Source organism: Pongo pygmaeus, chromosome 12 (genome assembly GCF_028885625.2).
Source record: "Pongo pygmaeus isolate AG05252 chromosome 12, NHGRI_mPonPyg2-v2.0_pri, whole genome shotgun sequence".
Classification (NCBI taxonomy): Eukaryota; Metazoa; Chordata; class Mammalia; order Primates; family Hominidae; genus Pongo; species Pongo pygmaeus.
This window is the reverse complement of record NC_072385.2, coordinates 95,997,733-96,069,821: the sequence shown is the minus strand read 5'-3', so window position 1 is coordinate 96,069,821 and position 72,089 is coordinate 95,997,733. Positions and strand designations below refer to the sequence as shown.

General features: G+C 42.0%; 2 long non-coding RNA genes and 1 pseudogene across 2 annotated transcripts; 1 reads left to right on the top strand and 2 right to left on the bottom strand.

Moving 5' to 3' along the window:
• Window positions 1-35,231: 35,231 nt before the first annotated feature.
• On the bottom strand, window positions 35,232-57,713 carry LOC134737808 (uncharacterized). Its single transcript, XR_010123123.1, has 3 exons — window positions 57,078-57,713; window positions 37,543-37,755; window positions 35,232-36,948 (listed from the first exon to the last, which is right to left on the bottom strand). It is a non-coding gene; the product is annotated as an uncharacterized LOC134737808 (long non-coding RNA).
• On the top strand, window positions 55,169-56,217 carry LOC129030237 (serine-threonine kinase receptor-associated protein-like; annotated as a pseudogene).
• Window positions 57,714-61,498: 3,785 nt separating the features above from the next.
• On the bottom strand, window positions 61,499-67,864 carry LOC129030236 (uncharacterized). Its single transcript, XR_008500593.2, has 3 exons — window positions 67,396-67,864; window positions 67,078-67,183; window positions 61,499-66,020 (listed from the first exon to the last, which is right to left on the bottom strand). It is a non-coding gene; the product is annotated as an uncharacterized LOC129030236 (long non-coding RNA).
• Between the last annotated feature and the right edge of the window lie 4,225 nt (window positions 67,865-72,089).

The following is a 72,089-nucleotide window of genomic DNA, read 5'->3' as shown; positions in this document are numbered from 1 at the left end:
CTCAATGCATGCTTTGGTTTTTCATTAAAACTCCGGTCAGGAGTCCCTTCTCAGCTGGTCAGCTCACCAGGTGTTCTACTTGGATCCTCTGCCCTTCCTATGCTGTTTGCACATGGTCTTGACAAGTTTTTCTTCACAACTGACCTTCGAGGAAGATCCTGTGACTGCCTAGGTCACGGGGCTGGGATTTGACCCAGCTGGATGCAGAGACCCTCCAAGCACTTCCCTACACTGCTGTGTTCTCAGATCACTGCTTTCTTAGCCCTGATGAAGGAACCTTTAGAAGGCCTGCTTAGTGGCTCTGAGCTCTCTACAGGAGAAAAGACCATTTCTGAGATAACCAGTATCTGACTGAAGTAGCAGTCGTTCTTAACAAGAGCTCCTTGAACTTGTCTTCAAAGTAAGCCAATAAGCAGACACAGCTGTTGGTGAGAACAGGTATAATGCATAATTGTCTCAGTTCTGAAGAAAATAGGTGGTTTACACCACTAGCTTAGAAATGAGTGGACTGGGTTGTATTTGAACGTTGAAATTACAAAGTCAAGAGACTGTATCCTGTACCATAAAAGGGTGATACATTTTTATTGAGGATAGTTATCAAATCTTTACTGAGTACCATCTAAATGTTGTAAAGTCTGTACTGGGTACCATGGATACAGTAGTGAATAAGACAGACAAAATCCCTGTCCTTGTGAAGCTACAACCTACTAGAAGAGCTAGACTAAAAATAAATGCATAATATTATATTTGATAGTAGTAATTACTATTCTCCAGAAAAATAAAATGTGGTGAGGAGATAGAGATTGAGTGTGTGTCAGGGGTAGGTATCATGGTGACTGTTTTTATAGGAAATGGAAGTATCGCTGGGGAGATGATTTTAAAGGTAAGAAGGAGCTGGCAATGCAGAGATCTGGGGGAAAATATTCTGGATTGCAGGCGTAGTAAGAGGAAATCTCCTGAGCGGAAAGGAACTGGGTGTGTTCATTAAATAGCAAGAAGTCATTCTATATGTTAAGTTCCCTTAAGAAAGTAGTGTAATTTCTCTGACTCTCATTTTCCTTACCTACATAAAACTCAGACGTCAACTGTGGTCTCTTCCGCTCTCAAATTAGAGGAAATATTGCACTAATGCATCTCCCCAACCATCACCCTCACTACAATCCTGTAGCCAATAAAAGTCTGGCTGGGTGAGGTGACTCGTGCCTGTAACCCCAGCACTTTGAGAGGCCCAAGGGGGCAGATCACTTGAAGTCAGGGGTTTGAGACCAGCCTGGTGAATGTGGTGAAGCCCTGTTTCTACTAAAAATACAAAAATTAGCTGGGTGTGGTGGTGTGCACCTGTAATCCCAGCTGCTCGGGAGGCTGAGGCGGGACAATTGTTTGAACCCGGGAGGCAGGTGAAGGTTGCAGTGAGCTGAGATCGCACCACTGCACTCTAGCCTGGTGACAGGGTGAGACTCCGTCTCAAAAAAAAAAAAAAAAAAAAAAAAAAAGTCCAAAACCCCTGCCTCTCAAAGATTTCCCAGTTCCCGATCCCATATATAGAGTTTTGTCTCTTGAGGCTTTGACTGCAATGGGAAACACAGACCCTTTTATAAGAACCACAGAAACCCCCTCCTAGGACTTGTGTGCATAGCAGATGAGCTGAAGATTTGGGGCTGAAGAGAGACCTGAGGGGAAAACAGCCAACCTGTACAGGAGGTACACGGCTGACAGCTCCCATACAGCAGTGCTAGGAATTCTATGACTCTTTCTCAGGGCTAACCTCTAACTTTCTGGCTCCCTCTCCTCTTCTTTTATTTCTCTCACCTTTTCCTTCCGATAACAAAACAACAATTTTTTCTCTTTTGTCCTGCCCCCATCTCTTTTGACATCACAAAATCTCAACCACCCCCAAAATATCTTTCAAAGTATTTTCTTGAACAAATATAGTGGCAGCCCTCAACATAATTCTGGAGCCAGTTTTAGTGAAAAGGTATTTTTCACATCTTTGCATTTAAATTGCAGGCAATTATATTGGCTTTTTTGGGTTATTGGAAGGATGACACAACTCCGTACTGGGCACCATGGATATAGTAGTGAATAAGATGGACAAAATCCCTGTCCTTGTGAAGCTACATCCTACTAGAAGAGCTAAACTAAAAATAAATGCATAATATTATATTTGGTAGTAGTAAATACTATTCTCCAGAAAAATAAAACATGGTAAGGAGATAGAGACAGGAGATGGACAAGCTTTAGTGGCATTACTGGCATACAGTAAATATTTGATTAACAGAGGCGAGGATAAGTGTGGTGACTGTGGTGGTGGTGGTTCTTATCAACCCACTACTTGTTTGAGGCCAGACAATTTTGGAGCTTAACTTAGAGAGGCTAAAGAGACAAAGAACTAAGAAAGTTCTTGCCACAAAGAGGGAAACAAAATATTGCGGGTACACTGAAAGGCAAAACGAAACAAAACAAACACAAAATTCTAGAGACTGGAGGTAGGTCAAAGAAAACAGAGAAGAAAAGTGATAGATGTAAAGCTATGAAACAAAAATTTAAATAAGCTTTATAAGAATTCAGACCTAATTCTGAAACCTGGTGGGTAAATGGCACTTACGATCTCTCCTACATTGTGGAATACAAATTTGCAGAATGCAGTTGAAAGAGCACAAAATGACTTCTGGTTAAGGATCATGGTGTATAGGCATTAATTCTTACCCTCCCCTTCTTCAAAAATCTCAAAAAGTACTAAAAACAGAAAAATATTTTACTTGCCAATGAAATAAGGATATGACTGCAATCTTAAACCACAAACTATGTAGCAAACCCGCCAAATGCTGTGAAATCTGGATCAAAATGAGGAAGAACACTAAAAACTAACAACACATCCTCAGACCTTGGGCAAGAGGGACATTTCCCCAAAAGAAAGTGAGATTACCCTGAAATGCCATCCAGTGATTCTTCAAGGGAGGTAAGATCCAGGGGCACCGGGGCCATGGCAGAAGAGGACTCTTCCTTTAGACTCAACTTGATACCATAGAACATGGCAGGCAGAAAAGCAGAGGAACCAGAGTGGTACCCGATTTTTATCCAGTATTCATCCTCCTTGCTGTGGGAATGACCAAGGCAGAGAAAGTGGAGGAAAATTTCATTTTCCAAATTACCAACCTTTCCAATGACAAAAATTGAGGTGTGACATACAGTTCCAGAATAAGGAAAAGAATAGATTTGGTGAGAGGCTATAGGAGGCAATATACTGTGTTCAAGTTTACTAACATCCCTCACTACTCCCCTTCCTCCACGGACGATTTTTCAGCAAGTATACAAGATGAATGACAATCTGAAAGAAGCATCCCACAGACATGCTTTGAAATGAGAGAGAAAATAAAGAAGAAAGGAATGTAGGACAAAGATAAAAAGAAATCATCTAAGAAAACAAAGAGTTTGGGTAGAGTTCTCTATAATCTCAAAGAAATTATAGGAGGTAAGTGTAAATAAAAAATATTACAGAAAAAAAAAGCTATACTACAGCCAGGTGCAGTGACTCATGCCTGTAATCCCAGCACTTTGGGAGGCCAAGGCAGGTGGATCACAAGGTCTGGATTTCGAGACCATCCTGACCAACATGGTGAAATGCCATCTCTACTAAAAATACAAAAAATGAGCCGGGCGTGTTGGCATGTGCCTGTAGTCCCAGCTACTTCGAGAGGCTGAGGCAGGTGAATTGCTTGAACCCAGGAGGCAGAGGTTACAGTGAGCCCAGATTGTGCCACTGCACTCCAGCCTGGCGACAGAGCAAGACTCCGTCAAAAAAAAAAAAAGCCATACTACAAGCAACCAAAATCGGAATAAACCTAACTTAAAACAGACAGTACTGTTAGTAATTCATTCATTCATTCATTCATTTGACTAATTAGTGAATACCCCCTCCATGCCTGGAGTGCTTCTAGATGCTGGGAACTTGGCAGTGTCTAAGACAACATCTCTGCCTTCATGGAGCTTACAACCTAGGGTGGACGGGGGATAGTAAAAAGTAAAGAATAAATTTTGATAGTGCTATTAAAAAAAGTAAAACAGAACAACATAATAGAGTATGAAAGGTATTGGGTGACCATGAAAGTCTCTCTCACTGCAGGATATTTTATCTGAAACCTGTATAACAACATGAATGATTCAGGCCTGCAAATATCTGGAGAGACATTCTATGTACATATTATCATAAAAAAAGATTATAAGGAAAAAGACATGAATGATAGGTAAGGAATATTCAACAAATATATAATTGGTGTTTGCAAGGAAGAAATGAATAAAAGAAACAGAAAATATGTTCCAAAAATAGGAAAAACAATCCCAGAACAAATGCTTAAATCTGCAGATTGAGAGAATAATGCTCTAATGAAAATTTATTTGAGTGATCAATACCAGTACATAAAAATCATATGGATAACCAGCCCTGAATCTAGGCTGGTCTCATGGCTTGCTCTGATCCATAGCATGTGGTGAAAATTATTTCATGGCAGCCCTGAGCTTACAGCCCGAAGAGGCCTTGCATGCTTTCACTCCCTTTCTCACAGCCGTGCTACCATTATGTGAACAAGCCTGGGCCATCCTGCTGGAGTATGAGAGATGGCAGGGCTAAGTCACCCCCACTGTCCCTGCCAAGAGATAATCAACTACCACATGAGTGAGGTGATTCTAGGCCAGCCAGGCTCCAGTTGACCCATGTCCTAACTCATTCACCTAAGATCAGCCAAGCCACATCAGCAGGACCACCCCTACAGACCTGCAGGTCTGCAGCAATGATTAATGGTGTTTGTTTTCAGCCACAGTGTTTTGGGGGTGATTTATAAGTCAACACAAGCTAAGTATGATGAATGCCTAAATGTTTTTCATAATCTTTTTCTTGGCTTTAAAGAGTTGTTAGAAAATAATGTCTTTTGTGAAGAAATGTTTACCTGAAATCCAGCGTATCCAATTATATTTTAGTTTCTTTTTCTTCTGTTAAAGGAAACTTACATTTAATACCTTTTATTTAAAATCACGTTTCATATGTCTAATTGCTGCTTTTATTATAAAAATGGATTCTATTTCATCAAAATTCTACCTTTTTATTTTTTAAACTGTGTGGATGTATAAAGAGATGTGCAGGACAATTTTTATCCAATGTTAATAGCTGCTCTTTCATTGGCAGCAAGAGTTTGTATAATTTTTCTGTTGCTCTTTGTAGTTTTCTGTATGGCTTGAATTTATTGTAATGGGTATCAACTTTGTAAAAACAGTTGAGTCATTCTTTTAAAAGAGCTCGACAGACAGAAAGGAAGTGCTCAGAAAAGGCTGGGAGCATGTTGAAAGGATGTAAGAGCAACATGGGATCCTGGATTGGCTCCTGTGTCAGAAAATGGACATTAGTGGAAAAACTTGCAAAATTTGAATAAGATCTTTATTAGTATTAGGTTAATGTTAAAGCAAATTTGATCATTGTACTGTGGTGGGTCATGAAAGATGCTCATAATAGAAGTTGAGTGAAGAGTGAAAGGGAACTCTATACTATTTTGGCAACTGAGTCTAAAATTATTTCAAAATATAGTTGAAAAGGGATAAGACTGTACTTAATTGTATGAATAAAAAGTCCCAGTTTGATCTATCTTACTTTTGAAATGGAAAACCTATCATTCTTTGTTAAAGAAAAGGGGAACAGTTAAAAGATAGCCAGTAACTAACGCACATAGTAAATAAAAATTGCTATTAAGTATAAGCTGACTTTGATTCATAGTTTTAGAGTTCCAGGATATTCTGGGAAAGAAATTTGCTGATGTAAATGTATAATGTCAGCAATATACTGTCACTGCTGTTATTAATATTTTGATAACGTTTGGTCTGTCAAGGACCAAAGCAATTCTATATTCTATACAAGCAGTTTGTATACATTTTACACTTCTAAAGTAATTATTAATATATTTTCAGTTTAAAGATTGTTGTTTACTTTGACCAGAGGAATAATTAAGGAATCAGAACAGTAGTTTACATCTCCAAGTTAGCAAAATGTGACAGATACATAATCTGTACTGGAAGTGATTTAAGCCTGGTATTTGTGATGCATCAAAGGAAAGCCCATTTGGTCTAGGTTGAAATAGTTTCCTTAGATGAGGAGTACTCTACTTTTTATCAGTTATATTATTCTTCACATCCATTTTGGTTCCAGGACTAAATGACATCCATGCCACACCATGTATCAAAACACTCTATAATACATTTTTAAAAACCTCTAATACATTCTGATTGCTTCATAAAGGAGCTATCTTTTAAAAGAGCAGACCAGGTTCATGGCAGAGAAGTTTTCTGGTGCATTCTGAAGCAAATAGAAAGAAAACAACAAAAATCTTAGAAACTTGTAACTGACAAAAATCAACTGCATTTGTTTTAGTTTGGAAACAGCACCAGTTCCTTTCTTCTAAAAGAGCAAGAATTCACAGCAAGAATATTATTTTTGTTTACAAGAGTTGTGTCTGAACCCTCTAAAATACGACTGTCAAGTCAAATGTCAAGAATGTTAATTAGTGAAAGGAAGGGGAGGAGTTGACGGGAGGCAGGCCGTCAGCACCAGCTCACTCTGTAAACAGAGCTCTGTCTTGAATTCCACAGCAATGGCATGGAGGCATTCTTTGAAAAGAGGAGATAATAGATGATGAAGTATCTAGCAAAAAAGATATGAAAAGCTGCTGTCCAAACACTGTTTATCAAACAAATATACTCTGATTGTAACCTGCCTAAAACTGAGCTTCAGTTTGTTTAGCTCACCAACGTGTGAGTGTGTGTATTCACTATTTGAGTTTTATTTCAGTTCTTCTCATTGAGGTCATTCCTTGTTTGAATTAGTTCATGCCCTCTGTTCAGAGGATCTCTCCAAAGTAGATTACAAGATTCAGAGATATTTTTTAAGTCCGTTGATAAATTCTCCAATTCTAAATATTCTGTTTAACCATCGGCCCATTAGCCCAGGCATAAAACAGGGAAGAAAGATACACCCGCATTAAAAACCAACAGGTTTTTTATTTCCTCAATGCTCCTGTGTCTTACCCTATTTAGAAATCATATGGTATATGCAAATAGATGTGGATAGGTTTGACAATTAAGTTATTATTTTATTTTTCTTTTAGACCTAGAGTTTAACCAAAACCATCACTTCCATGCAACATCACCCCAAATTCAACAGAGTGGGACTTGGCAGACAAGTTTTAATTATAGACCTTGCATCTATCTTGTGTCCATCAATATCATGGTTAACTTGGAAGTTAAAGAGGCATTTTGCAACATCACAGGTCACTTCTCAACTCATTTAAAATTAATCCAAGTTAAAATTAAAAACACAAATCAGGGCATTTTTCATATTAATTTTGTAGGTGCACTGTCAGAATTATAAACCAGCTTTGCCTAAGGAGTAAAATGAAACACACCCAAATGTAGTATTTTTAGGAAAAAATGTCTGGAAATGAGTGCATATATTACTATGAATTTTTGTTAAATATAAGCAAAACTCTCTAATACGCTAAAATTTATTGACTGGACAAAAATCTCCTCCTCAGATGCAATTATTCACGTACTCATTAGTCAAATATTTAGTGCATGCCTTGAGGATACACCACAAATCAACCCCTTCTCTGCTCCTCTTCCCCCGTCTCCAAAATCTACCTCCTACCTCCAACCCCAGACTCACAAGGAATTGCAAATAGCTTGATTGGATAAGCATGAACATCAGAGAAAACTCTCTGATACATTTTTGACACTTGCTGATAAAAGAATGTTGGGTGTTGTTTTTCTTTCTACCTAAGGATGTTCCACCCATCATGGAGGGAAAATGGGGCTAAGAGAAGGCTGCCTCAGCTGGTGGGGTCATATCCACTCACAGATGTTAAGAAGTCTCCATGACAATGAGGAGTTGAGGTGGGGAAGAAGAGACCCAGATGTCTGCTTTGCCTTCTATTCAAAAGCCAAGTGTCTGATTTTTCAAGTCTAGGGCTTTAAAACAAAAATCTCATTTGCAACATGCAGTCAGCAGTGGGATACAAAGCTCAGGACCTACCCCAAAGGGTTGGCAGCACTGTAGCCTCTGAGACCACCGTGCCACCTGGCTGTGTGTTCAGATGTCATTCCTCCCCTCAGCAGGGCCAGGCTGACCACCAGACCGGCTGCAGAACCAGTTATTTGTACACCATGTTTGAAATGGACATCAGAAATGGTACATTTGGTGAAAGTCAGGATGTTCATAGAATTTATTATCCAAACTGGACATTTTTGAAATTAATAATCATGCCAGGTCAACAGGCATGAGTGGAGCATGCCCCAGAAAGACTTGGACACATGGCCATACCTGTATTTTTCTGTTTAGCAATTTGCAATTACTGCACATTTGAAGCATGTGTAGCTTCCCTGAGGCTCCGCCTCCAGGGTTATACTGCCTGGAAATGTATTTTGGGGCAAAACAAACTTGTTGAAGAAAATGTCCTCACAAATGTGTAGCAATAACTCTAGGGGAAGTCACATTCCCACTTGTCTTGCCCATTGTGGTTAGAGGAGATTCTAGAATTAGAAAAGAAACCAAAAAATGAAAGACCTGCTCTAAGGGCTTAATTTTGCCCTTCAGGAAACAAACATACAGAGTGGCCCGTGGGTTCTCTAAAAATGTTCCCCATCAATCTTCCACCTCCTGTTCCTTCAACTGCCTCTATCTTATTTCACTTTTTGAAAAAAGTTGTTTTATCTCTGGCCTAGAAACTTTGGTACAGTTTGTCAATATCAGGAAGTCCATTAAGTGAGATTGCATATTATCCTTGCCAGAGCACGGCTGGCTGTCCAGCAGACATCATTTTATGTTTTTGTCTTTCTTTATTTGAAATACCTTTGATGTATCATCTCAGACAAAAAATGTAGTCGTTCAGCAGCTCAGGGAAGAAGGCCTGAGCTTGCCACAGGAGGAGACAGGGCTAGGGCTGGGGAGTTGGGGGGAGTGTAAATAAAGTAGAGGACTGGGCAGAGCTACAAGAAATATTTAGCATTCCTGGCTTCCCACAAAGGGTAGGTCAAGGAGAGGGAATGAGCAGTTGGGATGGAGCGTACACCACAACTATTCTTTTTCGGGCCTAATCCAGTCCACTGTGACACATAAACGTCCCCAGTGGGCAGACCCCGAGTTTATTGTGTTGTGTGGCAAATGCTGAGTAATTACACACGATGCCTGTCTATATGCAGGACGGGGTCAAACCCTGTGGCAAAGACACAGCTGCTGGTTTCGTGGCTGTGTGACAAATCCACTTTTGCTAACAATCGTCAAAGCCATATTCATAACACTATGTGTTTAAGGGATTGAGCACTAAAAGTCCACTTCCACAGGCCCCCGTCAAAACAAAGTCCACTTCTTTACAGTGTGCCCACAGGCGGTCTGTGTCAAAAACCTGGTGTCAGCTTTTTGTAGTGGGATCTTGGAAAAGGAGCCATGCTCACTGTTGTTTGCCTGGATAGTGAATTGAAGATGGGGCTCTCTTTTCTTGAAACTCTTGGCAGTGGGGGGAAAGAAACACACCTTAGCATCCAAAATAAAGACAACCACACATACACCAAAACAGAAACAGCCATTTTGTTTCAAAAAGATCTGGTCATTGACAGGCTTTCTTTCTGCCCTGCCACTATGGTCTTCTCAGGTTAATTCATCTCCTGCTGCTGCAGGATCTATAAAATACTATATTGAGACGACTTCACTAGGTTTCCAGCAGTGGGATTTTCCAGCTACTGGAAATACCCAAGGCCAGTGTAAACTCATTCGTTTTTCTTAATTTGAGCCTTAATTGCAGAGCCTACTTATTGCTGGATGCTAATCCCTTCAAGCACTTCTGAGGCAAACACCCTAGGAGAGGATGTGGACAGAAGTACCCATGGAAAATGGGACACCATGACAAAGGGGTCAGCAGGTGAACAAACGTCACATATACCTCCTCTGCGTCATGTGGATGAGCAGGTTCCAGGTGATGAAAGTGAGAAGGTGCCTCCCATTGCAGGGCCCTAGCAACATAATGCTGTTCAGAATGCTCTTAATACAGAAGTGCCTATATTAGTCAGTGTTCTCCAGAGAAAAGGAACTACTGGGAGAGAGAGAGATTATAAGAAATTGGCTCACACAATTATGGAGGGTGGCAAAGCCCAAGATTTGTAGGGTGAGTTGACAAGCTGGAGACCCAGGAGAGCCAATGGTGTAGTTACAGTATGAAGGCTGGCAGGCTTGAGGTACAGGTACACTTCAAGTCCAAAGGCAGCAAACAACTAATTTTTCCTTCTAGTTCAAAGGTCATCAGGCAGAATAGTTTCTACCTTGTTTAGAGGAGGGTCAGCCTTTTTGCTCTAGTTGGACCTTCATCTGATTGGATGGGGTCCACCTACATATGGTGGGAATCTGCTTTCCTCAGTCTACTGATTCAAATGTTAAGTATCATCCAAAAATATCCTCACATAAACATCCAGTATAATGTTTGAAAAAATATTTGGGCACCATGTGACCCAGGCAAGTGGACACATAAAAAATAATCATGGCAGCACCTGGCCGTGAAATGATAAAACCGAGCTTCAAATCTAGCTCTGTCTGACTCCAAAACCCGTATTCTTTCTACCACTGTAGTGATCGATTTTGTTCTCAGGAAACTTAATTGTTCTTAAGGAGGTAAGATTTATAAACATTAAAAACTCTACATAAGAAAGGTATGTGAGGCTGGGTGCGGTGGCTCACATCTGTAATCCCAGCACTTTGGGAGGCCGAGATGGGCGGATCACCTGAGGTCAGGATTTTGAAACCCTCCTGGCCAACATGGAGAAACCCCATCTCTACTAAAAATACAAAAACAAGCCGGGCATGATGGCAGAGGCCTGTAATCCCAGCTACTCGGGAGGCTAAGGCAGGAGAATCACTTGAACCCGGGAGGTGGAGGTTGCAGTGAGCCAAGATCGTGCCATTGCACTCCAGCCTGGGTGACAAGAGCAAGACTTCATCTCAAAAAAAAAAAAAAAAAAGGTATGTGACATAATGTGTTACATTATGATAAATGATCAATCATATTAATCAGATAATTGACCCATCTGCTGTAAAGTGTGAACCATATGTACACCCACGTTTTATTCCCAGTGGTGTAAACGTCCTTTTTTCACTATTTCTTGAGTAGGATACCAAGTGTAACACACACTGGAGTGTCTTTCAACTCCACAGGGAAGCTGGAACTCAGAGGGGCCTGGACCTTCCAGGCAAGTCCCTGGCTCTGCTCAGGAAGTCTAGCCATCTGCTGATGCCATGTGATATGGTTTGGCTGTGTCCCCACCCAAATCTCATCTTGAATTGACCTGGTAGCAAGTAATTGAATCATGGGGGTGGGCTTTTCCCATGCTATTCTCGTGAAAGTGAATAAGTCTCATGAGATCTGATGGTTTTATAAAGGGCAGTTCCCTCCACACACTCTCTTGCCTGCTGCCTTGTAAGATGTGCCTTTGCTCCTCCTTCACTTTCCACCATGATTGTGAGGCCTCCCCAGCCATGTGGAACTGTAAGTCTGTTAAACCTCTTTCCTTTATAAATTACCTAGTCTCAGGTATGTCTTTATTAGCTGCATGAGAATGGACTCATACATCATGCTACATACTTGGTGACAGCAGTGATGGAGACAGTGCCCAGGATTGCCTCCCCATGACAGCTAGCAAGGGCTGTGATGCTTTACAATTACTGTCAGCCCAGAATTAACTTCCATTCCATAGACATGCATGGGTGCCTGCTATAATACATAAAAAGCACAATATTGAAACAGGCTGGGGCCAAAGGGAGACAAAGACCCAGTCTCTGCCTTCCGAGTGCTTGCAATAGAAGGGGATAAGAAACACGGCTGTGTAAGAGAGATGCCAGATGATAGATACATGCAATATACTCTGGCAGTTCCCAAGGGGAGTGATATCACTGCACCCTATGGGGAGCTGAGCAGAGGAGACATTTGACGTAGGCCTGGGAGTATGTGTAGGAGTCCAGCAGACAGGGTAGGGAGGGAAAAACAGGAGCAAATGCACAAAAGAGGAGAAGCAGAGGATTTGTCTAAGCAGGAATGACTCATGCAGTTTGTCTGAATTGTAGAATATATGAGAGGGAGTAGCAGGAATGAGACCTATTTTCTGGGCTTGCACTTCACCCTAAACTCCAGTCATCTGTAAGATTCATCTCTTTTGGCTTATCCTCCTGAGCAGGAGCAGACAACCCCAGGCAACAGGCAGCACTTGCCCAGCAGTCAGGCTGCTGAACTGCTCTCCAGTGTGTGTGCATGTGAGGACCCATGAAGCAGGGGCCACAGTGTCCTCCTCACCCAGGAACTCAGCCTGGTTTATGAAAACAAACCTCGTTGGCCTGGGCAGCTGGTCTGATCCACTTCCTGAACTCCTGCTGTCTCTGTCCTACCCCGCCACCCAGGCCAGCCTCTCTGTCCTGAAGCTGAGACCTTCTGAACAGAAGGCTGGGTCAGCTCTGCTTGCAGCCAGAGGACACTGAGAAGGCCACCACTTACAGGGGCCCTTGTCCTCTCAGGTCCCCAGTGCTCCTAGGGTGGGCAGCCAGCACTGCTTTCCATCTGATTCCAAGCAATGGCTAAGGCTGGTGGCTACCTATCCATTAAGCTGTAAGATGTTTGCCCTTGGGATGTGGTTTGAGTGTCAGTCTGAGGTTTAAAATAAAACAAAACAAATTCTGTTTCACTGCATCTTTAATTGTTGACTTCTGGGGAAGTATCTTCTAAAGATGTGCTAGGCACAGTCACCCGTGGGCCAACTCCATGAAGTCAGAAGTGGGCATGTTAGAATCCTGCGTCAGCTCTTCCCTCATCTCACTGCCTGGGAAAGTGTCTGGTTTTACCCCCGGCCCCAACTTCTCAGCTCCGATGCCTGCTGTTCATCAAAACTGACTGGAATGTTGCTAGAAATGCAGAGGCTGGGGTCCACCCCAGACTTGATGAATCCTAATCCTCAGGCTGAGAACATAGGCCTGTGGGCTTTTATTTTTTATATATCTCCCCAGGTGATTATTATACACAGCCAGGGTAGAAAACCCCTGCCTTAGGCAAATGCCTTATAAATTTTTTTTTGCATTCACATTCTCTATTCATTGCTTCCTAGAATTTCAAGCGTTAGGAAAGATCTTGGAGATCAACTAGTCTAGCACTTTCTAAACTCATGGTAGTGAGAACCAGCGTAGGAGCTGGGGATATAGTGGGCAGTCCTTCCCAGGCTTATATGACTCGGAACCATCTGCACTTAGAGTAGACATTAGCATCTCACTGCTGGAGGGACACAGGTGGGAAGTGCTGGCCTAGCTCACCCCTGTATGATGATACAGACGCTGGACCTCCTGCTTCATTCCCTTCTGCCTGTGCTGCTTCTGCCTGACCCTACACCCCCGGCTTGGGGTAGAGATGACACCTGCAAACACATGAGACACTGGTGGGAAAACCATGTTCTAGAAGTGTGTGAAATTATGCATGCAGTGGCCCAGGTGACTTGGCCTTTTTCTCAGTATTGCTTTGAGACCTTGCGATCATAAAGTATCTTAGAATCACTTAAGAAAGGAGGCCTTTTTTTCAAGGATTTTTTTAAGAAATAAGAAATTCTAGATCTTGGGACTTGGAAATCAAGAATCCTCAACTTCCACCCCAGCTTGAACACAGGTTCTTTGTTGCATTCTGAGGGAGCTTAGAACAGGAATCAACCTCCAACCCCAGGGGCTGTCTAGGCTGAGTTCCTGGCAACGCTTAGCCAGGGGTAGATGATGGTAGCAGGAGGGAGGATGGGCAGCCGGCACATGGGAGACAAGAGTGGGGAGCAAGAGGAGGCTGGGAGGGGTGTGGACAGAATGAGACTGCCTTGGCCCCTCCCTGCCCAGAGTTCAGGCTGCACGTGGCCCACCTGGCATCTGACACTCCATATGGCATCAATTAAATGGACTCTTCAGCTAACGATCTAAGGACTATACAGTTATCTGCTTTACACTCTCAGGAAATCTAGCCTGGTGCCTTGTTCAGACAGATTGTTCATTATTGTATGAATAATGATGGACTAAAAATGACACAGCAGGGAACTTTATCTTCAGAGGAAAACTGCTCTTGCCCACTTTCCTAAGGAAATCTGCCTCTGTTCTAGGAGGAAGAGCTCTCTGGCGAGTTGGGGTTGACCCCCATTTCTCATCAGCTCATCAGAGATACAGAGCTGGTCCAGGAGTCCTCCCCCAGCCTCCCCACCACACACACACTTAATCCATTTATCTTCAGATCCTTGCCCAGAAATCTCCAGGAACCCTGACCAGGCCTTGCATCCCCAAGTCCAAAAATTTTGCAGCAAAAAATGCCATTCTAACTTGAAGCTTTTAATAGCAAATAAATAAAGTGATCCAGGCTCCAAATGGTCCAGGCAAGGCCACCCCACACAGGACTGTGAATATCACAATAGGTGATTGTTTTAAAGTGTTTTAATGAGTCTCAAAACATCCTACATAATATCAGCCTCCACTTCGGTCTTCTTGACAGGCTCCAGTAAATAACATGAGTTGACAGGAATAAAACAGCTTGCTCAGGAGTAATTGAGTGGAATTAGAATGAACAGACAAGAAAGAAAAATTGGCGCTTGGGTCACAAGGAACTTTTTGTTAGAAACGCTCTGGGGGATTTGGTGGGATGTGGTCCCGCTGACTAATCACCAGTATAGAAAGTTTACAATCTCTCCACCATGCCAACATCTTTAATAACTTGAAAAGCACAAGAGGTGGCTGTTAATTTCAAAGACAGTTATATGAAGCTTTTATTGAGTGTGGCGCAGAGTATATAGTTAGCAGCCTGCAAGATAATGAACCCTTTAAATAAGGCTTTCAAAAAACAGTTTTATTTTTGCTTCAGCCAAAAGAACAGCGATTTTCTTCTTGTTATTTTAAGGCAGAAAAATGTATGTGAAGTACAATCTCTCCATTGCACACACAACCAGCCACTTTTGTCATCAAGGGCGTCTGTCCTTGGTGCCACAGAACCGTGACTATTCAGGTAGAATAAGGGTTGATATTGTCATGACACTTCTTTCTCAGGGAAAGAGCAGATGGGCAAGGAAGGAGTTAAATGTGGTGGCACCACCCTCATTTTCTTGTGGACACTGGGGCTTCTCTCTTCACCCCTGGCTGATGATGCTGTGAAGAGGTAGAGCCCCCTCGTGCATGTAATGTCATGATGTGGCGAAACCAGAGATGAAACGAGTGGGTTCCTGAGATACAGAGAAAGAGAAACAACCAGGACAAGGGCAGGACTTCACATGATTCTGCAGGGGGTATTCTGTGGGCCAGAGACCATGTGTGAGGAGCAAAGTGGGTACAGATGGGCTTTCTGCTCTGGAGCCTTCTGATCATGGCCTGTTCCTACCTCTTCATGCGGCATTCCAGGGACAGATGAAATGGGCTGTTGATGGGCCTGGAACCTCTGAGCTATGGTGACAGGGTTGGGTCCTCCCTCTTGCCCCCAGGCAGTCACCTATGATTCTGACCTGTGAAATACCTTATGCATCTATCATTCTCCCTATCCTCCTCCACCTCCTTCCTTCTCCCCTAGTCTGTATATATGTATATGTGTATGGAGAGATTAAGATAGAGAGATTTGTCTTGCCCACCTTCAAAGCCATCAATCGTTTACTCATTCCGTCATTGTTCTGTTGGGTGTTGGTTAAGCGCTGTGCTGAGAGCTGAGGATGCATATGTAAGAAAGTCAGACATGACCCCCTTCGATCCCCAAGCATGTAGGCCAGCCCCACCTGGGCCCTGCCAGCAGCAGGCAGGTGCCACCCCAGCGGGGAAGCTGCCTTCACCCCTCATCCCTGTGAATCACAATAGTGACTTCAGCTGTGGCACTCCCCCACCCACACATCCGCCGCCAGGCTGAGGCTCAATGGGACCTAATCCTACTGGCCAAGGAGTCAAAACAAAATAACAACAACAAAAACAAAAACAGGTATTTTCTGAGCCAGTCCTGTGAGGAAAGAGAACAATGTAAACAGAGAGATTCGTTAAAGAAAAATGATTTATTTCCTGCCTCAGTCCTGGCAACAAACATTGTCTTTCTCATTACCTAATTCAGTCTTGTTGGCAACATGTGTTCTGGCTTCACTCTGATTTTTTTTTTTTTTAAGACACATCTCTGCCCTTCATATAATATGGGGAGTTTAGCGGTTTCTGGGGATCGGCCCTGCAAGATACATCAAGTTTTACCTCTTTCTAGGTGTCAGTGCTTGATATCCCAGGAAAATCCCTTATAGAAGTTTTCAGGATATGGTAAGCCCTGGGCAGAAACTCACAGCCTCACTTGTCTCTGGCAGTCAGAAACGTGCTGGGAGCTGCATCGTCTGTGGGAGTCTGGAATGCCTAGGAAGGCGAGTTGCAGCCTACACTGAGTTGGAGACAATCTCAGATTCTTGCTGGCCTCAGATATACAGAGATCCCAGAGGGTCTCCCTGTTTTAAAGAAAGAGAGAGCTACTTCTGCAGTTATCAGGAAGCAAAATTATCTCTGAGTCAAATTCCCCTTCCAAAGGTCTTAGCCAAAAAAAAGGAAATTTTTAATGCACTTTTGAAGTTGTTATACTCTTTAATGTTTAGTAATTCCCGGTCCTGGCAGGGTCTTGAAAGCTCCTGGAGGATGTATTTGAATGCAAATTGCTGCTTCCTACTTCTGACCCTCCACCCCAGAGAATGTCTTGAGTGGGGCCCAGGAATCTAAATGTTTGACAACTTCTCAGTGATTCTTCTGTTTTCATCCAGTGCCACTCGAAAGGAATAATGGTGATGCTGTCCCTCTGGGGCTACCTATGGGGCAGGAACATCAAAGAAGCCCAAGACTGGATGGAATGCCCTTCTTATCTTTCTAAGAAATGGTGATCTGGGGGCCTTGGTACAGCAGGGGAGCAGGAATGCTGGGTCTGGGAAGCTCTCAAGCCAGGGCCAAACACCCCTTTCTTAAGCATGCCAGCCTGCTGACTCACATCCTCAGGAGCTTGGTCAATGGGCTCCCAGCAGTCCCTGGAGATGTGGTCAGTAGAAGGAGTGTAGGAAATGCCAGTGTGTGACAAATACCATCGCCGGAGAATGACTGGTAAGCTTTTTGGGAGGTGCCCTGGGGGCCAGGCTGAGCAGCTGGCAGGGGCAGGAGGTGAGTGTCTCTGAAGTCAGCCTGAGGTTCCATAAAGCCACATCCTTTTGCTCTCACTTCAGACCCATCTCACCTGTCACCATGGCCCTTGCCAGATATGCAGGTGCTTGCTGCCCAAGTCTCCTTTAGCTACCCCATGCTCACACGAGCCTGTATAGAGACATCCTTTTGGGTTGGAATGAATCTCTCCCTCAGAGAGGCTGGGGGCATTTCTGACTATTTCAGAGCTTCTAGAATATAATCTCCCCTGCAAGCATTTGACTATGGATCCTCTGGGCAGAAGAGACTTGCTTCTCCATGCAGGACCTACTTGTCTACAAGGAAAGAAATAGCTCCTGATCTAGTGCCCTGAGTTTGTTATTTTTAACAGCAAAAATATAGAGAAGTTACTATTCAGAGCTTCTCTTCTGGCCAACACAGGCTATGGATGAGTGGAATGGAAAGGCTGCCACATGTACGTCACCACCTGCGTGGATTCAAGTAATGGTTCAGATCTGCCTCGGCCTCCGGGAAAATGGCTCTACACAGCCAATACACGGGCAGCTAGGAACATGCTGGGTCAGTCTATCAACAACTATTTACTGAGCTCCTGTCATTACCAGGCACACTTTTGGACTTTTTGTTTTGTGAATTAACCTTTAAAAAAGCCAGAGACATATGGGCTGTATTGCAGCCCTATGACTGACTGTGACCACATCCAAACCCCCCCTCACCTCTGGCATTTATCAGACTCTGTACAGTAAATCTAGCCATAGCATTTTCTGCAGAATTCAGAAGATGTCTGTTTTGATACAACTCCTCTCCACCCCTTCGTTTCCATGAAGTTCCATCTTTAAGGTGGACTGACCAGGATGATCTGTCAGGAGGTTGCGACATCACTAGCCTTATCTTTTTATGTTGTTAATTCTAGCAGATGAGGTATGGGTATGTGGAAGCCACTTTTCTTCTGAACCTAAGCAGCAGCTGTAGGAACCGTTTAGCCAGGAGGATCATCAGACCACAGATGACCCCTCTGGGATCCCTGAGAGTCAGGGGAGCACTCATCACTTCATTCTTTATGTCCTCAACTCATCCTAGGCTGAGCAAAGGTTCTGAATGAAAAAATGCTGAGGTTGCTTGGATTTAGCCCTGGCTGTGGAGAAGACACTTCTTCCTTTCTCTTCCTCACAAGGGATCCTTACTCTGACCCTACAGCAGCAGCACTAGAGGATCTGTCCAGAGCAAGGGCCTACTCTTTCTCCCTTGCTCCTGGTCTCTTCCCACAGAGCCTCCAGGCTGGAGTGGTGATGGGTGGTTCAAACTGCTCCTGTTACTGTCTCTGTCTGAGTCAGGGCTGCAGACCCTCCCTGGGGAAGCATGGCTGGAATTTTATACTTTCTTCAATCTTCATTCATTCATTCATTCATTCATTCATTCATGGAGTATGGATTGAGCTGCTACTGGGTACCAGCCAATCTCACTGGGCCCGCCTGGTGGTCTGCCAGTCCAGATACTGAATACTTACTATGGTGAAGGTGCTATCAAGGTGAGGCCAGGCAGGCCTGGTCAAGACTTGGGACATGAAATGGCAGGGCAAAGGTGAGGGAAGACAGCCCTCGGTGCAAGAAGTGATATCCAGCAAACCCCCAGGGCAGCAGTGGGGTCTAGGGAGAAACTTAACACTGAAGAGGTCCCTAGGATCTGTGGTCATTGCAACTAGGAAAGCTGGTTTGCAACCCCTCTTCTACATGCTCAACACCACCTTAGGGCCCAGCTCTTCTGCATTTGAAGGGCTGGTACCAAACTCAGAACAGACAATTTTCCTGGCAGGGGCCACATAGAGATCCATATGCTTAGAATGTTGTAGTTTATTCTTTGAGGTTAGTGGAGTGATCATAGCAACCATAACATTTGGGCCTTGCCCTCGAGGTTTTTCTGTCTGTGGAAGTACTGTGGGTATTCTTCCCAAAAATACAATGGTGAGTTCAGGGTCAAGAGGAGCCAGGAATCTCTGAGAAATGGAGACAAATGATCCCAGTTCTTCCTTCCTGCACAGTGAGGAACTGTGCCCTCACCCTGCACCATTTCATCCCGGCTCAGGGATAGAACGTCCTCATCACAACATGCCGGTCTATCTCTGGGTTAAAGGAAGGAGAGATTAAATGAGGCCTACTGGACTTCCTAAATATTGCCTCCTCCCATTTCTTAGAGTCCCATAGATAAGGCTTTTCTCATAGAAGAGGCTTTCTTTTTCTTTTAAATCACAGGGTTGTTTATAAGACAGATTAAGCATAAACTCAAATGCTAAATCATCTGATACTCAACAGTCTGATACCAAATATCTGAAGTAAAAAGCCTGTGACCCGATGATGGCATTCAAGTGATAAATCACTCTGATCAGAAAAGGATGCAAGAAAAGCAGCTGAAAGTCTGTCTCCCCAGCCACGTGGCTTTGATCTCTGGGAAAGTAGATATTAGTGCAGACAGCAGTTCATAGGTCTTGATTAGTCCATTCAAACCAGTGACTACGATTTCTCTGTAGATACAAGCACAAAAAAAGTCAATAAACGTTAGACTGAACTTTAAACAACTGTCTTTTCAGAGAAAACCCAGTTGCATGCAAGGAAGATTACTACACTAGCCTGAAGACAAATGTCTACAAATATTGTACGCTCAAGTGCAGGGAGGAGTTTTGTTCAAGGCAGCACAGAAAACAAATTACTCTGGTCTTAAATAAGATCCTTTGAATGGGCAGCAGCAAATCAGTACAAATTAGGACAAATGCATTCTTGACTGAGAGAATTTCCTTATTCTGCCTGAAAAATGCCACCAATCAGACTATAGACAGCTATCTCCCAAAAATTGGGGCCTCCGGTTACATGGTGGTTGAGTCGATTTGGTGGAAGTTCAAACCCCTTAACCAGCTCCTTCATTCAAATTCCTGGGTACTGGTCTTATCATATCTAGGCAGGCAATTGAAATTTGACTGTGGTTTTATTTTGCATCTTCTGGCCAGCAAATGTAAATGCAGCACCCATAAAGCATTGAGTCCCCAGAGCCTGTGGCAGGGCCAGCACAGACTGGATGTAATTGGGAACAAGAATGGCTGCAGATCTCAGTTTTCCTGGGACGGTCCTGGCTTAGGACTATGGTTCTAGAGTCCCTTCCGGCTTGCATTTGCCACTCTGTACAGTTTCTCAGTTTGGAATGATGAATTACATTCACTCTAAGAGAGATCATTACCCTAGCCCCAGGCATTGTTTCAAAGAATGAATGTACATGGGGGCTTTTGTTTTAGATCAAGGAAGAGTCTGTGCTTAGGCAGGTGGGGTTGAGTCTAGAGAGAGAGGAAAGGCACCCACCCAGCCTTGGGTCTTTTCTTCCCACAGGCACCTCAGACTGAGCCCTGGAATGGGTGAGTCAGAGGCTGAAGGGGCCCCACTGATGAGGGATCTTGTGAGATCTGGTGGAGAGGGGCAGGCTTCCCATTTCTGTGCTGAACAGAGAGGCAGCATCTGCTAGAGACCAGGGAGGTGCAGGGCCCCAGTGGCGGGGAAGCAGATTCTGTCACAGGACTCCAGTTCCCTCCCTCTCAGGGCTTAGCCAGAGAAGGCACACTGAGCTTACCAGTAATACAAGTATTTTGGTAAAACCTGACTCAAATACTGTCATCATCTTCCAGTCCAGACTCCACTCCACTCCTGGAAAGCAGCTAGTACTTTGTGTCTGGCCCTGCTTTTCTAGAACCTTCCTTTGGGGTACTTCTGTCTCCTACCAGACTGCAAGCTCCCCCAGGGCAGGGAATTCATCTTTGCCTTACTCACAGAACCTGGCCATACTCATTAAGTTCATTAGAGGGTGCCCAAGCAATATTGGTTGAATTAATGAATGAAACATAATGAAATACAATGCATCTAATTCTCCAGCTTGGCAGCAGCTGGCAAAACTTAAAAGCTGAAGTTATCAAGGAATGGGCTAACTCATAAAACACTTCAGCCCTCTTTGCCCCTTTTTGGTCCAGGAAACACTGGTGATCACAGTAGCTCTTTGTGTGCACTGTTAATGACTAGAGTCTAAACATGCAAGTCTCTTTTTATCCATGATTTTTTTTTTTCCTGAGATAGAATCACTTTATCATGCAATGAAGCTATATGAAGGTAAGATGCCTGAGAGAGTGTTTAACTTGCTGGAAAATATTTAGACATGTGTTGAATGACTGATTTCAAGGTCCAACTCTGCATCCTTCTTCAAGAGACCTCTTGGGTGAGAGAGCAATGAATAGTGGCCCTTGGCTACCGTGTTGGGTCTGCACGGCTTTCAGGGGAGGTGGCCACTCTTGATTGACATGCCTTTCCCTTATTTAACCACATGTTCCATGCACAGATGGTATTTATCTTCAGGAGATGACTCACATCCTTGTCAACATACCTTTCTATATTAAATATCCCTATCACGTACAAACTGGACCTCAGAGTGGGCTGGGTGGTATTAGAACAATCTCTTCCCCCTTTTTAGAAGCTGTGCAGATGTTTGAATTGACTCACAAGATCCACTTCCCAATGAACTAAGACTTTGTAGGATTTTCCTATTTAAGATCTGGGTTTCAACTCAGCTCTTCCGTTTAACTGGCTATGTGGTCTTAAGATGACTGTCTCTGTGCCTCTATTTCATTACTTATAAAGTGATAGCAATTTTCTTGATCTTGTAGAGTCACTGAGAAGATTAAATGAAGTAGTGGCACTGAGAAAGTTTGAAGCAAATATTTTCTGAATAAATAGATGACTAAAACAATGATATGAATGTTAAAAATCATCAACCAATTTAGTGTGTATAATGAGGCTTATTATTTACTGAGTGATCCCTATGCATAAAGAATAGTTCTAAGTTCTTAAACCCATACTACCTTATAGTTAAGGAATTAGAATGTAAGCCTACATCTTGTGGGTGGGCACCCAAGGCTACACTCTTAACTTCTACCTGCACTGCCCCTTCTTATTTGTAATAAATATAATAAACTCCTTTTGGCACTAAATACTGCCCTGGAAAAAATGGTCAGCTTCTTAAACTGAGGCTGCCTTTACTCTAATGTAACTGAGGTTCTTAGAGTTTTATAACTTACTGAGTGAAATAAAAAAAAAAAAATACCCTTATGACACCTTGGTTTCTGCACTAAGTAATTAATGATAAATTTGGGGATCAGGTATCTAGCTTCTGTTACCTGATATTCTGAGCTGAGAATGCATCAGACTCAGGCCTCAGAAATAAGTTCATTGAGAGTAGAAATGGGAACAAGTTCTAGTTAATGAAAACTGGAGCATACGATGACTTAACTCTACACATTGGGCAAAAAGCAGTCCTCTCTCTCCCATTTGTGGAAAGAGTTTCATTTCTCTTGGGCACAGTATTTTCCTGGGTTCTGATAGCCTCTGCTGACTTTGAACTCATCCTCTGTCATTGTAAAAAAGTATACAAGAATTTGCTCAGAACTGTGCTAGACTCTGTGTGATTGCTTCAAGACAGCTCTATCAAAATAAGAGCTATCACTTATTATGAGACTGTGATGCTCTAGGGACTATGCTAAGTGCTTCATGTATTTTTATAGTCAGGGTAGGCTAGTTTATGCTGTGGCAACAAACAACTCCCAAATCTTAGTAGCTAATGATGAGCTTACTTCTCAATCTCATTAAATGTTCAGTGCCGGTTGGCTGGGGGCTCCACTCCACCTTGCCTCACACAGTGACCTGGAATAACAGAGCTTCCACCATCAAATGTGTTACCGGTCACCCGGAGTCCCACCTCTAGAATTCTTGCATACAATATCAAGAAGTCTCCCTGATCTTTCGTAACTTTGCCATCTTGGGCTCTTAAAGAAAACACTAATTGTATGTTTTGAAATCCAGAAAAGGAAAGGAGTGAGGGATGTTAAGATCAGTCACTCCAGCCCTGGCTTAAGCCTCCCCTGGCACAGGCCCCAGGGGTGAGCTTGCTTCTGTGGATTTCCAGCCGGGAAGCACCACCCCGGTTTATTTTCAGAGGTGGAAACTCAAGCAACAATTATCTCCCATCACAGCAAATTAAAAGCCCAGGCTCACCCATCCCAGGAGCGGGGCGAACACAGGACCATAATGACAGGCCAAGGTTAGTGCATTTCCTTTAAAGGCATGAGCCACTCATGAAACACAAAATAAACAGAGACATAAAAGTCCATGGAAAAGGCCCACAAGTGAGAGCAAGCATTCGTGCCAAGATCAGAGAGTGTATTTTGATTTTTCAGGAGATTGAGGATTGTAGCAGCAAAAACTGCTCAGTGGATAAGTTGTGGTCTGTGTTTAGGATAATTTGGAAGCTATTGTGTACAACACTGCAGAGGGTGGGGGACGAGTGGCCCTATCTGTCACACACACATATTTCTATGGCATTAGAGCCTGGTCTACTTCCACCCACTCTTACCAGAATCTCCATTCCTGCCTGGACACCTGCTCGATGGAGCAGTGTGGCCCTGCTGGCCAGAGCTTCTGCTTGGAATGCCTCTCCTCTCTTATTTTTATTTTTTATTATTATTATTTTTTTGAGACGGAGTCTCATCACTCTGTTGCCCAGGCTGGAGTGCAGTGGTGTGATCTTGACTCAACTGCAACCTCCACCTCCCGGGCTCAAGCGATTCTCCTACCTCAGCCTCCCGAGTAGCTGGGATTATAAGCATCCACTACCAAGCTCGGCTAATTTTTTATTTTTATTAGAGATAGGGTTTCCCCATGTTGGCCAGGCTGGTCTCAAACTCCTGACCTCAGGTGATCCACCTGCCTTGGCCTCTCAAAGTGCTGGGATTACAGGCGTGAGCCACTGTGCCCAGCCTCCTCTCTTATATTCTATGCCAGCATCATTGCCAGGAACTTAGCCAAAACTCACCTCTTTCAGGAAGTCCTCCAGGACTGATGCTTCTGGGCTCTAGGACCCTCCTGTTGCAGGTTGTTTATATATACCTGTCTCTGCTACTTAATGTCAGTGAAGATTTGTGGTTGTGTCAGTTTTTTGGGGGAGTTCTTTTGAGCTTTGTTATCATATGAGATCTTCAGGAGTATAGATTTTTATTTTTCTTTATATTTATGCTACACATGTTTAACTTCCAAAAAACATTTTCTCATGCACCACCTAATTTTCTCTTCAGTATCACCTAGTGAGGTGGGTAGGGATTCCATATGACAGTTAGGAACTTATATAGCAAGATGGCTAGGAGTATGGGCTTTGGCTTGGGCAGGTTTCTAATCTCTCTAAGCCCCAATTCTCTCATCTATAAAACAGGGATAAAAATAGTTTCTGCCCATAGGTTATTTTAAGGATTAAATGAGATAACACAGGTAACATGCTTACCTCACACAATAAAATTGTTGTTGTTTTAATGATGATGGAACTCAGGCTCAGAGAAGTAAATATACAAGAGGTGGCTCAGTGTGGTATGAAAAGCACCTGGGCTTTGCATCCAGCGTGCTCAGGAAATGATTGAATAAAATAACTGGTTGCTTTAGGGGAAAAAAAAAAAAAGAAAGAAAAGGGCTTGGAGGCAACAGATTCTGATGGTATCTGACATGTGGTGACTTTGGAAAACCACTTTGCCTCTCTGGACCTCAGTTTCTTCATCTTTAAAATATGAAAAAAATACATCATGTGTCACATATGTGTCGGGGGGTTTGAGAGGATTCATTCAAAAGTACTTTTGAAAGCATAATGTAAACTGTGGCATGCCTCAGAAATGTTAATTTAATTAACCTGCTTAAATTCATGCTACAGGTCCGTGCTGGAGCCAGATTTCCTTATCCCTGGTGTCCTTTCTAGCAGGCTGAGTCCCCTCGGAGCCTCCATAAATGTTGCTGGCTGGCTGACGGGGCACATACGTGGGCTGCATACCACACCCCAAGCACTTAGCATTGAGCAGTGGTGGCTCCAGCTGGCAGCCTCACCCTCTCTCCTCCCCACACTCATGGACATTGAAGTTGTGTAGAGAAAGCAGAGCTCAGAAACCAGAGCCATTTCTGCTTTCCCTGACTCCTTCACCTCATCTCTGCTGTTGACAAAGAGAACAAGAGGGGCAGTGAGAGAGATTTAACTATGATGTTGGTGCAGAAGTAATCGCGGGTTACATTAAAAGTCATGGCAAAACCCGCGATTACTTTTGCACCAACCTAATAAAATGGATCCGAGTGCATTAGGGATGGTGGCACTGGGACTGAACCTAAGAAGGAAGGGAGGACTCTTAGAATCCACACAGCAACCTGCATCCCAAAGCATGTGGATTTTACTAGTGTTTTCCCATTGGCCCATGGACTAACTTCTCAGAAACCAGCTTCTTTTTTTGATTTTCAGGGAGAATATGGTTTGTTTTCACTGCATGAAGTCACTTCAGCCTTCTTCCCTGTCTGTGGGCAAGTTCAGGGTAGAAACTACCAGGTACTCTGAGAACTACGCCATGGACTTCCCTGCTCAGAAAAGAACAATCTGCTTCTGATGTTTCACTTTGGTTGTAAAGGACTTCAGGGATTATCTCAGCCTCTTCAGACCAAAATTCCTCTGAAATGCTTAAATTGGCCCAGATAGGGTCAGGTCTGGAATAATCAGTTCAGCTTATGCTGAAATAGCTTACTTCCATCCTGCCTGCTTCCATATCCACTTTTCTGAGCATTATTTCCTCCAGAACAATTTAGAGATCTCTGAGGAGCTGATTAGATGACAATGAGGTGAGCATGCTCCCTCACATGGCCACAAGGATTGATAGAGATCAAGGACTGAGAGGTTTGGCCCCAAGCTTGACTGAGGATGATGTCGGGGATATTCCCAAGACCCTCTATCAGACACAGATGGTCTGACCCTTTATTGGTCATAAGGATGAAGTGGAAGTCAATGAGACTCTCAGCTTGGAACTCCCTGGATGTAAGATTATAGCATATCTGTTTATCCAAAGAATTACATGTGTCAGAGCAGTAGGTCTTCACAAATTCATTAGGTTCATAACAATCAACCATAGTTACAGGAGAAAGATGCTGTGAGCTCCCTTCATATCCCTGTTCAGTATCTGCACAATCTTACCCTCTAAACATATTCCTTCTGTCTCACCTTAATCATGTATTGCTTATCTATTTTCTCACAACAGTCTACCTCAAAATTTAGTGGCCTACAATAGCAACCAGGTAAACCATGTATTTGGTTATGCTTCTGTAATTTGGACCAGGTTCAGCTGGGCAGTTCCTCTGCTAGTCTCACCTGAGGTCATGTACACCGCAGTCAGTTGGCAGGTGAAGGTGTGGGGAGTTGGAGAAAGACTCACTGGTCCCAGCCAGCCTCAATCACATGTCTTGGGCCTCAGTGGAGATGACTGGAACTACTGGGATGAGTAGGACACTCTCCCCATGTGATCACTTATCCTCAAGGAGACTAGTCTGGGTTTTCTTAAGCCTGGGAGTCACAGGGCATCAAGAAGGTGAAAGCAGACACTCAGGGCTCAATATCACTTCTGCCGCATTCCATTGACCAAAGCACATCATAGTGCCAGCCCAATTCAAGGGGCAGAGGAAATAGACTCTTCCTTTTATTGGATGACAAATTAACATTGCAAAGAAGCATGTATCTAGGAATGGAAGAAATTTCTGGGGCCATCCTCATAATATATCACAGTCACTAAAGCTGCATATTTATAAATTATTCCTTTCACCCTTTAGAAATGGCTTGTTCCTTATTGGCAAGGGCAGATGGAGACTTCCACTGGGATGACTCATTTAAGTGGGGCTATAGAATGAACATTTATGGAATGTCAACTGTGTGTAAGCATTGTACACATATAATCCTATTTAATTCTCACAACAACTTCATGATAGGTCTCATCTCCATTTTATTACTAAGAAAGCTGATGTTCAGGGTGATTTAATGAATTACTGAATGTCACTCAGTTGTAATGGAGGGAGTTGAGGATTTCTTCACCTGTAAAATGGGAATCATAATACTTACCACCAGCATAGTTGGGAGGATGAAATTAAGTGCTTTGTGTGGAAGTGGCTGGTAAACCCCAAAGCACTGTACAAATGTTAATTTTCATTTTCATTGAGACAAGCAGACATTTTGAGGGGAGGAGGGTTGCCTAGGAAGGCGCCAGAGTCATCTGAGCCAGACACCAACTGTTGTGTGTCTCTCAGCTGCTATTTACTTTGGCTTCAGACCAAATCCTTCACGCAATGCCTTTGGTGGTCACAGACAAGAAAGAGCCCTGTGGGCCAGGCTGGCAAGCCAGGACATGCTACAGGTGAAGACAGACACGCTTCCATTGGAAAAAGGAAGAGACTGAAACAAAGCTCTAACTGCCTTGCTGCTATCCTCAACTACCCTGGTTGCAAGGATTTTTATTATTTCACTCAAGGTCGCATACACAACCTTGAATTGCTCTGAACCTACTTTCTCCCAACTCTTCTTTTCACTAAATCTCATCAATTGGGATGAGATTGGCTTTCCAAACCTCATTCTTTCGTCATTATCCCATCTACATCTTCAATCTATATAACTAATGTTTCCTCCCCCTTCTTATCTTATTTGGATTCTGTAAGACCTAATTCTGTGACAGACCTCATTCTTACAGGGACCAGGAGGGAGGGTCAGCCTTTTGCAAAGTCAGCCTTCACCAGTCTTCTCTTTGCACATACACCATCTACCTAAACTAAGATCTCTTCCTCCTTTGAGGTTTAGGCTGCTCAGATACACCATGTTCTTTTTGCCTGCGTTGTTGCTGTCATCTGTTGACCTCCCATCAGTCACTACCATCCTTCTTTGGGAGTTCTGGCATCTCACTCATAGCCTACCTGCCATCACCAAAGACAACTTCAACACTCATCAAACATCCTGGACTCAGAATTCCTCAACTTTTACAACCCCGTTATGCTTCATCCATGACAGCTGAATACCATCCATCCACTGGTGAAAAAGGCTGCCTTGCAGATTGACTAGTTCAACTCGCAGAAATTGTTCACAAAAAATGCCTGATGCAGGTGACAAAAGAAAAGTCAAATTTGGCGTCAGGAAATCTGGTTTTAGAGTCTTATCTCAACTCCTTACCAAGTGTTGAAAATTGAATAGGGTACAGCTTCTCTAAACCTGAGTTTTCTCATACTTAAAAATAAGGAATAATAGTTTCTATAACACTAGGACATAGTAAAAACCAAATGAGATCTAGAGTGGAAAAAAATTATAAACTGTAGGATACTCAACAAATATCACTATAACCCCTTGAAAGAAAATGTTTATGATTATATAAATTATATGAATCCAATTTTTTTGTGTTAAGCCAAAAATGAAAAGAGAACAAAAATTGTGAATTCTGGTTCAGATGGTGGATTGAATGCATTCTTCTATTTTCACTCCATCCCAAACTCCTGGATGTTTTAAATCAAGGGTGAGAAGAATGAGAAAAGAGACAATTATAGCAATGTATTGGAAGCACGTGGTAAATAATAACAAAACAGAGAAAACTACATCCTTGGGCAGCTTTGGGAAAGCAGAGAGGGAACTGGATTTATACTACAAAATTTCCAAAACAATCAGCTGCCAGAACACTGGAATCCAGGCGTTCACCTTACAGGCAGAAGATTGGACATACCTTCTCTGGGAAACCTGACTAGCTCAAGAGGAAACATCTTAAGATATTGACATTGGGAGTTCCAGCCAGATCACCCTATAAAGAAACTATATTCAACAAGACCCATCCATGTTTTGCAGCCTTTAATCACTTTTTTAGTGCCTCAAACATGTAAACATAATCAAAGACCATCAGACATATGAGGAAAGCTTCTAATGTGAGCAATAGAAATACTACTGATTTTTGTATGTTGATTTGTTTCTTGTAACTTTACTGCATTCATTTATTCTAACAGGTTTTTTTTGTTTTTGTTTTGTTTTGTTTTGTTTTGTTTTTGGTGACAGTTTTAGGGTTTCCTAGAAAGAAAATCATGTCATCTATGAACAGAGACAATTTAACTTTTTCCTAATTTGGATGCCTTTTATTTTTCTCGCCTAATTGCTTTGGCTAGGATTTCCAGTATTATGTTGAATAGAAATGGTGAGAGTAGGCATCCTTGTCTTGTTCTAGATCTTAGAGGAAAATTTTTAACTTTGCACTAGTATGATGTTAGCTGTGGGCTTGTTATATATGGCATTTATTGTGTTGAAGTACATTACCTAGTTTGTTGAGTTTGTATCATGAAAAGATGTTGAACTTTGTCAAATGCTTTTTGTGCATCTACTGAAATAATCATATGTTTTTTTCCTTCATTCTGTTAATGCAGTATATTACAATTATTGATTTGCATATGTCAAACTATCTTTGCATCCCAAAGATAAATCCCACTTGATTATGGCGAATGGTCTTTTTAATGTGCTATTGAATTTGGTTTGCTCATATTTTGTGGAAGATTTTTGCATCTTTGTTCATTAGGCATATAGGCCTGTAATTGTCTTTTCTTGCTGTGTCGTCGTCTGGCTTTGGTGTCAGGGTAATGTTGGCTTGTAAAATGAGTTTAGAAGGATTCCCTCCTCTTCAATTTTTTTGGAAGAGCTTGAGAAAACTGGTATTAATTCTTTAAATGTTTGGTAGAATTTAGCCTTGAAGCAATCCCTGAGTTTTTCTTTGATGGAATATTTTTATTTCTGGTTCAATCTCCTTACTCATTATTGATCTGTTCAGATTTTCTATTTCTTCATGATTCAGTCTTAGTATGTTATGTTTCCAGGAATTTACTCATTTCTTCTAGGTTATCTAATTTGCTGCTGTGTAATTATTCATAGTAGTCCCTTATGATTCTTTGTATTTCTGTGGTATCAGTTGTAATGTTCCCTCTTTCACTTCTAATTTTACTTATTTTTCTTTGTTAATCTAGCTAAAGTTTTGTCAATTTTGTTTATGTTTTTGAAAACCAATTATTCACTTTGTTTATCTATTGTTTTCTAGTCTCTATTTCATGTATTTCTGCTCTGATCTTTGTTGTTTCCTCTGTTCTTCTAATTTTGGGTTTAATTTTTACTTTTTTTCTTGTTTATTGAGGTATGACATTAAGTTATTTGAGATCCTTCTTTTTTAATGTAGGCTTGTATTGCTGTAAACTCTCCTCTTAGAAACTGCTTTGCTGCATCCTATAAGTCTCAGTATGTTGTGTTTCCATCTTCATTTGTCTCAAGATATTTTTAAATTTTCCTTTTCATTTCTTCTTTGACCCATTGGTTGATTGCTCAGGAGTATGTCATTTAATTTCCACATATTTGTGAATTGTCCAGAATTCCTCCTGTTACTAATTTCTATCATACCATTGTGGTTAAAAAAGATACTTGATATTATTTCAATCTTTTTAAATTTGTTGAGACTTGTTTTGTGGCCTAACATATGATCTATCCTGGAGAATGTCTCACGTGCACTTGAGAAGAATATGTATCCTGCTTCTGTTGGATGGAAACAAACACAAAAATAAATCAATTTAGAGGAAGTGAAGATTTTGTAAGAGAAAAGAGCATATGTACAATCATGTGCTGTATAACTACGTTTGGGTCAGTAACAGGCTGCATATATCATGATTGTCCCATAGGATTATAATGCCTGTGTATTTTTTTTACTGTAACTTTTCTATGTATAAATATGTTTAAATACACAAATATCATTATGTTACCATTATGTTACAATTGCCTACAGTACTCAGTACAATAATATGCTGTACAGATTTGTAGCCTAGGTATAATAGGCTGTACCATATAGCCTAGGTGTATAGTAATCTGCACTATCTAGGTTTGTGTAAGTACACTCTACGATGTTTTCACAACAATGAAATCACCTACCCATACATTTCTCAGATATATCCCTGTTGTTAAGTGACACATGACTGTATATGTACATTCCAGTCCTATGTCAATATCTTTAGGGAGAAGATATTGCAATCATGAAACAACATCAGGATGTTTTATTAAAAAGAAACAGTCATAGAGAAAAAAGAGCTCTTAGAAATTAAAAATATGAGAATCAAACTAAAAAACTCGACAGAGGGATTGAAAGATAAAATTGAAGAAATCTTTCAGCAAATAGAGCAAAAAGATAAGGAGATGGAAAATAGAAGAAAAAAAGAAAAAATAGATGAGTTTAAGAAGTCAAATACGCAAACAATAGGTGACACAGATAAAGGGAATAGATAAAATCAGGGAAGAAAATCAACACAGAAATTATTTAAGAAAACTTTCCAGAATTGAAAGACATGAGTTACCACACTGAAAGAACCACCAAGTGCCCAACCCAATGAATAAAAACATACCTATATCAATGTAAATTATTATGAAATTTTAGAATGCTGGGGACAAAGATAAGATACAACAGGGTTTCAGAGAGAAAATACACTTACAAAGAAACAGGAGTTAAAGTTTTATCATACTTTGCAGTTGCAATGTTGGAAGTTAGAACAACGGAGCAATGCCTTCAAAATTCTGAGCAAAAACAATCTACAACCGGAAATTCTATACTCAGACAAACCATCAGTAAAATGGGATAGAATAAGAACATTCTCAGACATGCATGATTTCAAAAAATGTACTTTCTATCCATCCTTTCTTAAGAAGTTTCTGTCGGGTGTGCTCCATCATAACAGCAGATTAAGCCAAAAAGAAAAGGACATGGGGTACAGGAAAGAGAAGATCCAACACAGTATAAAGGCCAAAGATATGCCCAGGATGATATGAAAGGGTGAGCCAGGACAGCAGTTATAATACCAGGCCATATAGGAACAGGCCAGAAGGCTCCAGGAGATTCTCTGAGATGAAATTGACTGACCATCAATACGTTTGAACATACGGGCAGGAGATTTGGACAACTGGTGAAGAGTTTGAAGTTACTTTAATGTAAGTATATAGAAAATCAAGCAAGCAAAAAGACCAAAAATCATTATTAACTCTAGGGAAAATAAAAGGTTGTTCAGGAAAGGAAAAATGTTTACAACATGGCTCAGCTGTGGAAACCATTAACATAGTTATAAAAATGTAACCGCTGAATATTGATTCAACCAAAATTATAATATAACTGCAATGGAAGGATGGGGAAACTGAAAAAGTGTGTGGTGGTTGGTGGGGAGGAGGAATGAAAGAGAGCTAAATTATCTGTCTTCCATCATGGTAGGAAATCAATAAATAATGCCTAAAAATGAAAACCCCAAAAGTAGCAATACAAGCATGTATGGATGGTCAGTCATTTTAGCTAAAAATCATTGCTTCTGGGAAAGGGAAAGTGAAGGTGGGGAAGCTGATAATTTTTGTAACAAACCTGGTGAAATAGCTTAATTTAATAAAATACACAGGAGTAACTTTGACATCAACATTTAAAAAATTTTAAATAGTGTAGATGATCCTCCCTGCCATTCCACTTATAAGGCTGTTTATGCCTAAGGGTAAGAGTGAGACCAGGAAACAGCTCTGCTTACCACCCAACCCCCACCTTCATTGCTTCAGCTCCTACAAGTCTCTCATGTCAGGATTGTCAAAGAAGATGTTGACAACACCTGATTTTGCCCTACATGCTGACTTTAGAACCTAATGCCTGATTAAGAGATGCCTACTCTGTATGAGAGGGGCTTCCTGCCTTCAAAGAGAGGTTATTCTATAACAACCTCTCTAGTTCCTTCCAACTCCCAGACAGGGCATAAAAATATGCAAAACCAACTGGAGTTATACAGACTCCTGTCCAAGGGCCTAGGGAGTTGATGAATGACTGGTGTGGCTGGAGCCAAGGAGAGGTCACGGAAGGCACTATGGAGGAAGCTGTCAGCTCTGTCAACATATTCTGCTTCTTAAAACTGTGCACCAGAGTGGGAGGAGGGAAAGGATCAGGAAAAATAACTAATAGGTACTAGGCTTAATATCTGAGTGATGAAATAATCTGTACAACAAACCCCCGTGACACAAGTTTACTTGTGTAACAAACCTGCACGTGTACCCCTGGACTTAAATGTTAAAAAAAGAAAAAGAAGAGCTAGTATTTAAAAAAACTGCACCAGCCATCCTATTGTTGTATTAACTTAAAGCATGTCTGAATTGAGGCTTTTTAAACTTTTTCTTTTTTTCCATGTAGTTGAGCACACAAAGTCACAGCTGAAGAAATTATGTTTTCAGCATCCAGTATCGAGGCATTGTATTAGGCTGTTCTTGTGTTGTTATAAAGAAATATCTGAGGCTGGGTAACTTATAAAGAAAAAAGGTTTAATTGGCTCACAGTTCTGCAGGCTGTACAAGCACAGCCCCAGCATCCTCCTCTGTCTATGGCCTCAGGAAGCTTACAATCATGGTGGAAGGGAAAGGAAGCCAGTATGTCACGTGGTGAGAGTGGGAGCAAGAGAGGGGAGGTGCCACACTCTTTTAAACAACCAGATCTTGTGTGAACTACCAGAGTGAGAACTCACTCATCACCAAGGGGATAGCTTCTAAGCCATTCTTGAGAGATCCACCCCCATGATCCAAACACTTCCCACCAGGCTCCACCTCCAACATTGAAAATCACATTTCAACCTGAGATTTGAAGGGGACAAACATCCAAACCATATCAGGCATTATATAATAAAAGAAGTCTGTGTCTGCTGTCCAGCTGAAATGCCTCATAATAAGGAGAGGGGTTCCAACAGTCATCAAAGATGCCAAATTGCAAGCAGCAAGTGGATAAATAATAGGACTCAGGCTTTTTGATTTTCTCGGATATATCTTTAATTCGACTTCCACCTGTCTCACTGTTGGCTACCGCTGGGACTACCAGAAATCACAGGAGTGCAGCATCTGTGGCAAGGCAGAAGCAAGCAAGAGATGAAGGGAATGTAAGTCTTGAAGCAGTAGTTGGTTCTTCAGCAAAACAAGTGTCTCGTGATAACCTCATTCCAAGCATCAACATATCTCGTGCCAAAAAATGCAAAATGCCAAAGTGAAAGAAAAGCACTAGACTTCTTAAGGGTCTCATCCAAGAGCCCTCTTAAACCTCATTCAAATGCAGTTGTTTCCCTGGCTGGGCGCAGTGGCTCACGCCTATAATCCCAGCACTTTGGGAGGCTGAGGCAGGCGGATCACGAAGTCAGGAGATCGAGACCATCCTGGCTAACACGGTGAGACCCCCATCTCTACTAAAAATACAAAAAATTAGCCGGGCGTGGTGGCACACGCCTGTAGTCCCAGCTACTCGGGAGGCTAAGGCAGGAGAATGGCATGAACCCAGGAGGCAGAGCTTGCACTGAGCCGAAATCGCGCCACTACACTCCAGCCTGGGCTACAGAGCCAGACTCTGTCTCAAAAAAAAAAAAAAAAAAGCAGTTGTTTCCCTTATCAACTCCAAATGTGTTCATTTGGAGCACTCCCTACCCATGGAGGAGTGCTCAGGTTTCTTTCAGGCTGTGATCCAAGCTTGCAAAGAGCCAGTGTAGGAGGTGCTGACTTAGAATACCCCATTCTGTAGTCTAGCCACCCCCACGAGATGGCATTTTTGCATGAACAACATGAGGATCCAATGGCCTTCTTCAGGGGGCATTTCAGCAAGGCTACAGTTGCAGTAGGAGACACTGTGCATTCAAGTTAATAAAATCTCTCCATCATGCCTTGAGGAAGATAGTATATCTGCCCGAGGTATTGTGTAGGTGTATTAGTAAAGATTCCCTGGGAAACAGACTCTGGGTGTGGAGATAGGAGTGTAAGAGATTTATTGGGAAGTGAAGTCTGTGAAAGACAAAAGGGGAGAGAGTAGCATGGGGCATAGAAAGTCTTCAGACTGTGATGAATATCTGATACCTGAAATACAAGGGAAGAGGAAACAAAATGGGGCCAGGAAAACCTCAGCTCAATCCAATGGAAACTCTGGAACACAGACGGTCACTAGAAGAGTTCCACATTGGGCAGAAATGGACACACCGTAGTGCCCCCACCAAGCTCAGCATTGCCTGGGAGCTGCAGAAGAGCATGGAATCAGTTCCAATGCCCAGGATGCAATCTGAAGGCACTGCCAATGGAGGCTGTCCACTAACTGCACTTTGTACAGCTGAGCATCAAATTCTTTTTTTTTTTTTTTAATATAGAAATGGGGTCTCAGTATGTTGCCCAGGCTGGTCTCAAACTCCTGGGCTCAAGCAATCATCAGCAACTGTTATATAATGTTCTATTATGTATCAGGCTCTAAGCTTGATCTATATCCACAAAGAGTTCACAGTTTAAAAATCAAGTAATTAAAACAATACATGATAAGAACTAACAGAAATGCATGTGAATTATTGCAGAAGCTCAGGGGAAGGAAGGAGAAAAATATGAAATGATTTAAGCGTTTTGTTTTACCCTTGAATAAAGGCCCTGTCAATCTACTTCATATAACACCAACTCTAGTATCTGTGTTGCTCAACTGAGCTTCCAAAGTGGTTTGGTATAGTTAGGCAGCTGATTATTAGTAACTTTCTCTGAAGCAGAAAGTTGAAAAGGAGGTCAAGGTCTCAGTTTCTAAATTTAGACCTCACTGGGATTCAAACCAGTCCATTTTTAGAAAATGAAGCACCTACCCCACCTCAATCAAACTGGACTTCAACTCCAAGTGGAGAATGTCAGGCAGATTTCAGCTATGGAAATGGAAAGGTTATGAGCTCCTAGATAATTTTGCTACTCAAAAGGCTAGGAGATGGCTTTTTCCCATTGGGATTTCTTTTGGTAGCACAGATTTGATGCCCAGGAGTGTAAATGATGATCAAAGAGTTCAGGTGTTCAACCAACCCCTGATGTGCATGGCTCTAGGGTAAGGATCTATGGCAGGTATTGGGGAATGGAGTGGGGTGCAAAACATGGCCCCTACCATGTTAAGGAGCAGATAGTAGCAGGTTTTGAAAATTCTGCTAGCTCTCCTTGGTTCTATGACTGTCTTCAGCCTTTTCTGATATCTCTAATCATGACAACCTCAGACTGTTTGAGTCTGCATCTTGCCTGGGCCTTGACTATTTATTACCCTGAGCCCTACTGCCTCCAGACTACCTAACTGTTCAGTTTCTAGCTTGTTACTGCTATGATCCTCATTGGCTTAAGACTGTATTGCCTTGAGATTACCTGAAGCCATTATGCCCACGTGACCTAAGGGGTGGCATTCCCATTATCCTCACAGGTGTAGAATGGGATCAGATCGAGTCCTCATACCATCCATATTAATGTGTAATTATCTGCAGTGGCTCAGAAATCAGTGGCATTCTCTGAAGACCTGTCATGCATGTCTTGAGATGTTTTTATAATTACAGGGAAAGTAGGTCCATCCTATGTAAATTAATACAAAACCAACTTTCAGGTGCACAATGACTTAGAGTCTTAATGCAGAAAAAAATACTGCATCTTAATGCAGAACAAAATATTTAAAAATGTATTATAGTTCATTGTCAAAGCTTAGCCTTTGTTTCCCTGTTCTGAAGAGGGGTAATAGGAATTCTGTTATGTTTTCTTTATTCTTTTCATTTTCAGCCCATGGTTTTTATACTTTAGCTACGAATCATCCCATTGGTAAAAGAGGCTCTATTATGAACCTCATGCTTCATCAAAAGTAAACCTCACATTCTTTTCTAATTGTTGCACCCTGACAGGGCGGGGAAGATAGTTTTGTTTTCATAGTGAAGTCACAGACATAAATCTCCCAGGGATTAAGGCCCTTGCAGCAATCCAGCATGCTCACATCATCATGAGGGGTGCTTCAGGTTCATTTCTTTCTGGGAAGGAGAGAGAGACAGAGAGAGAGAGAGAGAGAGAAAGATGGGGTGCGGAGAGATTTCTTTTAGAAAAGTCAAATTCTGGAGGAGAGCAGAACGTTTGTCAGCCCCCAGCTCAATGCTGACCACTCCACTGGGGGCCAAAAGTTACAGGTCTTAACCTAAACTTGCATCTAAACTAGGCAAACTTCTTCGATTTTTTTTTCTTTTGTTCTCCTTAGAATCTAATCATGGTATTTCCTCCTTCTCCCTCTCCCTGTCTCCTGTGCTTAATTTGTTTGGTTGTTTGTTTTAGCCTGCAGTCTACAGTGATAGGGGAGAAAGAGCACTGACTTTGGAGTTAGAAAGAGTCAGGTTCAAATCCTTTTTCCTCTGCTTTCTAGCTCTGTACTCTTTGGTGCTTGTGCCGAGCCTGTTTCCACAGCTGTTGCAGAGGAATCGTAATTTTACAAGATTATTGGGGGAACCAAATGACATAACATAAATAGGTGTCTGGCACAGAGGCCCTGAATAAAATCCACCAGTTTCCACTGCGCTGACTAAATGGTCTCCTGAAACAGGGCTCACAACCAGCAGTCCACTCCAAGAGCTCACCTCCCCAAAGTGAGGATAGTTGATTTGGAAACAGAAGTCAGCTGCCATGGTCAGCTATGAAGGTCCAAGCTTAAGATGAAAACTCCTCAGCTTGATTGCAAAAATCAGCCACCATGTACCTCTCAATTGAATCCAAGTTGAAGGCTTCTGCAGAAGTGAAAGAATCCATTTGTTCTTCCCTTGCTCCTCTCCCTGTATTTGCAGGGCCTGACACTGTCCCAGGGAAATTAAATTAGAAAAATCAGTTTACATGAGTGATTACTTTTATCAAAATATTTTCCTTTAGCCTACTGAACCACCATACTCTCTCTATCCCTATCCTCCCTCCCTCTACGCTTCAGCCTCTTCACTTCCTGCCAAAATCATTGTTGCTAAAAACAATCACGTTTAAAATGGCCTAAAGGATTCTTAAATGAGATGAACTGGTTGCATCATTCAAACGAAGACTAGAAATCCCAAGAACACCCTTTGCAGTGATGAATCATGTGGAAACTCCTCAGCCTGTGGTTCCAGGGCTCCCGCATTTGGCCCTCACTCAGTTTCCATCTTCAGATTTAGCTGGGTTCTGGAGTGAACCTCGTCCCAAGGAGGTTGGCCTCCCCAGCTCTCCCTCCCTGCCCTTACTCCTCTCTCTCAGCCCCAGTTTGAATTTCTCCTCTTTGACTTTCCACATACAATTCCCACCCATCCCTCCAGGCCCATCACAAGCTCTCTCCACTGCCCCACCTTCCGGCGGCACATACACACTTCAGATTCAGAGGGGTTTAGGTTCAAATCCCCTCTCTGCTACTTATTAGTTAATGAAACTTTGAGCAACTCACTCACAGTTTCCTTGTCTCAGATTTCACATCTACGAAGTGGGGATAACAACACCTCACCATGTTGTTTGAAAGATTAAATGAGAGACTGTAGAACACAGAGGCTGTAAGTAGTAATCAATAAATAAGGGCCATTATTATTATCCTCTCAAAATATCTGCCACACTTCTAACTTATCTGTCAGCTAATGGCCAGTGCTCTACCACTTGACCATATAATATTTTGTTCATGACCAACTGTGGAGATTTTGTGAAAACTTTTATCTTGGAAGAATTTCTCATTGAGGAATATGTAAACCTTATGAGAAAAATTGGATTAGGAAAGCTGAGGTCATGCATAAATCTATAAAATTCATGGTAAATAAGATTATATTCATTAAAGTCAGTCAGTAAAGGCAGAATATTAAACAATGAGACTATAGTAATATTTTATGATATTGAGTTAGTGATGATTGATTTCCATTCACTGTTTCTTGCTTACCAGAAACTTTTCTGGGACTCTTTGGCTATGCAGTGTTAAAATGATGCCTATGTATTCAGTTTGTTCTGTAACAGATAATGCCGACTTGAATAGGCACCCTGTCTGTGCCTGTTTCTCCACCCAAACATTTCGTACGTTTTTGACTTGATGATTTGGAGCTATTGATTCCAGGTTTGCCTTCCAATTATTCTTCCCCCAGTCTGTTTTATACCATCTCAGCACCCTTGAAGAAACTGACCCATGCCTGCCTATTGACCATGGGGGACCAGAATTATCCTTCCTCCCTTCCATCTTTCTTTTCCCTGCTTCCTCAAACAAAGAGCACCCAGTGTTTGGAGGAAGAGTGAAGCCAGTTTTCACTGAAGGGCTTCTGTCTTGTTCTCAAAGCTTACCCAACCAAGGAGAGGAAATCAAGCATTGTGAGCCCACTCTAGCTCCTGTTTCCTTTACAATGCACAAAAGATGAGACCTCACTGCCCAGGCCTTCTGAGGGTGTTCCTTGCGGACATGCCCTTTCTTCTTCACCCACCCTTCTTTCTCTTCCCCTCCTTCTACCCTCTGCCTTTTTCCCCATGTCCCCTTTTGCCATTTTAACGCCTCTACTTTCCCCATTTTTTTCCAGGGAACATTTTCCTTCCTACAGAAATAATTTGACTCCAGGCCCTAAGATTCTTCTAGTGATTGGGCAGCTTTGGCTGTGTCAGTCATTCTCAGGATGCCTCTGGCTTTCCTCCCCAGTGACTGCAGACTCCTGGGAGGGGAGGGAGAAGAGGGGTCTAGGCTTCTCAATGGGGAAAAGGTGAGGGAACAACTTCTCTTAACTGAGATTTCTTCTCCCAAATTCCAGAAATTAAACACACCTCACCTTAGGGATTTGTTTCTCTTCAAAGACTCCCAACTGGGCTCAATTTATTGTACTTCTAGTAACATAACATAGCTCTTTCTCATGAGAACCTGTGGCCCTGACATTGTGCCATTATAAAGGTTTCTTTTAAAAGGTGAACATACAAGGTGCCATGCTTAGATTGCTTCTCCCTAAACACTAGGTTTTTAAAAATATTTTTTCTATATCCTCTATTTTTTTTCTATAACTACAGAGGTACGGAAAGGTGGCAAGGGGGAAAAAAGCCTCAGTTTACCCTGCTATGCTTACAACCCTAACAAACCTAACTACTACATTCCCTATTAGAAGCTAAATCTTGGAACTGCTCAAAAGAAACATGGAAATGAAAGTGAATTCATATAGGCCAAGATATCTCATTAGGGAAGAAAAAAGGCTATTGATAATGTAATAATATATATATATATTTTTTTTGGAGATGAAGTTGTGCTCTTGTCGTCCAGGCTGGAGTGCAATGGTGCAATCTCGGCTCACTGCAACCTCCACCTCCTGGGTTCAAGCAATTCTCCTGCCTCAGCCTCCCGAGTAGCTGGGATTACAAGCACCTGCCACCATGCCCGGCTAATTTTTGTATTTTTAGTAGAGACGGGGTTTCACCACATTGGCCAAGCTAGTCTCAAACTCCTGATCTCAGGTGATCCACCCGCCTTGGCCTCCGAAAATGCTGGGATTACAGGTGTGAGCCACCGCTCCTGGCCTCTAATTTTATTTATCTAACAAAGAATACTTTACTGTATTGGGATACTTGGCTATTGAATATAATGCTGTCCTATTCCATATATATTTCCCAAATATCTATGTGTGTGTATGTGTGTGTGCGTGCGTCTGTGTGTGTCTGTGTGTATCTCCATATAAAATTGTTCTCTATATATTTTCCTTCTACTCCTAGATGACAAAGTTCTTATGGGCAGGGACCACATCTTACATTTCTTTTGTACCTCCATGGGCCACTTCCCTTCAAAAAAGTATGCTTTGAGAGCGGATTCTGCACCAGTGGATTGGAGAGGTGTCTCTGAGCTCTGTTATCCTGACCATAGCTGCTTGAACCAGGGGTCAGCACCCAACACCCAAACAGCTATCTATAGGTTGGCCAGCATCAAAGAAAAGTTGGTTTCATGAGACAGCTTTGCCCCGACCTGGGTGGCGATAGATCAAAAGATCAGCTTGTTTCTTAAAGAGAGTTTAAACAATAGATACAGGATCTTGTCGTTAAGTGTTTTCTGATATAAAAATACTCCCTTGGGTAATTGGTGGCAGCAGGGGAAAGAGAAATTGACTCACAAAAACAGACATGTCTGAGGGAGTAGCCACTAATGTTGCTGAGTTACTGACCTTTCTGCCCAATGACCAAAACTAACACTGTTTGCTAAAGGATGTTCCAGTGGCCACAAGGCTTAGCAGGGCAGCTGCTGGGACAGTTTTGCCAATTCCTGTCTTTCTCATGTGTCATTAGGTTGAACATCTTTTATTGGAGTCGATTGGAATGTTTCTGTTTCTTGCGTTCCGAAGGAACTAACTGACAGGGTGCCCAGTGCTAGGAGATGCAGAAGAGCTTGTGGTCTCTATTCAAAGAGACGGATTTATGAGTAGAAATGTCATTAAGTGGAATGTTTTAATTTCTGTGGCTGCTGTAGCAAATTACGACAAACTTGGTGGCTTAAACCAGTGCAAATTTATTCTCTTACAGTTCTGGAGGTCAGAAATCTCAGAGCAGTTTCACTGGGCTAAAGTCAAAGTGTTAGCAGGGCTGATTTACTCTGGAGGTTCTAGAAGAGAATCCATTTCCTTGCCTTTTCTAGCTTCTGAAGGTTGCCTGCCTTCGTTGGCCTGTGACCTTTTCCCTGCATCACTCCAACCTTCTGTTTTCATCATCACATCTCCTACTTCTGTGTGACATGGGCTTCTCCTGTATTCCTCTTATAAGGACCACTATGATGACATTGGGCCTACCAGGATAATCCAGAAGAATCTTCCCAGGTCAATCAATATCCTTAACTTGGTTGCATCTTCACAGCCCCCTTTGCCACATCAGGTAACATTGACAGGTTCTGGGGATAAGAACACGGACATCTTGGGGGATATTATTCAGCTTATTTCAGGGAGCACATCCCGTGAATGATATAAACAGAGGTCTGTGGAGTCTCCATGAGGGGTAACTGGACCAGGGGAGAGAAGGTCAAACACATAAAAAGGTTCTCAATGAAGCCTCTCTTAATCATAAAAAAGTTTCCCTCTCCCCCTGCTCTCTAATCTGTCTATCATCTCAGGATTCCAAGAGAGATATGAGTGTAAAGATTTGCCAAATACATCACTCAGCATTCCCCATCCTGTCCTGATCAAAGTTAATGAACTTGCACCTTTCTCAAAATAGAACTTGGAAAATTGTACCACTAGTCCACTTCCCCCAAACAAGGGAGTGCAATGATGTAGAATTGGAGTCATAAATGGGAGTAAGATTGCTTTGCTCAGAGATGACAGGAGTTGAGATGGGCAGAGACATAAGGTGGTGTTTCTTTGACAAACTCCCAAGTGTGCAGGTTCCTGACTGTGAGTGAAGGACTGTGATTTGAATCAGAGTTGGGGTGTGTATCTGAAGAGAATGGTGAGGCATTTATCACTTAGATTTGGGGGAGGAGTTTAAAATACAATAACTAGATAGTCATTAAAAATTATTCCAGACACCCAAAAATTGATATGGGGGAGTTCTATTAGGAAAAAAGGATTCATTTACTGGAAAATGGGGACGTTAATTAAGAAGTAAGAGTGTTTATAAGTAGGATGTTCAGAGGAGGTGGTGAACACCTTGACACCTTGACAAGGACAAGGTGGTCCTTGTCATTAAATGTTTTCTGATATAAAAATACTCCCTTGGTACTTATGAAGAAGGCTGATTTTCATTATTAGACATTCACTTATTCATTGTAAAATAAAAGCGTGTGTGTACGTGTGTGTGCCTGCATGTGTATTTCCAACCAAAAGTCAGGAGCGCGGACTATATTATATAGAACCCAGAGATTCAAAGGCCTGATTATGAATGGATAGTTACACGGATAGATTAATGATGGATGGATGGAAGAAGCATGGATCATCTGTCCTGACTGTTGCCTCTAGCTCTAAGATGTCTGACTTTGAATCCAGAGGAAGAAGTGGGATCACTGGGGTTAGGAGAGTATCCTTTAAAACTTTTGCAAACAACATTTGCAGTCACTTTTGGTTTATCTCTGCTGGTTGGATTTAGTTTTCCTGAAGCCCTTTGGGGCAGGGCCATCTATGACTTATGCTCCGGGCAATGGAATGTGGCTTTTTCTTCCCTTTCACCCAGGAGCTCTCAAGCTGCCTCTTTGCTTCCTTCTCTACCTATCTACATGGATTTTAAGCTTATCTGGATACTCGTTGTGAATACTCATGAGGGCCAATTTCACTGCATTGCTCCACAAAAGAGTTCCTGGATTCCATATTCTGGAATAATTTAGCAGACTTCAGGATGAATCAAAAGAAGACAGTCCCTAAAAAATGTCCATCAGCCTTTTAGTTTAATCACCACTTACGCCTTAAGGGTATGTTGTAACACAACTGGCCTAGACAGCCTCTCTCCTGCTCCCCTGGCTCTATGGGTTTTCCTCTGGCCCAGCCCACCTGTCCAGGTTCACCTCTTGCCCCATTCCCACTTTGCAGCCTACATTGAAGCCAAATCAAACTATTCACAGCTGCCCCTGTGCTCCGGACTATGTCAAGTACCCTTGACTTTGCTCATGTAGCTGGAGGGTTCTTTCCTCTTCCTCCACATCTCCCCATGTTCCCTTCTCTTTCCCCATCAATCTTTGAAGACTCACAAATCCAAAATGTTCTACTCTAAAAAAGCTTTCATTGACACTTTTCCTCCACCTCCACCCATTATCAAGTACTTTCTCCTATACATACTTCTATTAGAGCAATGATAAAACTGCAAATAAATTCACAAGAAGGAAAAAAAAAATCTCAAGCCAATTAGCAAATGACTAGAGTCTGAGGGAAGTCCACAGTGGAGATGAGTAAGAGGCCTTGTAATGCAGAAAAGCCAAACAGGGATTAAGGGATAATGCTGTAAAAAAGCAAAATAAATAACCAGGGCAGGCTCTGTTGAATCTTACAGAGATGCCCTTCTAGGTTAAACATTTTTGAAGTACAGACATGCAATGCTTAACAAGGAGGATATGTTCTGAGAAATGCATTGTTAGATGATTTAATCATTGTGTAAACACCATAGAGAGTACTTGCATGTACTGAATGTACTGAATACTATAGGCAGTTGTAATGCAATGATAAGCATTCATATATCTAAACATGGAAAAGTACAGTAAAAATACAGTATTTTTTTACTGGGACAACCTTCCAATATGAAGCCTATTGTTGACCAAAATGGTGTTATGTGGCTAATGAATGCCCACTTAACTGGAAAATACAAAAATATTCCAGGACTGAAAAAACTGTGTCTCTGAGAACCTCTCTCCCTCCTCTACCATATATAGATTCTCAGGGATGCACTCAGAGCTTTGGCTAAGGAAAGGGGTGCTTACCGAGGCAGCCACATGCATCCTGGACATCAAAGGGATGACATTTGTCACAGCCAGTTCCCTTGTTCCCAAAGACTCCAGAAGGACATTGGCATTGTGGCAAAAGAGCAGCAATGCCAGTGTTCCCACTGGGCATGTCAAGCTGATTTAGAATTAGGCTGAGGAAAGGGGACACTTCGGCCTAGTCCAGGAGACCATAGGGTATTATTTCCTGGCTTGTTCTTAATTTCTCAGCTGAAGGTAGTGTAATAGACACTGATTATTTGTGGCTGCCTAATATCTCTGAACCCCCTCATCTTTTTCTTTTGTGTAACAGCTTTATTGAGATGTAATTCACATACCATACAATTCAGCTGTATAAAGTGTACAATGCAATGTCTTTTAGTATATTCACAAAATTTTGCAACCGTTACATCAATCAATATTTTCATTATCCCAAAAGGAAATTTTGGACCCATTAACCATCATCTCCCAAACCTCCCACCACTGTCCAGCCCTAGGCAACTGATGTGGTTTGGCTGTGTCCCCACCCAAATCTCATCTTGAATTCCAACATGCTGTGGGAGGGACCCGGTGGGAGGTGACTGAATCATAGGGGCAGGTGTTTCCCATGCTGTTCTCATGATAGTGAATAAGTCTCATGAGAACTGATGGTTTTAAAAATGGGAGTTTCTCTGCACAAGCTCTCTCTTTTTGCCTGCTGTCATCCACATAAGATTTGACTTGCTCCTCCTTGCCTTCCACCATGATTGTGAGGCCTTCCCAGCCACGTGGAACTGAGTCCAATTAAACCTCTTTCTTTTGTAAATTGCCCAGTCTCCAGGTATGTCTTTGTCAGCAGTGTGAAAATGGACTAATACAATAACCATCTGTTAATTAATCTTCTGTCTCTATATATTTTCCTATTATAGACTGTTAAAGGCTGAATTGTGTCCCCCTGATATTCATATGTTGTGGTTCTATTTGTATTTGAAGACAGGGTCTTGAAAGAGGTAATTAAGTAATAATGAGGTCACCAAAGCGGGCTCTAATCCAATACAATTGGTTCCTTAAAAGAAGAGATTAGGGCACAGCCACAGAGAGAAGACCATGTGAAGACACAGGGAGAAGATGGCCATCCCCAAGCCACGAAGAGCAGCTTCAGAATGAAACCACCTCTGCTGATATCTTGATCTCAAGATTTCTAGCCTCCAGACTGTGAGAAAATCTGTGTCTGTTGTTTAAGCCATCAAGTCTATGGTACTTTGTTGTGGCAGCCCTAGAAAATGAATACATTTCATAGAAATGAAATCATACAATATCTGATCCATTGTGATGGGCTTCTTTTACCTACCATAATGTTTTCCAGGTTCACCTATATTGTATAATACATCAGTACTTCATTCCTTTTATGACCAAATAATCTTCCATTGTATAGATATACACATTTTGTTGATCCATTAGTTAGCTGAGGGACATTTGGATTGTTTACATTTTTTAGCTATTTTGAGTAATGTTGCTATGAATATTGATGTAAAAAGTTTTGTGTGAACTTACATTTTCAATTCTCTTGACTATATATCTAGGAGTGCAATTGCTGGGTAACTCTATGCTTCACCTTTTGCAGAACTGCCAGATTGTTGTCCAAAGTGGCTGCACCATATTACATTTCCAGCAATTCATGAGAGTTCCACTTTTTCCACATCTTTACCAACACTTGCTGTTATCTGTCTTTTTTACTATAGCCATCCTAGTGGATTCATAATGCTATCTCAATGCAGTTTTGATTTGCATTTCCCTAATGGCTAATGATGTTAAGCATCTTTCATGTGTTATTGACCATTTGTATATCTTTTTTGGAGAAATGTATATTCTGATCTTTTGCTTATTTTTAATTCAGTTATTTTTCTTTTTGTTATTGAGTTGTAAGACTCCTTTACAGGCAAGAAATGCAAGTCTCTTATCATATATATGATTTTCAAAGCTTTTCTCCATTCTGTGACTTGTCTTTTCATTATCTTGATGGTGTTCTTTGAAGCATAAATGGTTTTAATTTTAATGATATCGTCTCTACCTTTTAGTAATATCACATATGATAAGTTGCACCTTCCCAAGGTAGAAGCTAGAAATCTTCCATACCGAAACTCCTTTGTAGCTAGGGTAACCTAGATTCCACCAATCAGATCTACCCATGATAGTCTTAGATTTTGGAAATTAGCAACCCGAGGAATTGGCTGCATGGAGAGAAATAGATATGATGATGGAGGCCTCTAGATCTTCAAGATCAGAAGAGGGAGAAGCTGCTGGTATCCATCCTGGTTTCCTCACTGATATAAAGCAATAGTGGCAAAGGAAAATTTGCTCAAGAAGCTCCTGTTGTGTGTCCACGATTTTTCCTGAATGGCTCAGAGCCTACTGTCTGCCCCTTCTTGATTTTCTGTGATCTACCTAATATTCTTGAATAAACCCCCTTCCTGATTAAACTAATCAGAATGGATTCTGTTGTTGGCAACTCAGAACCTTGCCCATTAAATACCCAGTCTTATCAGAATAAGGGAATTCTAGGATTTCAGGAACTATAGACCTTGCTACTTCAGCAAAAGTAAACTACTTTATGTCTTTTAAAAAGTGACCTAACCCTTATATGTTATCAAGTAGGCCCTGTTTTCCTGCAATTGTTCTTTTAAAAACTTTTCACAAGATACTTAAGAAAAATATAATCCTTAATATAAATTCAAAATAACCTGGAAAAGACTTTCAAACAGCGTAGTTTTCCTTGATGGTAGGTGATACGATTTGGCTGTGTCCCCACCCAAATCTCATCTTGAATTCCCAGATGTTGTGGGAGGGACCCGGTGGGAGGCAATTGAATCACAGAGGGCAGGTCTTTCCTGTGCTATTCTCCTGATAGTGAATAAGTCTCATGAGATCTGATGATTATATAAGGGAGAGTTTCCCTGCACAAGCTCTCTCTCTTTTTGCCTGCTGGCATCTATGTAAGATGTGACTTGCTCTTCTTTGCCTTCTGCCATGATTGTGAAGCCTCCCCAGCCACATGGAACTGTGAGTCCAATTAAACCTCTTTTGTAAATTGCCCAGTCTCAGGTATGTCTCTATCATCAGCGTGAAAACGGACTAATACAGTAGGTTTCCAGGAGTGAAGTGAATCTGCTTGGTTTATCCACACAGTTAACTCACTTCATGATCAGTGGTCAGAATTTGCAGGTGGTTGCACAGATGAGCCCAGGTGTTGAAACAGAACACAGGTGCTGGCCACATGGAGATTAGCTATGAGCATTGGTCTTACTGGTTTTGTGCTTAAGTTGCTCCACAATAACCAACAAATGAGAATGACCTTTCCTCTGAAGGAGAATGAACAACAAATTGGGGAAAAGGAAAGATTACCATGCTTCCTTAAGAGTTGCTAAATCAATAGCAACTAGAATTAAGAATGACAGATACTCTCTCCTTGATTCAGGGCCCCATCTGGATTCCTAAGCCAGTTCTATAGGCAAAGTTCTGAGAGTCACTTACAGTGAATTCATGATTTCTTAAAAGCTTATTTCAGCCTAGCTATACTGTTCCAAATTACCGGATATTTTTCCAATACTGTGTTGAACTGCTTAATTAGACTTACATAAGTGAAGCCACATTACTGGGCAATGGCATGTTCAAAAAAGCAAGACATTAAGGAGATTAAGAAAGATTTTTTCAAACTCAAGGCCACCAATGCTTATTCCAAACTTTAAATCTTTAGAGATCAAAAGTCCTGCTAGAGGATAAAGCATACCAAAGCCAGAGAGAAACATTAGTTTTGGCAAGATGAGCAAAGAGAAGTGGAAAGAAAGGAAGCAAACAAAATACAAAGAGGAAATTCTACCTTGACTGTCTTCACAGAAGTTTTATTTAAAAACAGCAAACAATCAGTCAGCAGTCTTTTCATATCATCAAAAAATAACTAAAAGAAAGATACTTGGAATGAGCGACCCCTGCAGGCTCTGCTCTTTTCAACATGTGAAACTCAGGTTAAAAGGTTTTATGAATTTAATCCCTTTGGAAATTAAGAGAAGGGCCAAAGTCATGTTCTCAACTTCAGAAGTTGGCTGGCTGGTTGTTTCATTCTAGATAAGAAATCCACTCACCCTGCATAGATATGGATATTCCATTAGGTCAAATCCCATCCCTGGAATATAACAATTCAATCCAGTGGCCTTTAATAAAGGTACCAAGTCCAACACTCCAACAAAAGAGTTAAGAAGTCATTCAGCTGTGTTTGTCTAACAGAAATAGCAGAAATACAGTTCAAATCCTTTCCAAAAGTTGTCAATTTCATTGACTTTAAAAAATAAAACCCTATTGGTCTACAGAACAATAATGCTATTTGCAAAGTTTAATCCAGTATAAGAACATTTCTTCCTTCCCTAACACGTAAGTGCTCAGCAATGATAAACACATGGGGATAGAGTAGAAAACCTCCCCCTTTTCATGCCTCTCTACTTCAAATTTACTGGCCTCAGAACTAGTAAACTCAAATCCACAGTGAGAATTCTTTTTTCTAGCAGAACTCATGTGAGTAGGGTGAATAATGGAAAGTATGTTTCATAGTAAAAGCTTCACAAATCTGCCCTGTACAGCCAGTGTAAGCCCAACTGCAACATTTGGCCTGCACTCAAAGAAAGAACAAAATCCAACTGCAGCCCGTACTTGGGTACACCTGAATTTATGGCTCATTTCTCTGCTTGCTTCATGCTCCATGGGACTGATCTGAGTAAGTTTCATTTTCACTGAAAGAAACCCAACTCCAGGCCACAAAAATCAATAAGAGCCCTGTACTCAGTTTGGCTGCAAAGCTAGAAAACAAGGTGAGAAATGGTCCCTATGTTAATAAAAGGAAATAGAGTACATATACACACACTCACCCACATACAGGCAATTGAACTCACTTCCAGATGGGCTGCCAGAGGAAGCTGATTGTAACCAAGCTGGCAGAGGGCACAGAAAGTGATTAGTTGTCGGAAACATAACAATGAGGCCCTCTCTCCCCTGCCCAAAAATGTGAAGAAAGACCAGCAACATTAATGTGAATGAGATCTGATTGTATCACTAAGGGCAGCAATTTCTATCTTTTGCTGAGGTCTGAGTGACTTGGTAGGTCATTCAAATATATATATATATATATATCTGCTGGGCACAGTGGCTCACGCCTGTAATCCCAGCATCTTGGGAGGCGGAGATGGGTGGATCACGAGGTCAGAAGATCAAGACCATCCTGGCTAACACGGTGAAACCCCGTCTCTACTAAAAAATACAAAAAATTATCTGGGCGTGGTGGCGGGCGCCTGTAGTCCCAGCTACTTGGGAGTCCGAGGCAAGAGAATGGTGTGAACCCGGGAGGCTGGAGCTTGCAGTGAGCCGAGATCACGCCACTGCACTCCAGCCTGGGCGACAGAGTGAGACTCCATCTCAAAAAAAAAAAATGTATATATATATATATATATATATATATATATATTAGACTTCAGGGATACAAGTGCCATTTTGTTACGTGGATATATTGCATGGTGGTGAAATCTGGACTTTTAGCGTAACCAACATCTGAATAGTGTATATTGTACCCATTAAGTAATTTTTCATCCCTCACCTCCCTCCCACACTCCCACCCTTCCAAACCTCCAGTATCTGTTATTCTACTCTCTATGTCCATGTGTACACATTATTTGGATCCCACTTATAAATGAGAACATGTGTTATTTGTCTTTCTGTGTCTTAATTGTTTCACTTAGGATAATGGCCTCCAGTTCCATCCATGTTGCTGCAAAAGACATGATTTCATTCTTTTTTATGGCTGAGTAGTATTCCATAGTGCATATATATATATATATGTCTATATATCTCACGTTTTCTACATCCAATCATCCGTTGATGGATACTTAGGTTGATTCCATATCTTTGTTATTGTGAATAGTGCTGTGATAAACATGCAAGTGCAGGTATTTTTTGGATGAAATGATTTCTTTTCATTTGGGTAGATACCCAGTACTGGGACTGCTAGATTGAATGGTTCTTTGAGAAATATCCATACTGTTTTCCATGGAAGTTGTACTAATTTACATTTTCACCAAACAGGGTAGCACAAGGGAGAGGGTAAGAAAGGAGTATTAAAATTTTAACCTGTTATCGGTAGAAGGAGAACCCCTGTCCTAAGGACTCAAATCTGGATTCTTTCTCTGGAGAATATCTCAGAAGTCTTCTAGCAAATCTAGGTAATCTAGGTGGTATGTGTGTAAGTGCACATGGGGCAGGGTGTGTGGATGTTTACTGTGAATATCCCAGGGAGTTAAGCCTGCAATTGAGGAATATTTCACTCTCGGAAAACAAGCACAAAGAGATCCTCACTTTATATCCAATTTTCCTTGTGGGTTTCTCAATGTTAATAGAGTAATCTCTATTCACATGGGCAAAGAAAAACCTTGTTCTGGGTACAGTATAAATATTCTTATAAAGAGAATTTCCAGGAGTTCAGATTAATCCTTCGTATCTGTCCCTGTAGATTTAAGCAAATAAGCCTTCTTCCACATGCCAATATCTCACTGGAGCAGTTCTGAGCAGAGCTGACTTCTGGTTGCCCTCCTCTTTGGAAAACTCTAGGAATCCACAGAGGGGGTCATTTTGACCCTCTGCGGTCCCTGGAAAGCTGCTGAGGGTGGCTTTTCTGTCTGAAGTGTGAAGGCAGGAGAATACCCCTATCAGAGTAAGAGCAGAGCTCTTACCACAATAGGCACAGTGTTAAACTCTCAACAATTATCATCACATTGCATCTTCACAAGTGTTGAAGAAAATTCCATTATTTTTCATATTTTGTAGATGAGAAAACAGACGCAAAAAGGCAGTGGCTTGCCCTAGCCTGTGTAGCTTAGGCATCTTCTGCTGAGCCCCTGTTCTTAAACACATATTTCTCTGCCTTAGGAAGGGTTTCCATGGCCAACCTTGTTCTTTGCAATTCTTGTGCTAGGTAACTGACATCTCTAGAATGACCAATTCCATATAGCAAAAACTTTAGCAAGATGTGTGATGCAGCTTGCTCAGAACTGGAAAGGCCTTTCTTTCTTCATGCTGTTCCTGACATATATATTCCCAAAACACGTGTTCCTGTCAATATACTCCTGATACATATAATGTAGCAGAACTATTTTTCCTGCCTAACTGACCACCTGCTACCCAAAGGTTGTTTATACAGACATCTACTCCTACCTCTGCGACATAGTGGTAACAGCACAGACTTTCAAGGTGGTTCTGAGTGTGAATCCTGGCCATTGATGTATTACCTTGAGTTCAAGATGTAATAGGACCAAGGCCCAGCCAGCACTGAGGCACAGGACATGAGAGTGCAGTTCAGGTCTGTGAGGATGCAGACAAAGCAGTGCATCCTAGGGCAGAGCTGGCTTACCCTGAGGTGTGACTGTGTGAAAACTAAAAGCCACGAGCCAATCATTGTAGGTCAGACCATGGAGGGTGTTATGTCCACTAAGCTGAACCTATGGAGTGTCATGGTGCCCTGAATACTGCTGTGAAAGCATCCTGCACCACCAGCACCTGGGATCACTGCCAGAGAAGAGGCTTCTGCCCCCATGCTCTTCGGCAGCCATTCCAGCATGGAGTTTGCCTCCCATTCCTCCTACCTCCCACTGGCATCATCCCTCTATTGCCCATGCCTACTAGGCGGCTTCCTCCAGAACCTCCTCTACTCCCGCCATCCTGTGCTGGGGCTGAGTGAGGGAATTAGAAGTGCTTTAATGAGAAGAGACCTGGATGCAATTCTGGTTTTGAAGAATTCCAACACTGGGGCAAGATGGTGCGCTTGTACCTAAGGATGCTGGAGAAACAGGGAACTGGACTCTGCCTGCTTCTGTGCCTTGGGCTCAGCCTTCCCCAGGGCACCATCTACTCAGCCATCAGTACCCCTCTGTTGTGAGGAGTGTCTGAGATCAGCCTGCACTGGACATTTGTAAGCATCTGGATCCCTGGACTGCTCATAGAAAGAGGTTGGTCTTTTGAAGAAGGTTCAATTTGACTTCTGGACTCCTGGCTATTTTCAGACAGTGTGTTTTCTGGAACTTCATTCTAGGGATTGAAGGATACAAACTACCTCAGTTTTAAAACCTGCTTAATTAATGTGCTCTAAATCTGGAAATGATTCAAATGTTTTTCAGTTGGTGATTGGATAAACAAACTGTGGGAAATCCATACAACGAAATACTTACCAATATAAAGGAATGAACTATTTTTATTATATGTAATAGCACGAATAAATCTCAAAATAATGCTGAGTGAAGAAGTCAGATGAAAAAGGGGCCATACTGCATGATTCCATTCATATAAAAATTTAGAAAATACAGCCTATAGTGACAGAAACATGTGAGTGGCTGTCTGAGGTTGAGGGTATGGGTCAGGGAGAGGTGAGAGGGAAGGATCAAAAAGCGGCATCAGAAAACCTTTGGGGTGATTGAGATGTTCATTTTTGATTGTGGTGGTGGTTTCATTGGTATATACATATGTAAAATCATCAAATTGTACATGTTGAACATATGTAATCTATTGTACGTCAATAACATGTCAATAAACCTGCAAAAAAGATATAATATATACAAGATACTTAGCAGTGCTCCTGGCACGCAATCTGTGCTTGATAAATAGGAGTTATGTTGCCCTTTTCACACTTGGCTTCACTCTCACCTACTTTAGTGAGAACAGGAGCTAAAGACATGGAGACCCCGATCCTATGATGTGTCTCAAATGGACTCTGCCCAAAAGCCGAGGGAGGCTCTGTGTGCATCAGAACTAGAGCCAGTATGGAAAGAGATTCAGAAATTGGTTTAGGAACACCTTCCAACCAAAGTGACACTTCCCAAAAAAACATGTTATAATATCAGTGTTACACGAGGAAAAAACCTTCTTGAAATATATTTCTGATAATGCCTGTAATTCTGAAAGCACATTTTGGCCTGCTTTCTTACCTTGTCTAGACTGAAGAATTGTTTCAGTTTAGTATCAATCAGCCCCTTGATTCTAAAATGCCATTGCCCAGGTACAGACAGCTCACACCACGGCATGAGGACTCTTCCTCGTGGATTTCTGCAACCCTGGGCTCTAGGTTTGGTTGAGTACTGTGATCAAGCTTCCCCCACAGTCTGAGTTAATCTCTGCTGTGTTCAACAAACATTCATTCCAAGGAATATCCACTCTCCTTCATAAACATTGAAAATTTCAGAATCTCGCCTGGCCATCCTGTCATTGCTCATATGTGAATTAGGTGATTGCTTCTTTGGAGGGTTTAAGAGACTCCAGGAAGACCACCTTAATATGACAAAATTCCCACTGCACCCCAAGTGATTCCTTTTCCAATTAAATATTAACTTTAAAAAACACAAGCATGCCTTGGGTAAAGGAGGTAAATAGTGAGTAAATAGTGTATTTCTAGAGAGGAAAAAAGGGAGAATAATAATATTGGATCAAAGGATAAAAGATCAACAAGGGGGAATTTTTCTGAAAGATAAGTCTCACCAACTTTACCATTTGGGGGCCAGTGCCTCCCACTCCCTCTCAAAGGCCTAGCATTGGTAGCCTTTGCATTTGTGTCAGCAAAACCCAGGGAGGGTGTTTCAGCATGCTCTGAGGATCAGGCACCCAACACTCAAAAAAATCTGTTGTCAATGCCCTGTATAAAAAGGGAAATTTCAGCTGCTATTTTAATTAGGTGAAAGCCAATTTGAGACTTCACTAATTTGACACTTTCTGATTTTCTTGGCCCCTGACTTCAGTTTCTTGGTTACTGGACAAACTACGCTTGGTTGGTTGGTTTGGTTTTTTGTTGTTTTGTTACTTTTCTGAGCCTCTATCTATCTGCCCTCTAATCACACAAGAGCTGTAATATTTAATGTAGTTTCATACAAAAGTATCATAAAACTGATCAGAGAAGGTGTAGTTATAAAAACTGAAACCTGAAACAGTGAGGAGGGCTGTGCCTGGGTTCATGGAGTCAGGCCAGAGAGATGGGAGTCCACTGGCTTCTCGGCCTCTGATGGCAATGTTGCTTTTTCTTCTAGGCCAGGCGCCTGACTCAGGGACTTCACCTACAACTGCATGTCACACTTGGAATCAATGCCTATTCAGACTCCAGTAAGTCCTAGATGAGAATGAGGGATTGACCTGTCTCCAGGAGGGGCCATACCACATACACCTCTGTTCGGGGCTTCTGGTGATTCAGGAAGCCAGAGGTCAGGGAAGCGAGTGTATACAGGAGAAGTGGCCCCGAAGCCCGTGTTAGTCAGGTGATTGATGGCTGACTCTGGGCAAAAGGGTGAAGCCAGCAAAATGCAAGTTTTATTCTACAAACATTCATTGAGCAACTATTGTACACCAAGCGCTATAATAATCTGTGGGAAAATATTGGCGAACAGGAAACAAGAACTTACTGTTCAGTGGGAGATAGAGACTTAACTCAAATATCGGACTCTAAGCAATGAGTCTCCCTGCCATGAGGGCCCCCCTTCTCCCTGTGATCAGACTTCTGAGCGCATTTTTGTTCTTTAAGAATAGCATCCTGTTTCTCCCAAATCCTTTTTTCTCTGGCATCCCTATTCCTTCAGTACTTTAAAATACTCAGTTTCTCCTTTTCCCTCCCTGGTCGACTCTTACTTGCCCGTCTCAGACCCCCTGACCCCTCCCTCACCCCTTCCCAACCTCAGTGCCACTGGATTGTCCTCCTTTTCCTGTTTTGCAGCCCAGCCCCAGTGTCAGGGCAGGGGCCTGGAGGAGCCCAAGGCACTGCAGCAGAAGAGAGAAAAGACAACGACAACACTCAGCTCGCCAGTCTGGTCGCTGGGTTCACTGCTGCCATGGCAATGAGACAGACACTGCTCACCTGCTCTGGCCACACGTGGCCCGTGGTTGATATGGCCTTCAGTGGCATCACGCCTTATAGGTATTTCTTAATCAGCGCTTGCGAAGATGGTAAACCTATGCTACGCCAGGGAGATACAGGAGACTGGATTGGAACGTTTTGGGGTCATAAAGGTGCTGTTTGGGGTGCAACACTGAATGCCACCAAAGCAGCTACAGCAGCTGCAGATTTCACAGCCAAAGTGTGGGATGCTGTCTCAGGAGATGAATTGATGACCCTGGCTCATAAATACATTGTCAAGACTGTGTATTTCACTCAGGATAGTAATTATTTGTTAACCAAGGGATAGGATAAACAGTTACGCATGTATGACTTGAACAAACCCGAAGCAAGACCTAAGGAAATTAGTGGTCACACTTCTGGTATAAAAAAAGGCTCCTATGGTGCAGTGAGGATAAACAGATTCTTTCTGCTGATGACAAAACTGCTCGACTTTGGGATCATGCTACCATGACAGAAGTGAAATCTCTAAATCTTAATATGTCGGTTAGTAGTACAAAATATATTCCTGAGGGAGAGATTTTGGTTATAACTTATGGACAATCTATTGCTTTTCATAGTGCAGTAAGTTTGGACCCAATTAAATCCTTTGAAGCTCCTACAACCATCAATTCTGCATCTCTTCACCCTGAGAAAGAATTTCTTGTTGCAGGTGGTGAAGATTTTAAACTTTATAAGTATGATTTTAACCATGGAGAAGAATTCGAATCCTGCAAGGGATACTTTGGTCCTATTCACTGTATGAGATTTAGTCATGATGGAGAACTCAATGCCAATGGTTCTGAAGATGGAACATTGAGACTAGGGCAAACTGTGGTAGGAAACACATACGGCCTTTGGAAATGTGTGCTTCCTGAAGAAGAGAGTGGTGAGCTGGAAAAGCCAAAGATTGGCTTTCCAGAGACAACAGAAGAGGAGCTAGAAGAAATTGTTTCAGAGAATTCAGATTGCATCTATTCTTCAACTCCTGATGTTAAGGCCTGAGGGTCAATCATATGCCGCAGTTAGTATCCAACTTATGGACTAAAACGAGCAAGCGGAGAAAAGCATCAGCCTTCCAGAGTTACTCTCTGCTTAAGGCAGAAAGAGCAGTAAATAATGGGGAAAATGAATTAGTGGAACAACTAACTTGGTGTTACCTGTAAGTGAAAACTCAAGAGTATCGGATGAAGAGAGATGGAATTATCCTCTTGTAGTACAGTGGCCTGTTATCTTTTTAATGAATATATACAAGCCAACATCCAATTTATCTTATTACAATTAGGGTTCTTGTAGCTGTTTATGTTATTATGGAGAAGAAAAACATATTGGCTTATTTTTCTGACTTTTTTCCTTAAAGCAGAATGCCTTTGTTTGTTTGTTTGCTTTAGTTGTAAAGAAGAGGGAATACATGATAAAGTAACTGGTTTGATTTCTCTTTCATTGTACACTGCTTCTGAACATTTAATTGTTTTTAGTTGTCTAAATAAAATGCCTCTAAAACAAACAAACAAAAATCTCCTTGGGGAAAAGAAATCTATTGATTGATCACTCACAAATCCCATGTTACTTTTTTTCAAAGACATTTGCTTTTTAAGAAGGTCACCAAGAGAACAGCACCTTATCCCAAAGAATCATACCCCTCTGGTAGCAGAATTTCTGCCACAGGGAGAAAATGGTAAAAATATATACATTTTAAAAATAGTGACAATATTTTAATATCCCTTTCTACGGATGTAATCTCAATTTCGTAACAATCACCTGAAGTAGCTAAAGATATCACATAGATAAGGATATAAAACTCAGAAAATTCTGGTGTTTTACACAATATCACACAGCCAAAAATAACAAAGTGAGACACGTACCAGATTCTCTGACTCCCAAGCAGGGGTCTTTCCACCGTACCACACAAGCTTCCCTTGGCCACCGCTTCATTCACGTCTTCGGGCCATCAGCTGGCTTGAATTAGGGTGGACGTGGACTCCAATGGAATAGCAATTTTTTATGGGACTTTCCTTAATTCAAACAGGTACCTTGGGAATTACTTTTAGTTTTCCTAGGTGATCTGCCAAAAGTATTTCTCCTTCTATTTCCCTCTGAACGTAGCTAACTTAAGCTCCCATATAAAATTTTGAGGTGTCAGAGAGGAAGGGCATAGAGGCTTACGGAAACAGGCCGATGCCCCCAGAGTCCTTGGGCATTGTTTATGGATTGGCCTGTCCTCTCACCTTCCACCAGCAGAAGAATCAGCCTCTGTTGTTAAGAACCTCTCCACCACCCCTCTGGTGGCCTTGGCCCAGCCCTGGCCATAAAGAGGGATTTCATATCATTAGCGACTTCCCCTTCACAGCTCATTAGCATGAAATGTTTTGGCAGCTGAAATGACAAAGGGGACTCCCTCCTCACCAGTGATTTCATGGGGAGAGACAGAAAATATTGCATCCTAAAAGCAGCCATCAGGCAGCTGTATCTGCTGCGGCCATTGGGCAGCTGTATCTGCTGCTTTTGTTTGTGGCTGTGACTCAATAGTAAGTTGAGATGCTGGAAAATGCTTGTTGTACTCATCTGGCAACCAGATGGCAAGTTGGATTTAACTCTACATGGTAGATCTAGTGGATAAACTAGTTGAGTCTGGAAACCTAACTTTTTTCACATTACTTGAAGGCTGTGCTACCAAGACTAAGCTGGACATGTGGGGTAAGCTGAGGCACTCCAGATGGTCCCAAGGGAAGTGTGATGTGTGTGCACATGTATAGACACACATATAAATATATACACACACATACACACACACATATATACTCACACATATATACATGTACACGCACAGTCATCCCTGGCATACGAGGGGTATTGGTTCCAGACACCAGTGTATACCAAAATCCCCACATGCTCAAGTCCCACAGTAGGCCCTACGGAACTGTGTATATGAAAAGTCGGCCCTCCCTATACGCAGGTTTTGCATCCCTCAATCTGCATTTGCTTGAAAAAATCCACCCATAAGTGGACCTGCCCAGCTCAAACCTGTGTGTGTAGTTCAACATTTAACTGTATACTTATATACATATAAAAATATATAAATGCATTTACTTTTTGCCCAATATTTGTTGTCTCCCTCTCAAAGAAAATGGAAGATATAGTTGTGTTAGCCCCCTGAGCAAGTTGCAGTTGAGGTCAGACCATGAAGTTCAAATATCTTTTCTAGAATAACTGAATATGGCTTCACAAGTTAGAGCCAGAAAAAAATAGAAGTTGAGAACGATAGTCCCCAAGGCTATTTGAAATGTGCACTTCTTTAAAGAACAAAAAGAATGAGTGGCACTGTTAACCAAGTCTCGCCATTGATACTGAAGATGACACTCACAGCTCATGCTGTATGTTTGAAAATGCCAGCATTGGCCCACACTAAACTTGCAGATTTTCCTTCTGCCTTGGCCCTCTTGGTTTAACTATCACAAATATGCAGAGTTCAGTCCAGCCTCACCTTTGCTTACTTACCAAGTAGAAATTGAAGGATAGAGGTGAAGGTGGTTTGGTATGGAACTTATTTCTGCCATTTGCCCAGGACAGTGCATCAAATACTCCCTAGGATGGACCATAATGAGCCATGGTTCTGGTATTTCACACCCTTGTGTAATTTTCTCTCCTTGGTTATGTGCTGAAGTTGACTTGCTTCTAACAAATATGAAAAAATGATGAGATGTCACTTCAAGATTAGATCACAAAAAGATTGCGACTTCCGTCTTCGGTGCACATTTGGATGCATATGGGTGCACATTTCCTTGCTCACTCTCTCTTGTTCTGTCTCTTACTCTTACTTTCTCACTCCTGCTTTCTTTGTTCTCTCTTTCTGTGGGAAGTCGGCTACCATGTTGTGATTTAGCTCAGCGAAGAAGGACCTGCCAATAATTGCATAAGTGAAATTGGAAACAGATTCCCTCCCCTTTTTCTCACTCTCTCTGGCCTTCAGATGAGACCAAAGCCCTGGCCAATAATTTGCCTGCAACCTCAATAGAGACCTTGACCCAGGAGCACCCAATTAAACTGTGCCTAGCATTTTGATCCATAGAAATCATGAGATAATAAATGCTTGTTGCCTGATGCCACCAAGTTTGAGAATCCTTTGTTAAGCAACAGTAAATAACTAGTGCAGGCATCAGTGGACGATAAAGTGATTTCCCCAGTAACCATTGAAAGAATGAGCCAAGTAGTTACAGGACTCAGTGGCCAGTATACTCATGTTATAAATAAATCCAGGTTTTGAAGAGGTGTTTTTCTAACCTGAAGTAGTGGAATCACTACATGTAACTCCGTGCATGTGGGGACCTCATCAGAGGCATCTCTACCACTGGTTGGAATGGTTTAAAGATGGTCCTACCCAGGGTACTATTTAAAATACAGAGGACAGGGCTCCACCCTGACTTGCTAAAATAGAATCTCTTGGGGTAGGAGCTGGATCTGCATTTTGAGAAAATCACCCTGGTAGTGTTGCTGTTTAGTTCAATTTGGAAACTACTAGAAAAATATAACCTCTCCAAGTCATCTTCTATATTGAATTTTATGATTCTTTCTGTGTTAAAGGGGGTTACAAATATAGTGCAGGTAACACATTTTGGAAACTGAGTCCTAGCAGTGGGCTTAGCACACTTGGGTGTTGTAAACGTGGGTGTGGTTTCAGCAACTTGCAGAACTAGGGAAATTGAGCAATACCCCAAAACTTACTTGAATTCCTGAATCTAATCAAAGTAGTAATGGATTTTAGCATAATTCCATGAATGGTTTGTTTTCTAATAAAACAAACAACAATGTATTACTCAAACTGAATATTTTCTGAGACATCATGATATGGGGAAGGAGACACTGGGATTAGTGTCAGAAGAACTGTGTTTAGGTGCTGGCTCCTCTGCTTGGCAGATATTTGACCTTGAACAAGTTAACTAAGTTCTACTTCTTCCAGTCTAGTTTGAATGGATTTGCACATGTGTTTTGATATAACCATGATCATACTATTATAAGTTTTTAATCCTGCCTTTTTCACTTAACAGTACATTCTGAATGTTTTCTCATGTCATTAAAAGTTTTCAAAAATATAATTTTAGGGGCTCCATAATATTCCATTATGTAGGTATATCATAAGTGGTTAAATATTTGTTATATCCAAGTTCTTATCATTATAAAAAACATTGCGAGAAACATCTTTGCATGCAAAATTTGTCTACATTTCTTATTACTTCCTTAGAAGGAAATCTCAGAGATAAAATTACTGCATCTAAATGTATGAATAATTTTCCTGAGACACATTGCAAATTGCTCTTCAGAGAGGCTTAACCAACATGTACTTTTATCAGCAGAAAGAGAATTTTCATTTCAATGTCAGCATAACCTTGCCAGCATAAAGCATTATTTTTTAAACGTTGTTAATTTTATGGTTTATATATCCTTGCTAGTTTGATGGTCAAAATATGTCTTCTTGTTTTAATGTGTACTTTTTATCATGCTACTCAGATCAAGTACTTTTCCTACATTTAGTACTGAGACTCCTCATTGGTAAAATGAGAATAACAATCCCTACTCATAGGGATATTGGAAAAATTTATGAAATGGTGATTTTGAATACTTCTTATGAATGCAATTATATGGTATCTTCAAAGATATAACTCTTATGATCTCAATTTAGTTGATAGCTATTTATATAAAGACAAATCACTCTCTCATGGGACTGTGGAGTTGAGGGCAAATCTCCTCCAGCTCCTTCATCCCATGCATTTCCATGTCATGTAATTAGAGTTCAGTAGCATTAAGCTTAAGCTGTAATGAAGGGAACTCAAATAAGTGACAAATGGACCCAGCAGTCTGCATGGCTATCTCCACATTGTTACTCTCAGTAATGGTAGGTGTTGGGAGTGGGATGACTTGGTCAATTTTATGTTACTTTGGGGCTCCAGTTACTTAACAGCAACTTTCCATAGCCACTTCCTTCCTCTTTACCAGCCAGGTCCCTGAGTCATTGCTCAACCGTAGGTCCCAGCAGCAGTTAGCTCTCTTGAAGCAAGAACCAAGATATTACCCCTTTCTGCATACCCTAGGAACTTGTCTGCCTCATGTAGAAACTGCTTGATTTCAATGGAATGAGAGCACGCACCAAGAGAAAGCTAGAATTCCCAGAATTTCTCTTTCTTTTTTCTTTCTTTCTTTCTCTGTTTCTTTCTTTCTTTCTCTTTCTTCTTTCTTTCTTTCGTTTTCTTTCTTCTTTCTTCTCTTTCTTTTTTTTTTTTTTTTTTTTTTTGAAACAGGGTCTTGCTCCGTCACCCGGGCTGGAGTGCAGTGGTGTGATCTTGGCTCACTGCAACCTCTACCTCCCAGGCTCAAGCTATTCTTGTGCCTCAGCCTCCCAAGTAGCTGGAACTAGGGGCACATGCCACCATGCCTGGCTAATTTTTGTATTTTGGGGGAAAGACAGGGTTTCTCCATGTTACCCAGGCTGGTCTCAAACTCCTGGGCTCAAGTGATCTGCCTGCCTCGGCCTCCCAAAATGCTGAGATTACAGCCAAAAGCCTCCATGGCTGGCCCAAAATTTCCATATTAACTGAATGACTTACATATCATTGCTCATTTAACTTGATTCTCTCACTTATTTGAAAAGAAAAATTAAGAAATAAAAACAAAATTATGATAAAGACCTGAAAACACAGGGAGAGTTTTTCAACAAATTCAAGGTAAAGCATTCAAGATGTTAAATAATATGTGGTTTTCAAAGGAAAAATATGGTAGATTTAAATATAATCAATGTTCAGTCTGACTATAACTTTGCTATTAGAGACCTGGAATTAAGCCTTCCTTTTTTCCAGGAACTCTGTCCTCTGTGCCTGGAGGCTGCGATGAAGTGGAAGTTGCAAGGGGAGACTCTGTTCTTTCTTATTTATAATTAAAAAATAAAAAGGGGGATTTGGGAACCACTTGTACTAGTGCCGATAAACCCACAGTAAGGAATTTTGCCCTAGTAGCTTTAAACAGACTATCCTTTTTTCTCCAAATTTATGGAGCAACTTTAAAGGCATTTTGTGTACATAATTATGTAGTCTGCGTTTTAATTCACTGGGAGTTCTGGCTGAGTATGGACTGCAAATTTAGACATTTTGGGTTCAATTTTCTTTGGTATATCTGTCCCAGATATTACTTTATTTTATTTATACAACCTTATGATGTCTCTATAAACTTGCTTTTTTATCATCATCTTTCTGAAATCTCATGCAATAAATAGTGGTTGCAGAGGGGGAAAAGAAAATAGCTTCTTAACCTTTTTCAATAACTGAGATGTCATTTTGTCCAGAAGGGCGGCTCATCCATTACTGCCTCCTTTCTGATGACCAGAATTATACAATGAGGCAACTGCAGCCCCCTAGAAGTGATAGTGTCTACAATGCCCAGGAAGCATTTGCCAGGGAAGCCTGCATCCATCATCCCACCTACAACTTGGATTTATAAAGTTGGATTTATAAACTGTGGCCCTGGGTTTACCACAGTACAATGTTCCCCCAGCTCATGGCTGGTTTGGAATGACCAAGACCACTGAAAACTGAGGGTACCCCAGATGAATCACAATGGAGAAAAAGGCACCAAGGGATTCACCAGTTCGGAAATGGCCATTTCTAATCTTCATGTTCCATATATGGCAACACCAAATCCTTTGGAATGGGATGAACACAGAAAAGGCCTGTGTGTTCCACCTAAGCATTCTCCTTGCTGCAAGCTCTCTGGCCAGTGGTAGGGCATGCAGCATTGCTCTCTCCAACTTTATTATTTTAAATGCTATTCATATTAAAGAATAATAATAACTAATGTTTATGGGAGCTTGTTAAATGCTAGACACTGAGGCATGTTGAGGATTAAAAGAGATGATGTCCAATGCCTCATTGAGGTAAGTGTTGTCACAGCCTCATTTGTGAGGCTAGTAGACTGGATCTCAGAGGTCAGATAACTTTCCCAGGCACTGGCCTCGGAACGGGCTCAGCTGGAATTCAGACACAGGCAGGCAGACCCTAGGGTCCCTGCTCCTCCCCACTGTGACTGCTGCAAGTGGTACAGACCCGTGTTCTGGGCACAGGCATTAAATGGTCACGAGACTATGCTCAGTCTGTCTCACTTTTTATCAGAGAGTGAAGGAAAATGTATCCAATCTATAGGGAGGCCAGCACTTCATGTCCAGTCTTTCAGAGCTTTGTCAGACAGTCGATTTTCCCTTTCTAATGCTGTGACTGGGATGAGAAGGCAAAACAAAAAGAATTAAAAATATAGTATTTCTTTCCCTACTTGGCCCAAAGGAAAGGTTCCATGGGAAGTTGAAAAACAGATGGTCCAGGGCAAAAATCAACAAGTTTGACATCCAGGATTAAAAACCAGATGGTGCTAACAATCTTTAGAAGCCTCTAGAGGGGCTTCAAAGAAATTGCCCAAAACTCCATGTATGTTTCCATGAAGGCAAGTAGACTTAGTCATACGTGATCTTATGATCTGTGGCCAGGTTCTCCTCCACCAAAAATTGTTCCCTGGGATGGGATCAAGCTAAGCACTTTGGGAAAGGAATGGGACCTTTTAGGCCACCAAGAACAGAGAATCCTAACATCTTATGCCTTTAATCAATGCAGTTGTTTCACTGAGTTGACTGATCAGATTAGGCACCTGCCTCTAATCTTCTCAGGCAGGCCAAGGCTCATAGAGAGCCCAGCATTTGAGGAAACATAAATGTGGTTTTTAGTATGTATGCTGTTAAAGTCCCAGCACATAAACCTCCAGAAGTCACACTTCTCCGAAACCAGTCAGATGTAGAGGCATCTGAATAATGGCTCTTGTAGGGAACCCTGTTCCTGCTTCCTGTTCTTCAGCTGCTTGGAAAACCTTGCTGGAACACTGGGATCCACTGAGGGAGATTCTTCCAGAAGTGTCCTGTGTCCCAGACTGTGACTTTTCTAACCAGCATGGACACAGCTGAAATCTAAGCTCCACTGCATCTGCTGCTGCCATGATAGAAACACTGGCATAGCATGTGCTAGGTACCAGGCCCTGGTCTAAACCAGTCACCTATGCTAAAGCACTTTATCATCACAGTGACCCTGGGGGGAGGGTGTTCCTTTGAGGGGACTGATTCGTGGAGGTTAAGTAATTTGGCCAAGGTCACTCAGGTGGTAAAGGGTGTATTAGTTTCCTGTGGCTGCCATAACAGAGTACCACAAACAGAGTTGCTTAAAACAATAGAAGTTTCTCTCTCATAGTTTCATAGCCCAGATGTCCAACACTAAGGCATCAGCAGGGCTGCACTCCCTCCAAAAGCCCCAGGGAAGGGTCCTTCCTTGCCTCTTCCAGCTTTTGCTGGCACCAGGAATTCTTTGGCCTGCGGCAGCCTCACTCCAGTCTCTGCCTCCATCTTTACTTAGTCTCTTCTGGGTCGGCATCTTCTTCTGTCTCCTATAAGGAGACACTTGTCATTGGATATAGGACCCACCCTGATAATCCAGGATGTTCTCATCTCTGAGAGCCTCAATGTAAGTACATCTGCAAAGACCCTTTTGCCTAATAAGCTCACATTCACAGGTTCCAGGGATTAGGAGGTACATGTATCTTTTTGGGACCACCATTCAGTTCACTACAGCTGAGCAGCTGGGATCTGATTCAAGCAGTCCAGCTCCAGCACGTGGCCTCCAACCATCACGCCACACTCTCTCATGTGGTTACTTTTCACAGGTGTCAGCAAAATGCCTGCTCAATGATCTGAGATTTTTTTCACAAATCATCACAGAGCTGAAATGCTCATTTTTCTGTGCTGCTACTCTGTCCATGTTCCAGAAAGGCAGCACATTAAGTCTACACCACATCATGCATCCCCTGACAGATGGAGAGAATATCAGCAAATCAGATTGCTTTCTAAAGAAAACAGAATCCAACTTTGCAAATGTTTAAAGCTTGCATATTTTCAAAATTTCAAGCAAAAGTAGAAAACCTCATTACCTCAGATCACAGTTGACAAAACTACTATTGACAAAGAATTATCCTACATGCAATGAAAACCCAATATAAGACAGTGAGTGATTGTCCAAAACATGCGTGTTAGGTCACTACCCAGACATCAGCAGAGTTGAGGGTTCTACCCTAGTTCTCTTTTGATGAGGGAAAACATTATTTTTAAATGAAGCCTGCCACTTCAGGGTAGAAAACATAAAGCTGTGGACAGTCATCATTGTCATTTAAAGGGTGAGCTGTATTTCTTCTGAAGTAAAGTGATGAGTCCAGGCAGCACACTCACTCTATCAGATATGATTTGAAAAGCTGAAAAATAAACCTCTGACAATAAGATTTTAGGACAGAAATGCTGCCAGGGCTCGAAGTACAGTTCAGAAGAATAAAAAGAAAGTAAACAATGCCAAAGGCCAGACGAACAAAAGGAAAATTCCTACTTCGTTTGTTCTCATGAAATACCACAGAAAAATAATCTGTTAGGCAGCTCTTCTGGAGTCCAAGTTCTTGCGCCGTGCTCATCTCTTCTTTCTGTTAAAGCTCGGTGCTTTGCAAGCTGTAGTTAAATTGCTTACGTGGATGGATGGGGCCAAGATGGTTTTCAGTCTAAAGCCAGTGAGAGTCTCAAGGCAGATTCTGAAGGCCTTGAACCACCTGAGCCTGGCCAGATGGATTCTTCCTTTCACTGTTGTGACCATTGCTTTGGTGTCAGACCCCTATGGGAGAGCTGAGTCCATGACCAGAATCCTCATGCCTTTCACAACTTCAATTAGCCAAGAGCATGGCATGGAGCAGAGGTGCTGGTGAGAGAAAACAACTCATAGGTGAAAAGCCTCTGGATTAGGCATTTCAAACAAGAGGCATTCATTTTGCCCGACACCCAGAGTTGCCCAATAAACAAGCCAGAAACTCAACCAGGCGATGACGGAACAAGGAATGGATGAGTGACAAACTGGGCTGTTGATTCTGTTGTAACTGAGGCTTGACTGTATTAACAAGCATGCAGTGATTAAAAAGACCAGCACCAGAATTTTACCAGCTACCTTGAAGCCTGCTGACTGACACTGTCCCTGGAGCCCCTGTTATAATGAGGTCCTTCTGATAACTTACTCCCTTGGATAGAGTCCAAGAGAGACACGTGCCCTGTGGAATTCCGCACTGTAACCAGCCATACTTCAGAGAGATTCCAGAATAATGATGGTATTGCTTATTTAGGCTGAAGGTTATCTGCTCCTCCTCCTCCAGATCCCTGCCAGCCAAGGGAAGAGCATCTCATTGGTGTCAGATGACAAGGGTCTTGTTCCCTTTACTGGAATAAGCTTTTTATGTCATAGAGACTCTGGAAGTACTGAAAAGCCATCTCTCTTGGCCTTTACTTAAGGAAAGAAAGTATCATAACCTGCCACGGCAGTGGGGACAGCTGGAGCCGGGAGTTACTATTCGCCCTTGTTACTATTCGTGGAGGCTCTTGGGGAAATGACCAAAAAGCTCTTTATGGCTCTTGCAATTAATCCTGAAATTCCGGTTGTCACTTGTGGGTAGAAACATATGGTTTACAAATGGGTTGATGATTATTATTTCAAGGAAAAACTAAAACATTATAATGAGAGTTATAACATGATGGTGGGATAGTATAAATAGGGAGAGAATTTGTAGTGTTTTCTTGTTCGTTTTGTTACATGAATAGACAGCTAGGGGAAAATGGCATTCTATGGGGAACTGATGGGATTTATTTAAGATTTATTTAAATAAATAAATTTATTGATTTATTTATTTACACATCTCTTTTTTCCCATCTAAGTTATAAACTAATAAGAGATGGACAAAGAATAAGGTAAAGGAAGGTCAAAATATTACCTTGGGCAGGGTGCAGTGGCTCACACCTGTAATCCCAGCACTTTGGGAGGCCAAGGCAGGAGGATCACTTGAGTTCAGGAGTTCAAAATAGCAACATAAGAAGACTCTGTCTCTCCAAAAAAGAAAAAGAAAAGAAAAGAAAAGGTGGTGAGGTGGCACATACCTGTAGTCCCAGCTACATGGGAGGCTAGGGTGGGAGGATCACCTAAGCCCAGGAGGTCAAGGCTGCAGTGAGCTGTGATCACACCACTACACTCCAGCCTGGGCGACAGATTAAGACCCTTCCTCAAAAAAAATAAAAATAAAAATAAAAATTACCTCAGTTCGTGAGAACAGCAAAGATGTGTGGCATGACTAGCTCCATTCCCTGGAATTAGGAAATATCACCACACTTATGGTCAGTCTTACAAAACTTAAGCCTTTAGCCTTCCCACTCGGGGGGGCCACATAGACATGATAAAGTAGAGCAGAATGTGGCTGTTTTCCAGGGGAAGCTGGCTTCTAATGAGAAGGGAGGGAGGGAGGGCCCGGGCTTCCTGTGCAGATTCATTTCCCTTGGTCACCAGCGGGTCACTCACCCCACCTCCGTGGGCATTAGCCATGAGGCAAGAAGTAAGAGGAGTTTAGAAAAAATCCTTGTTTCTGGAAACCAGAGAGGAGGGAGACAGGATTCACTCAATGAGTAGGAATTTCAGTGGTTAAATGTATCTTCTTGTAACAAACATCCATGTACCTATTTGAGGCCAGAATGAATTCTTCGTGGTATTTCTTTAGGTGATTTCTGCAAGGGAGGCCTGTGGTATGCAGGGGATTTTTACCAAGACCGGTGTTCTCATAAGTCCAGAGGCTCATCTGCCCTTAGAGGATTGGAAGATTTGCGTCCGCTTCCACAAGCTGCTAGCCCAATCCTCTCAGGCTCAAATCTGCCAGGGACCCATACCATGAAGGCAGTCCTTCTCCTGAGTTTGCTTTGGAGTCTGACACTTTTCATTATGGACATCAGTGATTCACACCCTGATTGTACTTAGAATCACCCAGAGGGAGCTTTTAAAAAGTATTGGTGCCCAGGCCCCTCCTCAAACCGGGAAAACTGAGGACTCTGTGGGCGAGCCTGGACATGGATGGCTTCACAAAGCTCTCCAGATGAGTCTAACGTGCACCCTGGCTTGAGAAGCATGGAGTGGCAGTCACAGAAGCCCAGGCTGGCAGCTGTCTCAGGCAGGCAATGTAGAATGGCAGTTAAAACTGTTAGCCCTGGAGACGAATCCTGATCCCACTCCTTACTGAGTGTTTGTTAAGTTACTTAAACATTCTTAGTCTCCCCAGGGTGACCAAGGCCATCCATAAAAGGAAATCCACGCCAGTAAGTGAGTAGAAGCCTTAGTCTTCAGCATTTATGATGGTCAACCGAGAAGATTCCTTTTGTTTGATCCCACCCTTCGTGTCTGTTGCAAATGGCAATGAGCCAGAACTCTGCCATGCAGATGCTTGGGTTATGCCCATGCCAGAGAGTCCAGTGTGGCTCAGGCTCAATCAAAACAGAAAGTACCATCCTAAAGTCAGCGGCTGGATTTCCCCTGTCAAAACATTCAGTTCCCATGGTATAATATTTTTCTTTTGCTTACTCAATTCATATTTTGAATTCATATTATGAATTAGTTAAATTTTTAGATATGCTTAGTTGTTGGTCCATGTCACAGCTATCTAGCCTGTAAGGACCATTTCTTCTTGCTCTTATCTTGAGAAAATCACATACTGGTGCTTAGTTAATAAATAGTTCTTGATTATGGGAATAATTATGGCCTTGGAAGAATTCTGTTTATATAAGCAAGAACTCTTAGGTCTTAATCTTGCAACTGAAAGGGATCATAGAGACCCAGGTCTTCAAGTTGAAGGGAAACTTGCCGAGGGCCACACAGGCACTCAGAGGCAGGCCCAGATTTGACTGTTCTCTCTCCAAGTCCATTTTTCTTCCAACTTTATCATGTTGCCTCCCTATACAACCCTCTAAACTACTTCTCTCTCTTTTCTAAATCCATTTTTTTCTGATTTCTCTTTCTGCCACAAATGTTCCAAATTTATGAAGAAAGAAAATGGAGAAAAGATTTGAGTATACATTTCTGGTTTCCATGCTTGGATTGCTTCGGAGGATTAGTTTTATTGTTCCAGCTTGTTTCTCTGTCAGTTTAAAGGGCAAAACAACTTCCATCCTTTTGAAGCAGCAAGAGGTCAGTGCTCTGCCATCCTCCCCGACGGCCAGGCAGAGCCAACTGCAGCCCATGGGTACCTTCCACCGCCTTCTTCCCTGGGATGGAGCCAGACAGACCTGCAGAGGGGCGACCACTCAGCTCGGGCAGCCAAGGCAATACCTGTCATCGCTGTAATGGGCTTGAAGCCCAGTGTCCTTCACTGCCAGCCTTGATGGCTTTAGCTGTGAAAACTCTCCTGACAAAGGAGGCTCTCACAGGCCCCAGTCATGGGAGCCCTACTGCCAGGATTTCAGGAAACTAGGGTGAAATGGGCAGAACAAGAGTTTGTCCAACAACTGAACAGGACAGGAGGTTCCCACTGCTTGGAAATCTATTTGTGTGTTTCAGAGACGTGCAGAACAAAGACCTACACATGGTTATTTTGGCAAGAACAGGAAGGTTTAGATTATCCTTTTCCACCCCGTGAAAGTGGCCACCTAAGATGTGAGTGTTGAAGGAACATCTGTTTTAACACTAACAGAGCCTCAGTGAGGGTCTCACCATGGTCTTCACTTCACAGACATAGCACAAGCAGTAAGAGAGCTGCAGCTGTCGGATGCACACATAGTTAAAGGCTTTGCCTCTCCTTTTTATCTCGGTGTTTCCAACATGACGGTGAGCACCGAGTGTTCTCCAATGGGCTCTGCTCCGTTCTGCTCCCACCAGCAGCTCTGAAGTATCATGTAAGACCACATGTTGCCTCCGTAAGGTGATTTTTGGAGACAGCATTTGGGAAATGACAAAATCAAAATATCCAGCATGAGCCTTTCCACATCTTTCATGCATCGAGTGCATGAGATGATAGAATTGGATCTAGAGGCATACGCTATGTATAGAACAGCTTTCCCCATCTGGAGCCCAGGTGTGCAGATTCACCCCTGAGTCCCAGACGTAGGTATCAGTGAGTAGTGAGAGCAAGACAAATCCATCTCACCTACCCTTGTTCCATAGACATGATTTTACCCCTTGAGGTACAAGGTCAAGATCTAATTTTATTTGTAGATCAAGTTTCACAATAATTGAGCATTTGAACATGCTAAGAAAGATGGGATTTTGTAACTCATTGTTGAAAGGCAATGTGGCATAATGGTTAAGAGTTTGCATTCTGAAATTAGAGAGACTAATTCTGAAATTACAAATTTGTTCTCTTTGTGACCTTAGGAAAGTAATGCAATTTGTCCGAACTTCAGTTTCTTCATCTATAAAATAAAGATAACTATAATTCCTACCTAGAAGTATTGGTGTAGTTATGAAGAAGGAGACCACTTGTGAAAAACATAAAATACTACAAGGCCACTCACGTCACAAAACTCCAATTCACTGGTTACTATCATTATTATCAATTTTAGAGGCACAGATTTCCTTCTAAATAAGACTCCTTTCCAAACACGTACATCTAGAGCCACTCATTCTATCTTCTCCCACTGTTAGAATGTCCTTATCTTAAGCCAAAATCTCACTACCCTTGTTTTCTGTCCTTTTAATTTGGACCTACTTTTTGAAACCACATGGAAAAACTCAAACCCCTTTTTGTAAAAGCAGTGACTGGGCTACTGTTTTGCACAGCTCAAAGGGACACAGTTCACACTGTAATCTGCGTCAATGGCACCCCCTGGTGTCCACCCCACTGGAGAGGTAAATAGGGAGGATAGAGGGGAAGAAGGGTTGTAGAGAGGCTGGACATAACTCTTTTCCATGAAAATCCCTGGTGAAGTAAGGATCACACCAGTGTGCTACCTTCCCCAAACAAAGCAGCTACAACTCTACCAACACTTCTTCATAGGACATGATCTCACATCAGAGCCCATTGTGCTTTGACCACGTTTTTCTCAAAGTGAGGTGCTCAGAGCTAAGTCAACATTCCAGGTGAGACATGACCAGGGCCCAGGAGAGCAGAATTCAACCTCCTTCATTTTTCTGTATAGCATAATTAGGATGCCACTGTGATACAAGGTAATCTTAGTACTGAATTCCTAGAGCAATTATTTTCTGAGCAACAGGCTTGGTTTTTAATCATACATTGTCCTATAATATCACTTCGCTTGTCACGAATTGTTACCCATTTCACTTTATATAAATGAACTATGTGTGTGTGTGTGTGTGTGTGTGTGTGTGTGTGTGTGTGTGTGTGTGTGTGTTTCTTCATACTATGTTGGGAGTTCCCTGAAATATATGTTTTTAGACATTTTAATGACTCCTGTTAAATCTAGCACGTTTCTGGGACCATAAAAATTAATCTAATTTGAATATTTAGGGAGAACCAAAGCAAAGGGACAGCATTTATTAAAATTTAAAATGGCCACTGTGGCGATGGAGTCAAGCTATTCTGTGTACACAGTGTTCCTGGGATAAAGCACGCTAGAAGACATGGCGGTAGGTTCTTATTTGGTTAATGAATCATAATTCCCCAAAAGACAAGCATGATGCTTATGGCAGCCCTTAGTAATAATTCTTCACGTGTGGTTTTCTTGCTCATATTTTCTATGTATGCAATGATTTCCAACTACACTCTGTGGAGCCCGTGGGGTTCTGAAGGGATGCTCCTAGGATGTGTGGGAGGAGCAGGAAGAGCAAGAGTGGAGGGCGGGGATCCTGTCAGCCCTCAGTTTCCCCTAGAGCTGTCAGCCTTTCCCTGTTGTATGTGTTGGCCCTCCCTGTAATATTTCCTTTGGGAATAAAAAGTTTAGAAACCATAAGTTAAGCCACACCCTGGTCACCTCAGACTGGCAGGGAGTATGATCACTTTCATGTTTCGTCTCACAA